The following is a 71,269-nucleotide window of genomic DNA, read 5'->3' on the forward strand; positions in this document are numbered from 1 at the left end:
ATAGTTCATGTCCATGGGTCATACTTATAAGTTCTTTGGCTTCTACATTTCCTACACTATTCTTACCCTCCCCCTGTCTATTTTCCACCTATCATTTATGCTATTTGTTCTCTGTCCCTTTCCCCCCTCTCTCCCCCTCCCAATCCCCTATTGATAACCCTCCATGTGATCTCCATTTCTGTAGTTCTGTTTCTGTTCTAGTTGTTTGCTTAGTTTTCTTTTGTTTTGGTTTTAGGTGTGGTCGTTAATAACTGTGAGTTTGCTGTCATTTTTACTGTTCATATTTTTGATCTTCTTTTTCTTAGATAAGTCCCTTTAACATTTCATATAATAAGGGCTTGGTGATGATGAACTCCTTTAACTTGACCTTATCTGAGAAGCACTTTATCTGCCCTTTCATTCTAAAGGGCAGAATAGCTTTGCTGGATACAGTAATCTTGGATGTAGGTCCTTGCCTTTCATGACTTGGAATACTTCTTGCCAGCCCCTTCTTGCCTGTAAGGTCTCTTTGGAGAAATCAGCTGACAGTCTTATGGGAACCCCTTTGTAAGTAACTGTGTCCTTTTCTCTTGCTGCTTCTAAGATTCTCTCCTTCTGTTTCATCTTGGCTAATGTAATGATGATGTGCCTTGGTGTGTTCCTCCTTGGGTCCAGCTTCTTTGGGACTCTCTAAGCTTCCTGGACTTCCTGGAAGTCTATTTCCTTTGCCAGACTGGGGAAGTTCTCCTTCATTATTTGTTCAAATAAGTTTTCAATTTCTTGTTCTTCCTCTTCTCCTTCTGGCACCCCTATAATTCGGATGTTGGAACGTTTCAAGATATCCTGGAGGTTCCTAAGCCTCTCCTCATTTTTCCGAATTCTTGTTTCATCATTCTTTTCTGGTTGGATGTTTCTTTCTTCATTCTGGTCCACACCATTGATTTGAGTCCCAGTTTCCTTCGCATCACTATTGGTTCCCTGTACATTTTCCTTTGTTTCTCTTGGCATAGGCTTCATTTTTTCATCTACTTTTCGACCAAATTCAACCAATTCTGTGAGCCTCTTAATAACCAGTGTTTTGAACTGTGCATCCGATAGGTTGGCTATCTCTTCCTCGCTTAGTTGTATTTTTTCTGGAGCTTTGAAGTGTTCTGTCATTTGGCCATTTTTTTTTTTTTTGTCTTGGCTCATCTGTTACTTAAAGGGGCGGAGCCTTAGGTGTTCCCCCGGGCGGGGTAACGCTGGATGGACGCTGTACGTGGGGGACTGGCCGAGAGGGAGCAATGGCACCCATTCCACTCTCCACTGGACCTCGTCACCCCTTCTGCTACCCACAATCAAATTGGGCCCCTCTGGTGCTGGCTCGTGAGTGGGTGGGCTTGTGCACACTCTAGGCTCCTGTGGGCCTCTCCAACGACCTCTCCTGTGAGTCTGTGAGTCTCTCCTGCTGCCACCCCAACCCCCACGGGCGCTTTCAATCAAAGGTCTGAGGCTTTATTTCCCTGTGCTGGAGCCCTGGGTTACGTGGTCTGCTTCGCTCCCTGCCGTTAGTCCCGGTTTATCAGTGCGGAAGTGTGGGGCCACGGGGTGCTACCCGCCGCTCTGCCTGCCCCATTCTCTGCCACTCTGAGTCCGGCCCTCTAGGTTTATCTGTGCGCGAATGTGGGGCCGCAGGGTCTGCTAGTGGTCAGACCGCCCGCCCCATTCGTCCCACACTCCTCCAGTCTCGGTCCCGCCATGGCAACTTGAGTCCTCTCTGCCCCAGCTGCCCATCTCCGCCCCTCCTACCAGTCTGGATGAATGTTTATTTTTTATTTACTTGGTGTCGGACTTCCTTGCCGTTTGATTTTCTGTCAGTTCTGGTTGTGGGAGGAGGCGCAGTGGGTCTACCTACGCCGCCATCTTGGTTCTCTTGGAAACTACTTTTAATAGGAAAACCCCCCCAGGAAATTGTCTGCTTGGAAAATTGTCTCAGGAAATTGTCAGGGTGAGTTGAGGAGAGTTCACCCAGCTAAAAGAAGCCAATGTTTGGCCATGTGGAGAAAGGGCTCTGCAAAAAACAAAATCGCCACTCAGGTGGATGGAAGAAAAAGGCCCTCCCCCCAGCTTCAAAACTCTTTCTCCTCCCCTGAGATTCTGAGATTCTTCCAGCCTGCCCAGTCCCCTCAGGAGCTCCTTTACATGGGCTGCCCCAGGGGCTTGGGCTGGATTCTGCCAGAGGTCCCTTCACCAGAGCAATCCCTGCGGAGTGGTGCCTCTAGGATTTGGCAGGGAGAGGCTCTTGCCATTCCTAAGGCTGCTGCTGTATCTATAGGATACCCAACCCAGGAAAGATGGCATCTATGGGCAGGGTGGGAGAGGGACCCAGCACAGGAATGCTTGATGCTGTGACCCCAAACCTCTCCCCACAGCTGTAACACTCAATTTTTCTTTCTAAGACTCCAGTCCATTCTGCTACTACCTGGAGTGAGTGCTGGGAGTGGGATTCTTCCCACTGGCCATTCAAGAGACCCCTCACTTTTGTCACCAGGGTGAGTGGAATTCCTACTTTCACAGCCAGATATTGTGTAGCCTCCTCTTCCTGGCTCTAGTGCTCTGAGCTAGAAAACCTGGCTTGTGGCTGAGGCCCCTTGTTCCTCTGGGAGGAACCTCTTCTTTGAAAATATCCCTCTGGATCCTCACTCGCTGCCTGTGGATACAGGGCCAGTGCCTGTCACTCTCTTCCCTTCCTAGTGGTATCAATGCTGGTTCCTCTTGTAAATCCTGTTATACTTCTGTTCAGCGAGTCTTCAGGTGGTTATTCAGGTTAATTGTTCCATACTTTAAATTTTTTCATTGCTTTTTTACAGAGAGAGAGAGATATCAATTTTTTGTTCCATTTATTTGTGCATTCATTGGTTGCTTCTTGTACGTGCCCTGATTTGAGATCAAGCCCACAACCTCAGCATAAAGGGATGACACTCTAACCAACTGATCCACCTAGCCAGGATGATTGTTCTATGTCTGGGTTGATGCAAGGCAAAAACACATGTAGCAAAGATAGCATTGCATATAGAGGGTGAAAGGGTCAGGCCAGATTCCCAACCTACCAGACTGCTAATGACCTAGTCAGGCCAGATTCCAACCCTCTGGACCACTTATGGCTCAGTACTCCTGACTCACTTGGTAGCCTGAGGCTTACTTGAAACTCTCTCCCACTGAGCACAATGGACACCTGGCACTGACCACAATAGCCAGTGGCCACACTGAAGCTCCTGTACTTGGGAACAGCCCGGCCCTCTACCTAACCCATTGTTCCGGGTCACTTCCTGGAACCCTGAGGGACCCGCCTGGAAGAACAAGAGACTAACCCCTCCCCTTCCCCCTACAAATCCCACGTTTTTTTCCTTTTAAAAACACCACTCCTGCCTTCCCCTGGTGCTGAAGTCGACGGGACTCAGCCAGCCCCTCAGCACAGCATCAAATAAAAGTACTTGGATCAGATGACCCGGATCCTCCCGCCTCCGTTTCTCAGGCATTTCTAAGAGGGCAACCTGAGAGTAAAAATTCCCTGGGAATTCACTAAATTCTAAGGACAACTCCAGATTTCTTAAAGTTATAAAACTGATGGGGCTCAAATAGAGATCTGGAAGGAACCAGGAATTATCTGAGATCCAGATGGATTGACTAGAAAGTTGAGTAAGGTGTATTTCTCACAGGAAGTGTTAGTGTGGTATTGGCAGCCTCAGAGAAGGGTAGAGGGATCTGTGAGGCTAGATGGGGGGGTGGGGAGGCTGTGGTCCAGCCTATCCTTCTGCCACTCCTGAGGAGCCCTTTGTGACTACACTACAGCTTCTGTGATGCATGATGTGGGCCTGGGCCTTTAGTCCACAAGCCACGCCCAGTGCTCAGTTGCCTGAAGGAGCAGTGAGATTCAGATGATGGAGAATCCTCTCTCTCTGAAAAGCATTCTTCTTAACTCGCAGAGTGCCAGTCCTTCCTGGATGATTAACATTGTCTTTGCTATCTTGTGTGGAGTGGTGCTCTTCCTGCTGTTACTCCCCTGTTTGGAGAGTGATCCGGTCTTCCCAACACCTAGGAAACATAGAAACATCAGGAAGGTGAGCAACCCTAGGCCCAGACCCTAAAGAGATTAATCTTTTTTCTCTCCTTATTTCCACTTTTCTGAATCACCTAGAAAGCCTCCAGAGATGGGAAAGAATAGGATGACTATTCTCAGGAACAAACAGAACATCATCCTTCCAAGAGGAAAGCAAGCTGGGCAGGGGTTAGAACTGGCACTAGGATTTCTACCCAAGACCTCAGGCCAGGAGTCTAGGAGTGGCAGAGGCTCCAGGGCACAGCCCCAGATGCTGTGACCAGTGACCAAGGACTGAATACTAGGAGCTGGGTCTCTGGGGATGGACATGCCCAGAGCCATGGTTTTCCAGGAAGAGGAGCCTCTCCTCCCCTGGGGCTGTTCCCAGGGTGGTACAGAGCCCCAGGAGCCCCTGAGCTGGGATTAGTCTGTGGTGTCCAGGAAAGCAGAGTCCCACCTGAGCGAGCTCAGATGGGCTGTAGGTCTGGGAATGTGTGTGTTTCCTGAGCAGAGGAACAGTGACAGAAGAAATCCATGGTTGGTCTCATATAGAAAACGTTTATGTTTTCCAAAGAAGAAAAACCACAAATGATTTTTTCCCACTTCAAAATAAAAGGGGACAACCAGGGAACCCCATTAGTTCAGTGTAGAAAGTCCTATTGTTCCCAAGCACTGCGCATCTGCAGCTCATCTAAGAGAGGAGAGTGAGAATGGGGTCTGAGACCTGAAACCCCGTTTTCTCTTCTCTCTCAGCTCAAGCCGAGGTGGCAGAGCAGGAAGAAAAGTCAGTCTTTGAAAGGTGAGCTACAGCCCCTCAGCCCTGAGCCTGAGACTTTGCCTCCATCTGTCCTGTCCCCAAGGGTCCAGGGCCAGGTCCCTGAGGACTCTGGAGGCAGAGCCTGTCTCTCAGGAAACAGAGCCTTCAGGAGGCTCCTGAGAAGGGGGTCAGAACCCGGGTACTTCCCAGACTCCATATCCAGAATGGAGCCTCAAGGGCAAGGAAACCCATGTTTCACCAGCATGGCGTGCCAGTGTTGGGCTGCTCTGGACAGACAGTGCCTAACTGGGAGGTGGGCACAAGGTTTCCTTTTGCTCAGATTCCCCTGGGAGGTGCCTCCTTCCTTCCATTTGTGGCCTGAGGGGAAGTTGTAAGGGCTGCAGGGGATAGTGGCTGGAAGCACTTTGTAAATGCCACAGTGCTGCCTGTCCCAGTCTTGCTGTCACTTTCAGGGATCAATGTGGCTTTTATCCTGATGTGTGAGTTCCAGAATCCACTCTGCCAGGCAGCTCCCCTAAAGGGCCATTGCACTCAGCCTCCTGTGAGACCCCCAGGCCCTGCTGCGCCTTGTGACCTATCTCCTGATTTCCAGCCCCCATAGATGGCCAGCACGAACTGGAAGAGGCTTGGGACCTGATTTCTCATCTGAGAAGGTTAAGAATCTTCCCCCTTTCTCCTGGGTACTCCTCCCTCCCAAACCTGGGATGTGACCCGAGAGCTGCAGGCCAGCTGGGACTGACCTGGGTACTGGGGGAGGAGGAATTGGGACAGGGTGCGGCTGTAGCCCTGTGGTGTGAGGGACAGCAGGGGCACTGGACCCAGGAGAGCCTTGGACAACAGGGGCAGGGCCTGCCCCTCTGCTCCTGGCTGCAGCCCATGCCTCTGTCTCCTGCAGCCACCTGGGCAGACTCCTGGACAAGGGCGACTTTTGTCAGTGTTCGTGTCAAGATCCCCCTCGTGAGGCGCACAAAGCAGCAACCACTGGAGCCCACCAGCCCTGCCACAGCCCTGTGGAAGAGTCTGCTCCTGCCATGACCACATTGGCTTCCCCAGCTCCTCTGACTGAGTGCCCAACACCGCTGGCCTGCACCCTGTCACCAGGCCCGACTGCCGCCTCAGTTTCAGTTCTTTCACTGTCACCTTTGAGTGCCTCTCAGCCACCAGGGCCTTTCCTCCCCATGGGCGGCCTTTCACCACAGCCACTTGCACTTTCCCATTCCCCCTCATGTGCCCCTGATTCAGTGGCCCACCCTCCACCTCCAACTTCCTCACCTGCCCCCCCACCACCAGAGTCGGCTTCTCCCAAAACAGCTGCATTGGGCCTTGGCCCCTCCAGCTGTCCCATTTCGGCCCTGTCTTGCTGTCAGGTGGCTGCCAAAGCCGTGTACTTCCCAACCTCATCACAGCATGAGTCCCAGCAAGAGTACCTGTCCCACTGCCCTCCTGAGGTCTCATCCTTGGGACACTCCACAGACAGACAGGTAGCGGCTGGTAGGGCCTCACTGGTTAACCCCTCTGTCCGGAAGACGCTGGAGATACTGACCACCAAGAAAGCAGAAGTAGGGATGTGGAAGGAAAAAGAAAAAAAGGAGGGGTCAGAATGTCACTTGAATTCTGAGCAGGACATGGTAAGTCACCAATCCTTCTGGCCCAGCCCTTGCCCCACCCCAAGGCCCCACAACAACTCTCAACTCCAACAGTGTCCGGATTCCAGTCCCCAACTTCTGGCTCACATCCAGACTCAGACCCACCTCCCCTCCTGCCTCCCAATTCGACTACTTTCTTCTCTGCCACAGACAAGCTTCTCTGAGGGGCTTCGCCGTACGGTCCAGAATATGGCATGATCTTTTTTTTTCTTTACTTTTTACTTTTTCTTTTGTATATTTTTTATTGTTGTGCAATTACTGTTGTCCCCATTTTCCCTCCATTACTCTCCCCTGCCCTACCCACCCACAATCTTGCACACCAACTGCAATTCAAAACCTGGAATGCTGCTTTTTGAAGAAGTGGCCAGAAAGTGAGAGATTTTTACCCTTTCTGGTTAAAAACCGTCAGAAAGGGTAAAGTCACTCCCCATGTTCCTCAGGACAAAGGGGCCTCCCAACCCTGCAGCCCAGTCTCTACCATTCCTGGGGATTTGATCAGTCCTGACGTGAGGGAGCAGTTGGAGCAGCACCTTCAGAAGAGGTTCCTGCTGCAGCAGCAGGAGCACTGGGGCGGCTTGTCCCACAGGATCCAGTTATCTCTGCAACTGAGGCTGTCTGATGGCCAGTTGCCAGGGGTGGGTCAGGCACAGGGAAGGCAGGGTCCCTGGCAGCTCTCTGCGTTTATGGGCAAAAGCAGCCAGGATGCAGAGAAGATGAGGTCCAGCTGTCCAGCAAGGATCCCACCAAGGACAGGCCTGGGCATGGATGTGGGGCACAGTGAGGGGAGGACCCTAAAACACCTATGCTCTGGCTCAGCCAGACTCCCAGGGAAGGTCCTGGGGGTGAGTTATGAGGAGTCAGGAAGAGACTTGATGGGGCCCTTGACAAGTGGCCCAGACAAAAATGTCCTGAGAGTCCATTTGGACAGAATGGTGGGGCAGGTTAGTGAGGATCAGGTCCATGTGGATGGCCATCCTCCCAGGCTTGCTGCCAGCCTTCCTGGAAAGTCAAACATTCACAGGGAAGCCAAAGATCCAGCATCTCCTACGGGTCTGGAGCCCTGCATGAACACCTGCCTTGAGCTTCCCCCTCTCAGTTCATGCACTCAACAGGTGCTAGAAGCACATATTAGAAAGTTTCAAGTGAGGCACAGGTGGGGCCTGCCCCTCAGGATCCTCAAGCCCATCAAAGCCTTTAAGTTGACAAGGGCTCAACGCTCAACCCTTGTACAGTCCCTTGGCACCTGCTCAGCCATCTGTGTATCCCGGGTCCTCCCAAATGCTGATTTTGCCAAGTTCTGGGACAAACCTGTTCATTCCCCTCCAAGAGAGAAGGTGATAGCGGAAGCGTTAGTTCCCACACTGGTGGGTCCCCTCCCTGTGCCTTCACTTCCATGTGAGGAAATCCAGAGTGCCCTGGGAAGGACCCCAACTGGTAATTGCCATGGGCCCTCAGTGGCCCCTCTGACTAGACAGGAGGGCAGGCTGCCTTCTCCATCCCTCACTGCCACCTCTGAGGGCAGAAAGTGGCACAGCGAGACCTCCACAGTGGCAGAGGAAGGCAGCCGGGAGCCAAGTCCAAGTTTAGCAGTGGCCAGGAATGAGCCAACAGGGGAGAGTACAGGTTGGACCTCAGAAAACTTCCTCCAAGGCATGACAATATTGGAGCTCAACTCAGAGTCCCAGTGTTCAATGGCTCAAGTTTCTAGAGAGGCCAAGGGGGCCCCTACTTGGGAAGTCACCTTGGAGCCCTGTGTGCCGGCCAGTTCCCAAGCCATTAATGTTGATCTGAGGAGATTAGGGTCTCCTAGGCCCAGCAAGGGACTGTCACCTCCTACGACGCTGGTTGCCCCAGTCCCAGAAGAGCCACGCCTCGCACAGCTCAGTGACTTTGAGCTCCAAGGCTTCCTAAAGTCAGGAAACCAGCCTCAAGGCCGAGCCACTGGTGTGCTCCTTGAAGACTGTGAGATGGGTACAATCCTTCAAGACAGTGCCATTGATGTGCTTCTTAAAGACTGCAATTTTGACATGCTCCTTGCTGCAGACATCTTGGCTTCCCACGAATCTCTGTTTGGTTCCCAAAGAGCTTCCAATGGGGACATGTCGGCTTCTCAGGTGCTACATGATCTCAAAACAAATGAAGGGAACCACCAACAGGAGTCCCTCAGACTGCAGGACCAACATAAGAGCCAGAGCAAGAGTGTTGATAAGAAGGAGGACAATAGGAAGCCTGCCCTGGAAGAGCACAGAGAAGGGTTGGCAGGACTGAAGGCCTCACAAGCCAGTGGGATGTGTACTGCCCAAGAAAAGAAATTAGTAGAGTCCTTAAGAAGCAAGTCCTGCCAGCATGAGCAGAAGGGACAGGTTCCTCCAGAAAACCTCTTCAAAAAAGGGACAAAGTGCTTTCTGCAATGGATCCTCCCCGGGAAAGGCAAAGGACTGAAAGATCCCCAGCAGAAAGGCCCACCCGCACCAGCCCCTGCCCAAAGCTGGGAACCAGGCAAAAGCAGATTACTTATGGACAACAGAGCTGCTGAGGCTCAGGTGTTCATGACAGCTGTGAGACAGAGTCTCAAGGAAAAACTAGCATTCCACCATGGACTCCGAGTCTCAAAGTCCCATTGGCACAGAAGAGAACTCCAGGCTCCAGTAGGCCTGCATCTCTGCCATAGCAGGGTTCTCTGCTATGAAGAGCAGAAAATAATGAGAGAGATGGCTGATGATCACAAAGCCAGCCCTAGTAGCCACAACTCTTCTAACAAGTGTGGGTGGACCACAAACAGGGCATTCTTAACCAGGGACCCACGGTCCCCAGGCAGACCCTGTCAATATGTGCCAACAGTGGCAGGACTCTCCAGCCACCCCCGCCACTGCCCATGGCACTGTCCCCTTCGAAAATATGTCTCCTCCGCTCAACCAGTGTGTGCTGCTCATGCCTTTCTTGTGGGGACTTTTCTCCAAGAAAAAATGAACACCAGGCAGAGAGACACTCTTTGTTCTCATGTGAGCACATCATCCTCTATGTGCTAATGGCTTTTTCCTACCCAAAATCTGTTTCCCGAAATATACATTTTTTTTTTCCCTATGGAAGCTGGTGGCCTCCATCTCTGTCTTGATCCCGTCTCTCCCCTGGGGATCAAGTCCTGCTTTTCCCCAAGGAGGTTGACTGCAGAGAGGCACCCCCATCCCACCCCATCCCTTCAGCACAACTTGTCTCCATAATCCATCATTACAAAGGCAAACAGAAGCCTTCAGGAGTTGTGAAGATGAGCAAAAGTCTAAAATCCAGCTCAGCCCGTCCTCTCCTGCTTCCTCTCCACCTCAAATGTGTGGTCTGTAGGGGTGGGTTTTGCAGAGGCTGAAATACCCTCAGTCCACAGAAAGTGTCACCGAGTGGGGAGGGGACTTTGGTGGCAGTGCTGGCCATGAGTTCAGAGGTGGGAGAGATCTTGCCCTGGATCTTTCCATGGGAGGAGGTGTCTCCTGCACCGGAGCACTTCTCTCTCTGAAGTGGTCAGTGCTCAGTGTCCCATCCCCTCCCCTCTCAAGCTCTGGAGCAGTACTGAGGGTGTGCAGGTGGGGAGCACAGAGGCTGCTAAGGGCCCCAGGCCTGCCTGACCCCCTGGGGGGGGAGAGTGGCCTGCTCAAGGGCACCCACAGTTCCCTTCTGGGGAAGGGAGCAGGACATGACTGTGTGCGCTGTTGCCATGTGACAGTGGGACACTGTGCACCCAGGCTGAGATGCAGGGGAAGAAGGCAAAGTGACACAGTGTGCCCATAAACTAGGCAGCGTCCAAGGAGCCCCTGGTGGTCCACCACCATCTGCAGGCCCAGAGGGGAGGAGAACTTAGGGGTCCAGTGATGCAGGGTTTCCATGCCTTGCAGCTCTCAGAGCCAAGATGAGAGGAGCCACCTGTACTTGCTACTCAGAAGGCCAGGCTCACAGACGCAGCAGAGCCCTCAAGCAGGGAAGGTTGAGCTCTCCACAATCTATTTCATGAACTTGCATAGGACTGGGGACCTCGGGATGCCGTTTGTGATCTTTACTTACACACGTGGCCCATCCGGGACCAGAGCTGTTGTGGAGGGGTGGAATGGACCCAAACCTCTTCATGCTGCGGGTTCTCCCTGAAACCAGGTCCTGCCTTTGGGCCCCATCCAGAGTTGCCTCCAGGGTGGGTGCCGCAGTCACAGCAATGCCAGGACCTGTGGGAGGGGTGGGACCCAGGGCAGAGTGTGCCCTGGGTCCTCAGGAGCTCAAGAGCATGTGGCACAGGGTGGGGACCCTGAGCCTGGCCTCTTCTGGGAGTGGGGCAAATGGACAGGATCCCACAATCCCATCAGGAGAAGTGACACAGATGGATGGGAATGCTGATGGAACAGCAAGAATCGGGAAGGAACAAGTCCCTTTGCCTGTCTGCTGCCATGAGGTGCAGTATGGCCAGACGTAGAGAGCCACACGCTGAGAGCCCTGCACAAAGATGACACACACAGACTGCTCACAGAGACCTGTGACAGGACACACAGAGACCCCCACTGAGAGACCTCACCCCGGCAGACCCCCCCAGAAACACGTCCTACAGAGACCCGTGACAGAGACCCACACTGAGACATCTCACACGAAGACCTCTCTCTCAGACGGTCCAGGCAAAGCTCACTGAACTGGCACAGAAACCTCAGACATTCTGTAGGAGCCTAGTTGTTAGCATAGGTAGAGGGAAGGAGCTAATGGGATAGGGCATTAAGCCTGATCTACTAGGGAGCTGAATTGGACGTTAAGCCTGAGTCACTAGGAAGCCACAGCAGCATTCACGGGGGACAGCCATGTCCTTTGAGGGCACCTAATCCCTGAGGGAGCAGAATGAATTGGTTTCCCAATCTCCCCAGGGGACAAAGAGCCCTTAGCTGGGACTACCGAGGGTCGACAGGGGACATTTCTATGCTGGGCACACGTGCAGTAGAAACCAAGATGGTGCAAGGGGAGATGAACACATGCTCAGCAGAAAGCAGATGACGCAGCCAAACTTTGGGGTGTGCACTGTAGGGGCCAAACTGGTGACCACCATGGGGGTGCAGTCTAGTCTGGAAACACATAGGGAAAAGGTCAGATCAGATAAGGGCATGAAACCCCAGTAGATCCAGGAAATGGACTGGTTACGTGGGGGGCCCTGCACAAGCTTGTGAAGAGCTCGAAGAGAGATTGGTTAGTTTGAAAGAAAGACTGCTATCTTCCAAGACTGAGGTAATGTAATCAACACTTAACAATGGCCTGTCTTGGTAGCAGGCATTCTCTCCCTAGCGGCAGCAGGGCTCCAAGTGCAGGCCAAAGCACAGGCCTGGTGGCGGCAGCACCACAGCAACCACAGAGCAGCCGGTAGCAGAGACTATGCTGGGCTCCTAGAGCCCCGGGTGACGGCATTTCACTTCTGGGTCCTGGCCTTCCTGGTGGGCACCCGTGCTCACCAGGCCTAGGACTTTTTCCACAGCCAGACAGAGCTAAGCCATCTGATTGTGGATGACACACTGGGCACCTGGGGGCAGTCCTTCATTTTCACTCCAATAAACCTTACCACTACACCTCATCCCCCTATGTGTGGGTCCTGGAAATGAGCTTCGTCTGACTCTGTGGAAGAGCCCTATTTCCACCAGCAGCAACAGTCACTTAGCAAACTGACAGCAGAGGAGGAGTACCAGGGACTGTCCCACTGAGAACCCAGAGACACTTGGAAATTGCCAGCATTGCCCCAAATGGGATTTCCTATTTGGAGAAATGCTTGGGAATTTTTGTCCTTTTGTAATGTCATTCCAAATCATTGATTTATTTTTATTTTTTAAATTTTTATTGTTATTCAATTACACCTCAATTGATTTGAGTCCCAGTTTCCTTCCTATCAATGTTGGTTCCCTGTACATTTTCCTTTATTTCTTTTTGCATAGCCTTCACTTCTTCCTCCATTTTGCGACCATACTCAACCATTTCTGTGAACATCCTGATCACCAGAGTTTTGAACTATGCATCTGATAGGTTGGCTATCTCTTCATCATTTGCTTGTATTTTTTCTGGATCTATGGGTCATACTGTTTTGTCTTGGTGCATCTGTTACATGTAGTAAGGGGTGGAGCTTCAGGTATTGGCCAGGGCAGAGCAACCCATGTGATTGTGTTGTGGCTCTGTGGGGGAGGGGTCCCAGAGGGAACAATGCCACTTGCTTGGCTCTTGGCTGGTTTTCAATCACTTCTGCCACTATCCACAAGCAAATTGGGCCCTTCTGGTGCTGATTCCCGGGTGGCTGGGTTTGTGTACATTCCAGGACCCCGAGGGATGCTCCAACAAACTCTCCTGTGGGGCTGTTTCTCCTGCCGCCGAAACTCCCACTGGTTTTTACAGTCAGTGGTTTTGAGGCTTTATTTCCCCATGCTGGAAGCTTGGGTTTTCCAGTCTCACTGCCCAGTTGTTTGTCCCACATTATCCACATGCCAATGTGGGAACGCCTGGTCTGCTAGCCAGCAGCTGGCCTGCTCCGGTCCTCCAGGTGCTGCCTTGCCGAGAGTCCTCTCCACCCCCACTGCCCTTCTTTTCCCCTCCTACCAGTCTGGATGAATGTTTCTTCTTTAACTCCTTGGTTGTCGGACTTCCATATAGTTCGATTTTATGGCAGTTGTGGTTATTTTTTGTTTTTAAATTTCTTGTTCTCCTTATTTGCTTGTGCAATGAGGCAAAGTGTATCTACCTATGCCTCCATCTTGCTTGGATACATCTTGACACATTGTAATTAAGCTGATCCAGAAGCTCAGAAGGAAGAGAGAAGACAAATGTGTGCCCCACAACTTAACACAGCTGCTTGCATGTTTGCCTATCAAAAAAAAAAAAAGAAAAAGAAAAAAAAAGTCAGCAAGGAGCACCCAGCTCTTGCAAGGATCTGAAGCCCTCCCTAATCTCTGCAGATATTTAGTTCCAGGGCTTGCGGGTCACAGAAACAACAGGCTGGTTCCAGGATAGCAGCCCTGGTGACCTGCCCTACCTCTACCTCAAGTATCAGCCCCTGGCAGCTCAGGGGCATGAGGTTTCTGGAAAGAGCCTGCCTCTCTGGGAGCCTGCAGCTTGCCCATGTTGCTCCAGGGACACCACAGCTCCTGCGGCCTAGGTCCCTGGGACTCTGGGAAGAGCCTCCCGCAGTGTCTTTGCCCACTTTCCTGGTCTGCCTCCCCCTCAAGACTCTGAGAGCTCCCCAAGCATTATTCCAATTTTAAGTGTTCCATAGAGATGTTCAATTTGAGCCAGCACTATCCTTTTTTGAAAGGAAGTGAGCACAAACCATTAATTAATGGATGGTATATGCATTAATTACAGTGGGTCCTCATTCACAGATTAAGTATTTGTGACTTTTCCTATTTTTCTATTTAGATTTTTTTAAACGTTTTTGTAACTTGTTCGGCCTCATTCAGTGGAGACCTGAAACACTGGACTGGAGTTGGGGAGAAGGCCTGCCCTCCTGAGCAGGTGGTGTCGGGCAGCCCCTAGGGAGGGCTCAGAGCGGAGGCTTGGAGTGCCCATTTCCTGCTCTCACCTCCAGGGGACATGGTGGCGCCTGAGTCTCGGCCTCCCTCCAGTCTGTAAGTGGGAACGGATGGTGTTGAAATCAGGGGTCCCTCCACCTCCTAATACCTCCTGGCCCCTACTGCCTCAGCTCTGGGTAGGCTGCCACTCGGAGAGAATGAGCGGGCGAGGGAACGCTGTCACCTATGGAAAGTGGGCCCCGGGTCCTTCTGGGCGGATAGCTCCATGCGCCAGGCCGTGGGGTGGGCGCGGGGCTGGGGCGGTCTGCAGAGATCCAGAAGTGGCCATGCCAGCGGCCTGTGGGAGCCCCGGCTGTGCCCACTTGGAGCCCGGCCTCCAAGGAGTCGGTGTCCTTGCCTCTTCTCCACCCCAGGTCAGCCTCAGCTGTGCCAGCAGCCTGGGGGTTGGCGGAGAGAAAGCCCGGGGGAGGGATTGGGCCCTGGGGCAACTGGACGGGACCGTGGGCCCGCAGCTCCTGCCCTTGGAGGGGGAGTTCTATGGAGGGTACAGGAATGGGCTGGGTCCTGTCAGACCGGCACACTGGCCCTCTCCACCCATCCAGGGCTCACCCCGAGTTTTCCTGGGTGTCACTTTGAGCAGAGGGCCCCTCAAGGATGCCATTCCCGAATGAGGAAGCGGCTGTGGTGGAGCCGCAGGAGTACAGATGGTCCCTGAGACCCCTCCGGGGGATGCGCCTGCCAGCCCTTACCGGGGAACATGGTTGAAGGCTGGAGCCATTGGGGAACGGCTGGTCCCACTGGTGGGACCACGTGGACCTGCACTCCCTGGGGTTCCTCCGGTCCAAGATCCAGAAGCAGTGTCCTGGCTTTCAGGCCACAGTCCCGTGGACTGGGAAGCTCCTCCAGATGTGAAGAGCCAGGTGCTCCGCGATGCTCATGGAAGACTAGGGGAGGAGTAAAAACAGTCGCTACAGTGACCCCCAAACCGGGTGAAAGCCTCACTGTCCAGTGCCCGGTGGACAAGGCACAGATTGCCGGCCTCCCACAGTTATTACTGGCCACCTGGCCTGGGCTCCTGAAGCCTTGTGCACCGCCTGGATTCGCTGCTGTGCTGTGTGGAGTCACCAATAGGGAGGCTTCCACGCAAAGGAACAGACTCCTGTGAGTTTGTCGGCCCTACAGTAGCAACCTGGCAAGCTGAATGTAAAGATCGAAGTCACTGTCAGCAGCTAGAATGTGGAAACCATCATGACAAGTGTTGAGGCCTTACGAGGTGTGCAGCTCTTTCTGCCATTACAGCTCTTAGAGGAACGGGAATGGCTCCTCTTGGTCGTAGGGACTTCAAACTGCTGCGCTAATTCTTTCAGCTGATTCACCTACAATCGTCCAATCTTCTCACATTTGCCTTGGTAGAATGAATATTAGGTAGTTGATTAACATATAAACTATATTACTGTAGGAGTGCCAATTCAGTTCAGTTCTGGTGGTTTGAAATGATGGGCATTCTAATGTAGTGGTCATGTGCAGAGGCTGTGGGGTGGGACTGAGGCAGATTAACAAGGAGCTGGGACATTCCTTGGCTAGTGGAATGGGGAAACTGAGACAGGTGGCTAAACATGTGGCCAAGCAGTTTACAGCCAGATAATAAATCACAAGATGTTATCTTCCCTAACCAAGGACACTGAGGAGGAAATGGCTCACATCTCACCTCCCCATCTGGAGAGTGAGCAGCTTAAATCCCCCCAGTCAGGGAGAGAGAGAACAGAGACCCAGATGGTACCATAGGGTCAGGCAAACCCCAAGACAGACGAAGTCAGGGGAATAAATAACAAAAACACCCCAATTAGAACCAGACAAATCCAAGATAAACGTGAGGCTGACCAGAGAATGATCCCCAACTCCCTGCAGGCTCAATCTGATGCATCCGCACATCAAAGGACATCCCTGGGAAGCTGTTGGATGTTCTGTTGAGACCTTCCCCTGAAATCTCCCCTGAAACACCCTCCTTCAGAAAACAGATGAAAAACCCTTAAGACAAAAGACCCAGTGTGTGCTCTCTCTTGAGGATGCCCGTGATCCCCCTTCTTTCCTCAGGCGTGTATCTTCTCTTTATTTCTCCTAAGCATCAAGGGTCCCCACGAGACTTGCAGCCAGGGGAGCAGTGGGCAGTGGCAGCTCATCCCAGGCTGAGCTTGTCTCCAGGGCCCCCTTTTGCCTCTATAACTTGCTTCCTGAGTCCACACGACCCAGCTGGCTCACTCCTTCTACCTCTGTGACTTTCTTTCTAACAGGCCAAGACAGCTCTGCCTTGGCTCACTCCTGTTGCTGTGATCTTGCCTCTTCTATCTGAGCCTTTCCTTTGTCCCACTGTCCCCAGCTTTAATACATGTACTCTCAAAATCACCTGGACTCATATTGTGAAATCTTTCCTGCATGAAGTCAAGAACCCACACATTCCAGATTGTGCTAGGGCAGACCCGCCTTGGCCTGGTCCCCGTCTGGTGACATGACAGCCACCACTGAGAGATGTACAGCTTTGATAAGTAACTTCAGTCCTCTGAGCCTGTTTTCTTATTTGAGTTGTTTTCGGATAACAGGAGAGAGGACCTCTAGTGAGTAGCAAGGAGTATGGTAAGTTCTCAGTAATATCTAGCAGTTCCTGTTATTCCCACTGGAGAACTTTACCTTGGAGAAAACCAAGAGCCTAATGAAGAGGAGATTATGTATATGAATGCTTATTGCTGCAAGTATGTCTGCACATTCAAACCAGAAATGCTTTTTACAGCCAAAGGAATGCCTCAGAGTATTATATGAATACATAGTGTACTAGTGATAATTATCTTACTCACATTAATTTATTCTTTTGTGTGGTTTATAGGGTACATGTTCATCTGCAAGCTCATTCAATCCCTACAAACTCCCAGGGAGGAAAGGGAACCTGGAACAGTTAAGTGTCTTACTTGAGGTCATGGAAGTAGATGTCAAAAAAGCACTTGAATTTACTTTACAAGATTTCCTTATTCCTCTTCCTAATGGTTTAATGATGCGGATCCCGGCCCTCGGGATCCATGTTGTGGCTGCAATAGACAAATACACACGGACTACCAAGTCCTGTGGAGGAAAAGGGACAAAGGGACAGTGGCGCGGCCACTCTCTCAAGAGGAGAGCGCCCCGACCCTTGCCTTGACAGGCTTTTATTCTTTTCTGTGCCCATTACATTGAGGATGATCCTCATTTACTCTGCACAGGTTCACTGTAGGTGATTACCTTTTACAGACAACAAAGAACAGAATACTGCTAATTACTTCAAAGAGAAAGATGTTACAGCTCAAGGGGGAAAGTGGTTGAACTGGTGTCACTCCATACTTGGGAGGTTTAGCACAGACTTTAGGAAGTCAAAGATACTCAGTAAACATTTGCTGCCTCAATTCAGGATGAGGGATTTTAGCAAAAGCAAGTCTCATAGCAGCCTATGTGCAATGCAGGCCTGATTCCCCATGGGAAAACCTATCCATGGAGGTGGGTCCTGCCCGCCAACCTCGTTCCCCACTGGCTTTTCCGAGTGGGGGCTGGGCCACATTTCTCACGCTTGGAACGGTTCCCCATAGTTTAACCCAAGAGGTACGTAGCAGGGTGACATGTACATGACCTAGAGCCACGTTGCCATAGCTTAACAGACATAAGGATCATTTAGAGAACTTGGTAAACACTGCTCTACAGGGACCTAGCACTAAGGGGGACGATGCTGAAATGTCAGAGTTTGACTCTTCTGCTCTGGCACTTGCCCAATGACAGGTAGGCCACTTTCTGTGGGCTGGGTCCTCACTCAGTTGGTAAACCCCCTTTGGTAGCTTTTCTTGCTTTGTCCATCTTGGGACAGCCTGTTCCACCTTTCTGGCTGATGTCTAGTGACCTGTTCACACTGAAAGGTGGGGGGAGGGTACGACCAACTAGATCAGTGCATGGGTGTGCCCTGTGTTACCTGAATCTATTTATGGCCCCTTTAAACACTACTGATGAAAAGACAAAATCAAGCTTTCTTTTGGAATGGTGTTCCAGATTCTCCCTGGTGTGTAGGACTTGAGCCTTTCCTCTTGCATCAGAAATCCATTGAAAAGGGGTGAAAGGGCCCCCTTACATAGCAGGATCTGATATTCTGCAGCAGTTGCCCTTTGCAGGTAGATGCCTTTCGCTTTATTGTGCTATAAACTCCCAGGGATCGAAAAGTGGGCCGGAAGTGAGCGTTGTTTTGTGGGGTTAGGACGTGGGGACACGGTAGGATGGAGAAGGATCTGGAGGAAAGGAGAAAAGTTAAAAATTATTTTAAGTCTTATAAACCTAAGAGTGCAGGTGAGCTGCTCTTTGTGATACTTTAATAGATAACAAACTAGTAGATGTTACAAGATTATATTTTACTTAGTGTTTTTGGAAATCACCATGTTTAGGCAGGTGTGACATAGTGTGTGAATTAAGTCAGCTAAAATCTTAGGTGAGTGGATTTTTTTTATAGTCAGAAGAGTTTAGATGTAGAATTTTTTGAAATATATAAGTGATCTCGTTAATGTTTCTGGCAATTATCACTTTTGAGTATGCTGTTATTTCCCTGCTGTATTGGATTTATCTGGTTGAAGTAGAATGCTAAAGACGGTTTTAATTGAAAAGCCTTTTTTCTAGCCTCAGGAGCCTTCCTTTCCCAGTACTCTGTTTGAGAAGTCAGCTAATAGCATCCTACGGATGTAGGAAAAGGCATCTATGATATTTATCAAGCAAATTCTGTGTTCCAGACACAATTCTTGTCACTAGAGACACAATGCTTTAATCCAGGTTCTTGCTTTCATGAACAGAGCTTTCTTTTTGCTTGGTAGAGAGAGATACAAACAAGAAGTAAACAACAAGGCATTAGTTAATAAAACTTCCTGATAGATATGAAACTGAGCCTGCTTTGGAATGGGCAGTGATAGCTGGTCTTCATGAGAGGACATTCAAGCTAAGACCTAGATGACAAGGAAGGGCAGCCTCGTGAAGGTCTAGAGAAAGAGCATCAGGCCAAGGGAACAGCTGGCACGAACATCCTGAAGTCAGATGCAACTGATAAGTTCATGGAGCAGAGGTGGATGGGGTGGTAGAGCATCGGAGATAAGGTTGGAGAGATTTGCAGAGGCTCAATGATGGGGCAACTCAACACAGTGTAAAGTACTGGAGAAGCATTACAAGACTTTGTACAGAGGCATGATTTGTTCTGATTTGCATTAAAAATCAACCTAGTTGTTTTATGGAAAATGGATTATTGGGGTGGGAAGCAAAAGAAAAACAAAAATGTCCATTAAAGAGGCTGTTGGTGACACTTGGGGAGACGGAGAGGAGCAGGTGGAATTGGGGCACGTTCAGCAGTGCTAGAACTTGCTGATCAACTGGATGTGGTGAGGGAGAAAGGAATGAGGACGACTCTTAGAAGTTCAGCTCGAGCCTCTGGGTGCATGGCAGAGTCACTTACTGAGATGTAGGACCCTTCTGAAGGAGAAGCAGGTTCCCATGGGGCTGGTGGGGACAGGAACACAACAATCTCACTTCAAGCACTTTAAACTTAAAATGCCTGTGAGGCTGCCAGGCTGGGAAGTCCATGATTCTAAAGTTCAACATAATGGTCAAATCTGGAGGTAAAAATTTTGGAGTCATGGCTGTTGTTCAGCCTTAAAAGTGGTTGAGATTACTTAATGAAAAAAATGTAGGGAGACGAGAAGGAATGCTAGGACCAAGCCCCAGGACAATGGGACCTTTGGAGAGGAAGGGGAAAGGAAGATCCTGCAAGGCTCCAGAGGTAGCTGGAAACCCTGATGGGGTGTTGCCTGATGCCCTGGAGAAGGAGAGAGGGAGTAGCCAGATGTTGTGAGACTGAATTACTGAAGTGAATAGTAAAGGGTTCTTTTCGAATTCCCCAGTGAATATGAAACCTTGAAATCATTAGGCAGGACATACAGCAAACCAAGGCAGAGAGGGGGAGGGAGACATGTCTCACTCATTAATCCAGTAGTCCCAAGTCCTGAGTCCTGGTCAGATAAGATTGCCAGATGTCCCAAAATCCACAAGAAACACCACGATAGCACAGGAGGAGGGGAGCCTAGAAATTCTGTGTGCATGTTTCCACTATCTGGGAAAGAAAGCTTTTGAAACTGTATTCATCCCAAGGTCTGGAGAGGGGAGGAGGAAGGGGAGCCTAGAGGCTGGTTGCAAGCATACAACCCCTAAAACCCCAATAGGCTGGGCGCTCAGACTAGCTGGGTGCCTGCTTGCAGCTTCCTGCTCATGTGTGTTTCATAAAGAAACTTGCTACCTCATTTCTGCTACTTGTGTTGTCTCTCACCTGAATTCATCTCTCATGAGCGAGACAAGAACCAGGGAGGTGGATCCCCCTAACTCGGGTCTCCCCAATAACAAAAATCAGAGAATCTTGACTTTACTACTCTAGACACAGTGCAAAATAGGGTGCCTATAATGTGGTGACTGAGTAATTGAATAAATTTAAGCCCAGTGCAGACTTTGAGATCTTTTAAATTATTACTTTTATTTTGATTTGGGGGAATTGCATAAGATAGAGTTTCCCAGGCATTTGTGATTTGTTGGAGGATCCAATTTGGAGGAGCAAGCACAGGGGAAAGGCCGGATGTCTCTCCAACCTCCGACTCTATTAACTTGGGAGGTCGATTTTTGCCAAAGTGGTAGGTCTGGCTACTCCTCTTTGCCCTTGCGCTTCTTGTGTGATACAAGGCAGAGAATCTCTTGTAGTTTCTTATAGGAGTAAGTCTTCCTACTGGGGGCTCTCAGAACTCTGCTTGGCACCCTCATAACAAAGGAAAAATACTTCACTGTGGCCCTGGCTGGTGTGGCACAGTGGATTGAGCGTGGGCCTGCAAACCAAAGGGTTGCCATTTGGATACCCAGTCAGGGCACATGCCTGGGATGCAGGCCAGGTCCCCGGGGGGTGGGGGGGGGGCATGCGAGAGGCAACCACACATTGATTTTCTCTCCCTCTCTTTCTCTCTCCTTTTCTCTCTCTCTACAAATAAGTAAAAATAAATCTTTAAAAAAATACATTTTTATTAGTCCATAAGAGAAAAATGTTATAATTTATTATGTTCCATTCTTTTCCTGTCTTCTATTATTATAAATATTAAGGACAAATTATATATATATATTTTTTTTCATGTCGGTTTAATTTAAAGTCAAGAGAGAAAGTTGTTAATCAAGTGAAACACATGAATACCAAAGTCTTCATGCATTATATTTCTTGTTACTTGAGGAAATGTTCCTCTGAGAAGCAGGTGATGGCAAAAATCAAGTTCTCAGGATTTGGCAGTGAAGCCATTCAGTGGTTCTTCAGCAGGTTTACTGATCCATCTTTTGTCAGCTGGACTGTGTTTAGAGGTTCATTGAAGCACTGTGATTTCTTCAAATTGCAATTTTCATGAGCCACAATATATAAAGAACTTACACGACTCCACTCCAGGAAGACAAACAACCCAATTAAAAAATGGGCAAAGGACTTGACCAGACACTTCTCCAAGGAAGACATACAGAGGGCCTAGAGACATATAAAGAGATGCTCAGCATCACTAGCCATCAGAGAGATGCAAATTAAAACCACAATGAGGTCCCATCTCACACCAGTCAGAGTGGCCAACATAAACAAATCCACAAACAAATGTTGGAGAGGATGCGGAGAAAAGGGAACCCTAATACATTGTTGGTGGGAATGCAGACTGGTGTGGCCACTGTGGAAAACAGTGTGGAATTTCCTCACAAAACTAACAATGGAACTGTGCTTTGACCCAGCAATTCCGCTGCTGGGATTATACCCTAAGAACCCTGAAACACCAATCCAAAAGAACCTATGCACCCCAATGTTCATAGCAGCACAATTTACAATAGGCAAGTACTGGAAGCAACCTAAGTGCCCATCAGCAAAAGAGTGGATCAAAAAACTATGGCACATTTACACAATGGAATTCTATGCAGCAGAGAGAAAGAAGGAGCTTATACCCTTTGCAACAGCATGGATGGGACTGGAGAGCATTATGCTAAGTGAAATAAGCCAGGGGTTGAGGGGCAAATGCCATATGATCTCACCTTTAACTGGAACACAGTGAACAGAAGAAAAAAAGCAAACAAAATATAACCAGAGACACTGAAGTTAAGAACAATCTAACAGTAGCCAGAAGGGAGTGGGGAGGGGATAGTGGGGAGAGGGGTTTTCAGGGACTACTATAAAGGACACATGGACAAAACCAAGGGGGAGGGTGGAGTTCGGGGAGGGAGGTGGGTTCGGCTGGGGTGGGGTAGAAGGGTGGGGAGAAAATGCAGACAACTGTAATTGAACAGCAACAATAAAAAAAAAAGATATTTTGGCATCACCCAATTTAGAAGAGAAATTCCTTTGATGAAAAAGTATGCATGTGTCAAAGCTTTTTAGATCACAGGATCCTTCAGTTTTCCAATGGTCATTGTACTGGAACAACTAGTAAGTGAGCCACTGAATTAAGATAAAAATAAAAATACATTTTAAAAAGTACTTCACCCTGTGCATTACCCAGGGTCCATGGTGGCTGCAGGACAAAGGATATAGACAGGTGCCACAGCCTCTTCCCGAGAGAGTCAGCACTCATGGGCAATGCGCTGGTTAGCGATCAAAGCAAATGGTGGTGGTGTAATGAGGATTCTTTTCCCTCCCACCTCGGTGGACCCACCTTATTAAATATTTCCTTATGTGGCTTTGATTGTTTATAGGGCTCATCAATGTCCCTCTCAAGGTCCAACAGCTGTGAGCACTTGGGAAGTGGAAGGGAATCTGATAACTGGAGAGATCGAAGTGGACTAGGGCCTGCGAGTCACTGTGAATTTGCAGGCCCAAGTGTGTACAAAACAGACCAAGTGAGCTTTGACTTTTAATCATACTTTTAGATGTAATCAGCTTTAAATGTGTTTGGTTGAAGGTGGACTCCAGGCTTTGACGTGTGTCTTGTAACACACATGCTGCCTCCTCTGTGAAGCCTCCCTTCCTTGCTTTTTGTCATGCTGGAGTGTAATTGCATATTTACACAACTGTCTCTCCCTGGAGAATTTGAGCTCCATGGCCAGGGACCATATTCATTCATTCAGTAAACACTCAAGCGCCCACATGCCCGGCATTCTGTTAGGCTATACCTTATTTGTTATTTCTTCCCCAGTGTCTAACAGTGCATGACACCTAGTAGGTACTCAGTAAATGCTTGTTGAGTGAATGTATGAATGCCATGCACACACAAACATCCAGAAAATGGGTTTTCTCAATAGGAAAAGACAGAAACAAAAACCTGTTGAGTAGAATGTGATCACGTTAGCCTCTTGGAAGGCAGAGGCCAGTCTGCCCTGTGGGCAGCTGCTGAGGGCAAGGAGCAGCTCCTAGGTTTTTACATTGGCAAGATGTAGCTGAATTGACATAAATCGAAAAAAACCTCTAAAGCACAAGGGTTTGGCTTTGAACAAATATGGTGAAGAGTCAGAATGAGTCCAGTGGTTTTGTCTGTAACAGCACCCACACTCCCAGGCAGTATAAGAAGGTACAGGCAAGAACTGACAAGAATAGTCACAGGAAATTCCCATAGTGCCTTTTCCGGGATTTCTGACAAATTTGGAATCCTGAAACACGTAGCCTGGAGTATTTGAAGACTGCTTAGAGAAAGTCAGTCTAAGTGAGCATAGTAGACACTCAGTAGGTCAGTTGTTACCATCGATCAAGTCAGCCGCGCTGTCGGGAGTTGGAGCTGTGAAAAGACCAGTGTGGTGTCAACCACGTGTGAATAAGGAAGCACAGTCCACTCTTTCATTCCCAGCGTGCTCTCTGCAGTAGCCTGGACACTTCCTCTCAATGGGAGTTGGATCCCCATCAGTGATGAGAGGATGGAGCTGAGAGGTGGGCTGGAGCCAGGTGCAGTCCCAGGGCTGGAAATGATTTCTGTCCTAAAGCCCACTATAAATTAGCTCTGTGCCTCTCTTTTTCTACCTTTATCTCCTGTCCCTGCAATTAATGCTGGATAATTAAAGTTGACCCTAAAACTTAGCTGCATTGAGGTCTAAGATCAGGGTTAAAATATAGGAGATTCACTTAAAAACGAATCATTAAAGAAACCCAGTTATTTCACTTTTGCCAGATGTTTTAAGAGACTAGGGAGTTTAAAAGAGAGTAGAGATTCTATAAGAAGTTAAGATAAAAAGAAATGTAAAGAAACTTATGTATCATAATTAATATTTATCACTAAGAATATTTTATTTTATCAAATCTATTTTCCAAATTTTATTAACATATTTGCTTAACTCACTATATGCAAAATATTATTATTTAGCTATGTATTCTGTGTACAGACATTTTTATGCATATTTTTGTACTAAGACTTTAAAATCTGGTGTGTGTTTCACACGTATAGAACATTGTAATTCCCCATAGCCACATTGGTAATGGCTACTGTACTGAACAGCAGAGTTTTAGACAGAGTCTCTTGATACTCTTGTGAATGTTACTCATGTCTAGGATTTCCCCAAGCATCTCAGTTGTTCCAGTGTCAGTTTTCAATAACTTTCGCTTTTATTCTCAAAAAAGTACATTTATCATTTGGACAATGTATTATATGACCAACTGGCCACGTTGTCAAGTCCAGTGGTCATTCCAGTGTGCTCATCATATTCTGCTTTGCATTAGCCTTAACCCAGTACCTCCCTGGTCACTCCTCCACAATCTCTTTTGATGACTTTGATGACTTATCTTCAAATGGTGGAGTGGTCCAGGGCTGCGGGCCTTTGTGATGCAGACTCCAGCCCACGGGGTCTGTGTGTTGTGGATGCGATGAACAAATTCACATGGACTGCAGAAGTCCTGTGGAGAAAGAGGGACTGCACGTCCACTCTCTGAGAGAGAGCGTGCCTCGACCCTTGCCTGGGCAGGCTTTTATTGCTTTCCAGCAGCATTACATCAAAGAAGGTTCTCATGCATTATACTTAGGTTTACTTTCAGTGATTATAAAGAAAAAAAGGTTATAGATAAAATCTATAAGTTATTACAAAGAAAAAGATTATAGATAACAAAGAAAAAAATGTTGCAAATGCAAGAGAATGATCAAAGTGATTGATCTGGTTACATTCCGTCCTTGGGACAGCTTAGCACAGACTAATTTAGGGAGTTGCTTCAGAGATATACATTAAACACCTGCAGTCTTAACTCAGGGTGAGGGAGTTTTTAGCAAAAGCAAGCCTTAAAGCATCCTAGGTACAATGCCAGCCTGGTTCCCCATGGGAAAGCCAATCGGCACGCCTGGGTCCTGTGTACCGCCTCACACTCAATCGGTTTTGCGGTTCGGTGCTGGGCTACATTCCCCACTGCCATGCTGATATGTTCCCTCTACCTTCGGGGCTTGGTTCTGGATCCTTTCCTCTGTACAGTCTCTCCACAAGAGAGAACCCTTATCAAGAAATTCCTTCCAATTGAGATATATAAAGGACTTCTCAACTGGGGGATGAAAACACCCAACATGATGAAGAACACGATTCTTAGATCTGGTGAACGCATTGATCCCGGAGGAGATGAGATGGACCTGCTTGGCTGGATGAGTGTCCTGCTCCCTTCTCTCCCTGGGAATCCCCTGGGAAGCGGCACATTTGGTATGAGAGGACTGATTTCCCACGTGGACTGGAGCCAGTTGTGGGCCAGGGAAGCAGGAATGCCTTCACAGCTCTGCTAGGATCTCTAAAGCAGGTCTTGCAGCGTGTTAACATTTTTAGTTAAGTACTTGGCACACTCACCGCTCCATCACCTGGCTGTGCATGTCACTGGGCCTGAGACCCACAGACAATGTGTTGAAATCATTGCCCACCAAATCAGTTGCAGAGCCCAGGGCAAGCTCAACATTGCTGTCTTAGAAATTTTCCCAAGAGACAGATTTGTTTCTGCCACAAATGAAAGACAGGAATTCCAGCATCCTTCCTATCAATTTACATGCCTAATTCGTACTTTTAATTTTGGAAGCACTCTTTTTGGTGGGCTCACTGCCCAATTATACTTCTTAGGGAAGGAGATCTATGGTGCAATATCATGGAACCCCTCTGACTTCAGGTAGGCACAGGTGTAGAGTCAGAGAGCACCCTGACATCCAAAAGGAGCCCAGACCCCCTGTAACTTTCCACACCTTTCCTGCGTCTCAGGACTCTTCCTCCCGCTTCCTCATTTACTTCTCATCCAATCAATTATAAGGAGCAAATGTTTCTGAATGCTCCAGGAGAAAAGGATGAACGATAATGAACCACAGAGGCCCTGTGGCTGAATTGCTGCCTCCCAAGTGTAACTTTTTCAACGGCAAGAGCCTCCCTGAAATCCATCACCAGCCGTCCCTTAATGAAGAGCCAGTGTTTCCATACAGGAGTGCTGTATTTGTGCAGCTGTCGTTCTACCCATCCCAATGAGGAAGGTGAAACATTTGAGTGATTAGAACTTTTAATTAAGCCCTGTTCTCTCTGGGCATGTGCACGTCAAGCCTGTCTCTCCCTTGCTTTTCAGCAGACTCGCTCTCGGCATAGTGAGCGCATGGACTGCATTTCCTCGCCTACAGAAAGCAATGGCTGTAACCCAAACAGCTGTTTCAAAGACCCCAACTTCCCCGAGCCCTTCAGTGGACTGGGCCTGAGCAAACACACAGATGTCTTCAGCAACAAGAGGTCAGGCACTGTTTGTTTATTTTTCGTCTTTGCTTGGGTTGTGTGTATGACAATTTCCAGTCTGAAATCACTCATTGACCTGCGACGGGACTTTCACTGAGCACTTATTCAAGCCTCACAGCTTGGTTTTGTTGCTAAGAAGAACATTATCTCATTTTTCTACTTAGTGCAACTAATAAACACAGGATAGCAGCAGTATAGAAGCTGATACTCACGAAAACGCACCCTCAACAGTTTTAGCTAAAAGACCTAATCAGCATATTGATTCATTGGAACTTTTGGTTCATAACCCCCCAAGGTCAGCAATAGGTCTGTATTTAATGTAATTTCACTCTTTAATCTGTTATTATCTTTATTTGTGGCACTTACTATACATAACAGCACCTGAAATAAATACCTATGGTTGGTTTTGACCTCACTGTAGTCCTTTTACTGAAGTCTGTTCTCACAGAAAATAATGTACTCCCTTTCCATGTTCATTCATTCATTGATTTACTGTCTGGGTTTTGCCTAAACTGAGACAGAACTGAGGTGCCTTCTGAGCCTTCGCTACCCTGGGCTGTGGTCGAACGGATCAGTCCATCCACTGAGCACTGGCAGGACGACGAGAGCACAATTCTTTCTGAGAATGCGGTCACATTAAAGGGTACAGCTAACCCAATGCAACACAAAGTCAGAATAGTTCTATAAATGTATCTGTTTGGTGCAAGTCTGATGCTCCTTGGCTTTCTTTATTTTATCTTAGAGAACATCTGACGTAAGTCAATGAAATGTATCAGTGAATAAAGAATCTATAATTTTTATTAGGTACTTTGTATCATAAACTTAAGGTATTGCCCATGGCCAAATCACTAGAGTTTGGTTGCTGAACTGTTTTGCTCTTTTTATATCAAAAAAAGAAGAAAAACATTATTATGTGTATATTGGATTTTAGGGCATTAATGTTGTTTTCTTTCCCCTACATCTAAACTGTTGTCCATTTAACCAAGGATTTTGTGAGTTGGATAACATTTTCATCATCAAACCATCAAGGAATTGCATTTATTTAGTCTTTTATTTAGTGTGGCTGGTTAAATAAAGGTGGCTGATTGAGAAGTTCAAGGGCAGAGGTGTTTAAACTTGTCCAGAAACAGGTCTCCAAATAAGAGACTAGATGCTGTTCAGTAATGTTCTGCCTTTCTTTTTAATCTATATTTATTTCCTATTTGAGGAAACATATAAATAAATTTGTTATAGGCACTTCTTATCCAGTTATTTCAAAAAGGAAGAAAATATAACCATAGAAAGCCAGGGTGACTTTAATATTTATTAACTAGAGCAGGGGTCAGCACACTATGGCCTACAGACCAGCTACCTGGTTTTGCAAATAAAGTTTTATTGGGACACAGCCACACTTATTTGTTGACATACTGTCTATGGTTGCTTTCAAGCTAAAGAGCAGAGCTGACTAGTTGTAACAGAGACAATATGGCCCACAAAGCCTAAACTATTTACTGTCTGGCCCTTTAAGAAGAGTTTGGGGATGCCTGAGATAGAGCCCTCATTAAATAGAATTCCTGAAAACATAGCTCTAGACCTATGATAAATGATAGCTATGATAACAGATAAACAAAATGGTTTTCAAGATCTGGATGTAACTTCTAAGTCAAAACAGAAAACTTCAAATTAATTTCTTATAATTTGAATGGAAGGGCATTTTACTGTTTTCAGGTGTGTTGAAATTTGGTGTTGCTTCCTTTATTTAGGACATTTTCTAGTACTAAGATATGACTTAACCAGAATCCCCCATAAAGTAACCTTGTTAGATTTAATATCTCCGAAAGAGGTTGAAGATTTATTTAACGACTTGGCCAGTTACGTCTATGTACAGTATTACTAGCCATAGAGGCCCATTATTCTGTCCCTTTGGTGAGCCTATTGCTTTATGTCTACAATCATATTTAACGCCCACAACAGCTCTACAAAGACAACTGCTGCCAACCCTAAGTACAAGCAGACGTGCTCTCAGACCCTGAAGCCACGTCTCTCTGGCTTCAGAGCCCATGCCCCTTCTCCTCTTCCACACTGTCTTCAGAGGGAGGGTGGCGTCCTCAGGAGCTTCCTCTGCACTTTGTTGCTGAGGTCAGAGCCCAGTTATACTGTCCTGGAGACACTGCTGTGGGCCACTGTCAGAGACAGTCTGCCAGGCTCAGCCAAGGGAGTCATGGGTCTGATGCAGTCTGGGAATTCTGTCATTCTTAACCAGAACATAGTGGGAGATGCCAGCTGTCTCCATCTGGTAGAGTCCTCCCAGCCATCGTGGATGAAATAAGACTTCCAAGACAAGATCTGCTTGGGGAGAAGAGGCTGGCTAATCTCTCAGAGAAGAGCCTCCAGCACCTCTTTCCCTGGGTACTTATTGAGTTCAGCTTACACAGAGATACGTAGTATGCACGTAAAGCTCATCAATCAATGTCCAAAAGGCTACAGTCATGAAAAACTGACATCATCTACAGATAATAATCAGAGAAACACAGGGATTGTCTCTGGCCAGGGTCGGCGGGATATGCTGAAACCAGAAGGCTGTTGAGGCGTGTATCATGAAGTAGGGAGTTTCACTCCCTACTCTTTGAGCTCAAACGTCTGGTTCGTACCAACAGGGTTATCAGGTATCAGAGCAAGCCTCAAAGGAAACAATGTACATTCTTTCTCAGGCCTGGTTTGCCCCGCAGGAGCCATCCGTTCCAGTACAAGGCCACAGCTGCCTCTGGCATTGTTTTCAGGCTGAGTCAGGCAGGGGGAGCAAAGCAGCCAAGGCATTAGGAGACTTCTTACAGATAGAATGAGGACCCAGACTATGACAAAGCTGAGGGCTGAAGGTCTCTCTGCCCCTTCTCGATAGGCCCCTAAGTCTTTCCCTGATGGCCCTTCTTGCGGCTGTGCCTGGCTTAGGTCGTCCCTCCCTTGAGGGATCTTACCTGTCATTGACTAACCAGCCATCTTTTGGGGCCAAGCAGGGTGAAGTGAGGGAGGCAGGAGCTGCGCTCCTGCCAGGAGGATAGGTTCTGTCTCCTTAGTGGCTCATGACCCCAAGGCCTTTTCACTCAGGCCTAGCCATGGGACCCTTTATGTCCGTTAGTGAGGCTGCAGTCCCTGAAACCAGGCAGGATGTCTCCCAACAACCATCTATTTTATTTATCACTCGCTTTCTTCTTTTTTAAGATTCTGTTCATTTATTTTTAGAGAGACGGGAAGGCAGCGAGAAAGAGAGGGAGAGAAACATCCATGTGTGGTTGCCTCTCGTGCACCCCCTTCTGGGGGACTTGGCCTGCAACCCAGGCATGTGCCCTAAGTGGCTGGTCTCAGCCAGTGGGGGTTGCTTCTACTCATTAACCACTTACTACCTACCCTGGCACCCCGGGAGTTGTAATTTCAGAGTGTTTTCCCAATAAGAGTGTGACCAACGCTGAGAATGTCCCCACTCTTTCATCAGACCTTGTCTGAAAACCTTCTGTGGTGATGTCATTCAGCAACCCTTTGGTTCGCAGGCCAGCATTCAATCCACTGAACTACCCCAGCCACAGTTCTTTTTATAGAGATACACTTAACTGACACGGAATCCAAAGTTAAGAAATATTTTCTCTCTCCTGGACTGATATGTATTCTTTTTTTTTTTTTTTTAATCAGTCCACAGAAAGTGTGCAATGTGTGTTTCCCTTTTTACCCTGGCTGCCAGCACGCTCAGACCTGTTCTTATCTCAATTGCGGTAAATCACTGGCTTAGGCTAATTCTCCTGCCAGAATAACCACTTTTGTTTCATCACCATAATTACTTAACTCTTGTCCCTTAGTTTGTGCACCACCATTCTCGTTTGAAAGTAGGCAGAGTGTAATTGATAAGTAAAATAGGTGCAACCATGAGTTGAACCTACAATGAGGAAGAAAATAAGAGCTTACTGTAGTGGTCATAGATTGCTTTTTCATCCCCAAGTTGTCCCTCAGACATTCCTCCCTGTCACAGGTCAGGGTCTGCCGGAGCTGGGAATGACTCCTGTTGGTGCCAAGAGGAAAATGCTGCTCGCAGTCTCTGGTGACTATAACTGCTTGTAGTCACACTTAAAAACCTGATTAACCTCTGCCAGTGGTCTCAGCCAGTGGGGCTGCTTCTACTCATTAACCACTTACTACCTACCCTGGCACCCCGGGAGTTGTAATTTCAGAGTGTTTTCCCAATAAGAGTGTGACCAACGCTGAGAATGTCCCCACTCTTTCATCAGACCTTGTCTGAAAACCTTCTGTGGTGATGTCATTCGGCAAAACAGATCTCTTCGGGAAGATCTAATCCAAACTGCCCTTTGCTGAACACAAGGCTGGGGGAGCAGTTGGATGCTCTTTTTTGGTGGTTGTGTTCAGCAGTGACCCTTGGGTCTGTGAATAATGAGTCTGGGTTGGCTCTCATGTTGCTAGCGCTTGCGCTTTTGTTAGCCGAGGTCATTGCTTCAGAGGTGAAAAGAATGGTCCGTGGTCTAGCTGGAACCTGGCAGCATTGCTTGTCTTAATGCTTTCCATCTTTTCCCAAAGTTTTTACAGAATTTGTGATTTGCAGAGGGGTGTAGGATGATGAAAGTACTTGCAGAGTGAAGGAAAATAATGTTGTCTGTCTTTCCGACCGCCTTCTGCGTGCATCGGTTTCATATTCTATGTGTTACAAAATGCTCTAGAGATATGTCCTGGGTACCTGCCATTTGAGAGGAGTTGAGCCACATGGAGTACAGAGTCGGCAAATATATACCTCACAATGGTGTTTAGAAAAATATGAGGAAGAAATTTGTTCACTCATTCAGTCAACAAATATGAAGAGGGAGCCTGCGTTATGTGAGTCCTTGGGTGAGTTTCCAAACCCCTTTTGGTTTGGTTTCTTCCTCCAAGTTTCCCTTCTCTTCTGCCCGTCCTTCCACACGGTGTATCAGCAGGTGTAGTGAAAATAGGCTACAGTTTTAACAGTGTATGTTATTATCGTATGTTATTATCAGGGGGCCTCCCTTGTTTTTTTTTCTCTTTTACTATTTCTGGCAATAGGACAGTTTTTCAACTTGTTTATCCTAAAGCTAAGCCTCAAAGGGCTATTTCTAGAACTAAATTAACTTTACATATTTTCACATTCTTTAAATAATTTGAAAAATATTTATACTACTTGAAATTTGATTAACTCACCTGGGCACCACACCGTGTTGTTAAACTATGCCATGTGCCGGCACGTTCACACCAGAGAGGTGTGTGTTCCAGAGCTCCCTGATCTGTCACTTGAGAATCATGGGCTGTTGGTGACAGTGGGAGTGAAATGACACCCTTTCTCTGTGCGCCGCCCCAGTTCCAAGCTCTGTAAGGCATCCAGCAGCAAGCAGGTTTCTCCAAATACTTCCATGGGTTCCAAAGGTGTCATTAGTGTCTTTTTTTTTTTAATTTTTATTGTTATTCAATTACAGTTGTATGCCTTTTCTCCCCTTCCCTCCCCGCCACCCCAGCTGAACCCACCGCCCTCCCCCACCCCCACCATCCCCCCCAATTTTGTCCATGTGTCCTTTATAATAGTTCCTGCAATCCCCTGTTCCCACTGTCCCCACCCCACTTCCCCCCTGGCCACTGCTAGACTGTTCCAACGTCAATGTCTCTGGTTGTATTTTGTTTGCTTTTTTCTTTTGTTGATTATGTTCCAGTGAAAGGTGAGATCATATGGTATTTGTCCCTCACTTCCTGGCTTATTTCACTTAGCATAATGCTCTCCAGTTTCATCCATGCTGTTGCAAAGGGTATAAGCTCCTTCTTTCTCTCTGCTGCATAGAATTCCATTTTGTAAATATACCATAGTTTTTGGATCCACTCGTTTGCTGATGGGCACTTCGGTTGCTTCCAGTACTTGCCTATTGTAAATTGTGCTGCTATGAACATTGAGGTGCACAGGTTCCTTTGGATTGGTGTTTCAGTGTTCTTAGGGTATAATCCCAGCAGCGGAATTGCTGGGTCAAAGGGCAGTTCCATTTTTAGTTTTCTGAGGAAATTCCATACTGTTTTCCACAGTGGCCTCACCAGTCTGCATTCCCACCAACAGTGCACTAGGGTTCCCTATTCTCCACATCCTCTCCAACATTTGTTTGTGGATTTGTTTATGTTGGCCACTCTGACTGGTGTGAGATGGGACCTCATTGTGGTTTTAATTTGCATCCCTCTGATGGCTAGTGATGCTGAGCATCTTTTCATATGTCTCTGGGCCTTCTGTATGTCTTCCTTGGAGAAGTGTCTGTTCAAGTGCTTTGCCCATTTTTTAATTGGGTTGTTTGTCTTTCTGGAGTGCAGTCCTGTGAGTTCTTTATATATTTTGGAGATCAGGCCCTTGTCTGAGGGATCATTGGCAAATATGTTTTCCCATACTGTTGGTTCTCTTTGTAATTTGGTGCTGTTTTCTTTAGCCATGCAGAAGCTTTTTATTTTGATGAGGTCCCATTTGTTTATTCTTTCCTTTATGTCCCTTGCTTTAGGGGATGTGTCTGTGAGGATGTTGCTGTGTGGAATGTCTGAGATTTTCCTGCCAATGTTTTCCTCGAGGACCTTTATGGTGTTACAACTTATATTTAAGTCTTTTAACCTTCTTGAGTTTATTTTTGTGTATGGCGTAAGTTGGTGATCGAGTTTCTTTTTTTTTGCATGTAGCTGTCCAGATCTCCCAACAGTATCTGTTGAAGAGGCTGTTTTTGCTCCATTTTATGCTCCTGCCTCCTTTGTCAAATATTAATTGACCGTAAAGACTTGAGTTTCTTTCTGGGCTCTCTGTTCTGTTCCATTGGTCTATGTGCCTGTTTTTATGCCAGTACCAGGCTGTTTTGATTACAGTGGCCTTGTAATACAGTTTGATATCAGGTATTGTGATCCCTCCTGCTTTGTTCTTCTTCCTCAAAATTGCTGCAGCTATACGAGGTCGTTTATGGTTCCATATGAATTTCTGAAATGTTCGTTCTATATCTGTGAAATATGTCATGGGTACTCTAATAGGGATTGCATTGAATCTATAAATTGCTTTGGGTAGTATGGCCATTTTGATGATGTTAATTCTTCTAATCCATGAGCATGGTACATGCTTCCATTTGTTTGTGTCTTCCTTAATTTCTTTTTTCAATGTTGTGTTGTTTTCTGAGTACAGATCTTTTACCTCCTTGGTTAGGTTTATTCCTAGGTACTTTATTTTTCTTGTTGCTATATCAAATTGGATTTTTTTCCTGATTTCTGTTTCTGCAGTTTCATTGTTGGTGTACAGGAATGCCTTTGATTTCTGAGTATTGATTTTGTATCCAGCTGTTTTGCCAAATTCATTTATTAGGTCGAGTAGTTTTTTGTTGGAGTCTATAGGGTTTTCCATGTACACTATCATGTCGTCTGCAAATAGTGACAGTTTCATTTCCTCTTTTCCAATTTGGATGCCTTTTATTGCTTTTTCTTGTCTGATTGCTGTGGCTAGGACGTCCAATACTATGTTGAATAGGCATGGTGAGAGAGGGCATCCTTGTCTTGTTCCTGATCTTAGTGGGAAAGCTCTAAGTTTTTGTCCATTGAGTATGATGTTGGTTGTAGGTCTCTCATATATGGCCTTTATTATGTTGAGGAATGCTCCCTCTATTCCCACTTTGCTGAGTGTTTTTATCAGAAATGGGTGGTGTACCTTATCAAATGCTTTTTCTGCATGTATTGATATGATCATGTGATTTTTGTCTTTGCAGTTGTTGATGCGATGTATTATGTTTATTGATTTGCGAATATTGTACCATCCTTGCATCCCTGGGATGAATCCCACTTGGTCATGGTGGATGACCTTTTTAATGTATTGCTGGATGCGGTTTGCCAATATTTTGTTGAGTATTTTAGCGTCTATGTTCATCAGCAATATTGGCCTGAAGTTTTCTTTCTTTGTCGTGTCTTTATCTGCTTTTGGGATTAGGATGATGCTGGCTTCATAAAAAGAGTTTGGGAGTCTTCCATCAGTTTGGAATTTTTCGAATAGTCTGTGAAGGATAGGGGTTAGCTCTTCCTTAAGTGCTTTGTAGAATTCTCCTGTGCAACCATCTGGTCCAGGGCTTTTGTGTGTTGGGAGTTTTTTGATGACTGCTTCCATTTCCTTTGCTGATATTGGTCTGTTCAGGTTTTCTGCTTCTTCTTCATTCAGTTTTGGAAGATTATTAGTGTCTTTACATGGAACACGTTTGTGATGTAGCCCATGTGGGTTTGGGGGAGTACGATCTTCTTTCAATTTATTTTATTTTGTTTATTTTTTAATCCTCACCCGAGGACATGCTTATTGATTTTAGAGAGAGGGGAAGGGAAGGAGAGGGAGGGAGAGAAACAACAATGTGAAGCATGGATCAGTTGCCTCTCATAAGGGCCCTGACAGGGGGACTGAAGTTACAACCCAGGCCATGTGCCCTGACCAGGGATCCAACCCCCAACATTTCACTTTATGGGATGACACTCCAACCAACTGAGCCACACCAGCCAGGGCATTGAATCTTCTTTCTTAAAAGGTACTTTCTGCAGTCATCATCTTCACCCAGCTTCCACTGAGGGTATATACTCCTTCTGTTGATGTCCTTCCTGAGTGGGGTTCACAGGTCCCTCTTGCTCTAAAGGGGATTAGAGATTTTTTTTAAAAGATTTCATTTATTTATTTCTAGAGAGAGGAGAAGGGAGGGAGAAAGAAAGGGAGAGAAACATCAATATGTGGTTGCCTGTTGCATGCTCCCAACTAGGGACATGATCCCCAACCCAGGCAAGTGCCCCAACTGGGGATCAAACCAATGACCCTCTGCTTCACAGGCGGGCACTCATTCCATGGAGCCACACCATGCAGGGTGGATTAGAGACTTTGAATGAGATGCCTCATCAATGCTCTGCACAGCAGGAAGTATTTGATTATTTTAAGAATGACTTCACCTTACTTTGTTGAGTACATTTATTTCAATGGGGTAAGTTATATTTTTCTGCAAGTAATAAGTTTTTATCGTGAAATCCTTCGTCAAAAAGCTTCTTTTCCCACTTGTACTCATCTGATAACAAATGCATCCATTTATAGAACCTTCTTTTTCCAAATAGATGACGGATAGCTGGGAAGCCTGGACTTACATTTGACTTTTCGTTACATAGTTTCGTTAGATATGGAGGTTGCTAAAAATTCCTTTTAAAGGTCTTGTAGGGTTTAACTTGTAATCAGAGTTCTTTCAGTGTAAGGTTTTGTTCTGTTTTTAATCTTGGGCCAGAACACATTTTAGTGTTATAGGAAGAGATGAGATTTATCTCAAGTAGAAATGAATCAGAAAATACACATTTTTCACATGCATGATTGTTTGAATTTTTAAATTTCTCTCAGTGTACTTTAAGTAAATGGTTTACTATGTGTATAGGGACCAAGTGAGAAGAAGTTTAGCATCCTGTTGATGGGCTTCCCACCAGACCCCAGGTAGACCTAACCTCCCTGGCCTAGTTTCTTACTTTGTGACTCTTCAGATCTGCAACAAGATCCTGAGAGCTGCCAGGATTGTGTGAAACTTGGAATTTCAAAGATAAAGTTGGTATTTTCCCAAACTGTATCCCTTAGGCGTACTGGGAAAAAAAAATCAGGAGGAAGTTTGCTTTATATTTAAAATAAAACAACATACTATTGGAAGTCCCAGCCACAGCAATCAGACAAGAAAAAGCAATAAAAGGCATCCAAATTAGAAGGGAGGAAACGAAACTGTAATTGTTTGCAGATGACATGATAGTGTATGTGGAAAACCCGAAGGCTCCACCAAAAAAAAACTCGACCTAATAAATGAATTTGGCAAAACTGCCATATAGAAAGACAATACTCAGTAATCAAAGGAATTCTAGTACACCAAAAATGAAACATCAGAATCAGATATCAGGAAAAAAAAATCCCATTCGATATAGCACCAAGAAAAATAAAGTACCTAGGAATAAATCTAACCAAGGAGGTAAAAGACCTGTACTCAGAAAACTACACAACATTGAAGAAAGAAATTAAGGAAGACACAAACAAATGGAAGCATGTACCATGCTCATGGATTGGAAGAATTAACATCATCAAAATGTCCATACTACCCAAAGCAATTTATAGATTCAATGCAATCCCTATTAGAGTACCCATGACGTATTTCACAGATATAGAACGAACATTTCAGAAATTTATATGGAACCATAAACGACCCCGAATAGCTGCAGCAATTTTGAGACAGAAGAACAAAGCAGGAAGGATCACAATACCTGATATCAAACTGTATTACAAGGCCACTGTAATCAAAACAGCCTGGTACTGGCATAAAAACAGGCACATAGACCAATGGAACAGAACAGAGAGCCAAGAAATAAACCCAAGTCTTTGCTGTCAATTAGTATTTGACAAAGGAGGCAGGAGCATAAAAGGGAGCAAAAACAGCCTCTTCAACAGATGGTGTTGGGAGATGTGGACAGGTACGTGCAAAAAAAAGAAACTCGATCACCAACTTACGCCATACACGAAAATAAACTCAAGGTGGATAAAAGACTTAAATATAAGTTGTAACACCATAAAAGTCCTCGAGGTAAACATTGGCAGGAACATCTCAGACATTCCATGCAGCAACATCCTCACAGACATGTCCCCTAAAGCAAGGGACATAAAGGAAAGAATAAACAAATGGGACCTCATCAAAATAAAAAGCTTCTGCATGGCTAAAGAAAACACCACCAAATTACAAAGAGAACCAACAGTATGGGAAAACATATTTGCTAATGATACCTCAGACAAGGGTCTGATCTCCAAAATATATAAAGAACTCACACGACTGCACTCCAGGAAGACAAACAACCCAATTAAAAAATGGGCAAAGCACTTGAACAGACACTTCTCCAAGGAAGACATACAGAAGGCCCAGAGACATATGAAAAGATGCTCAGCATCACTAGCCATCAGAGGGATGCAAATTAAAACCACAATGAGGTCCCATCTCACACCAGTCAGAGTGGCCAACATAAACAAATCCACAAACAAATGTTGGAGAGGACGCAGAGAAAAGGGAACCCTAGTGCACTGTTGGTGGGAATGCAGACTGCTGAGGCCACTGTGGAAACAGCATGGACTTTCCTCAGAAAACTAAAAATGGAACTGCCCTTTGACCCAGCAATTCTGCTGCTGGGATTATACCCTAAGAACCCTGAAACACCAATCCAAAAGAACCTGTGCACCCCTATATTCACAGCAGCACAATTTACAATAGGCAAGTACTGGAAGCAACCGAAGTGCCCATCAGCAAACGAGTGGATCCAAAAACTATGGTACATTTACACAATGGAATTCTACGCAGCAGAGAGAAAGAAGGAGCTTATACCCTTTGCAACAGCATGGATGGAACTGGAGAGCATTATGCTAAGTGAAATAAGCCAGGAAGTGAGGGACAAATACCATATGATCTCACGTTTAACTGGAACATAAGCAATAGAAGAAAAAAGCAAACAAAATATAACCAGAGACATTGAAGTTAAGAACAATGTAACAATAGCCAGGGGTGAGTGGGGTCGGGACAGTGGGAAGAGGGGATTACGGGACTACTATAAAGGACACATGGACAAAATCAAGGGGGAGGGTGGAGGTGGGACAGGGACGGGGGTTCAGCTGGGGTGGGGTGGAGGGATGGGGAGAAAAGGCATACAACTGTAATTGAATAACAATAAAGATTAAGAAAAACTGCAGAAGATATACACAACCTTAACATAGACAATGAGGACAGTGAAAGTGTTAAAGATGTGCTTACCTTCTTTCAGTCAATGTAAATTGTGACTGCAACCAAGAAATCAAGGGAAGGCTGGTATTCAGGAAGGCAGCAATGGGAGAATTGGGAATGGTCACTGAAGGGAACTGATCTGCCTGGCAATGGCATATGTAGCGCTGCCCTATTGGAAAGCACATAGGCATGTGATGGCACACAGGACACCAAACCCACGGATTGTCTACCCTGTAGGAATTCAGGCCTGCATTATACCTAGGCTGCTTTGAGGCTTACTCTCGCTAAAACTCCCTCACCCTGAGTTGAAGCAGCAAATGCTTACTGTATATCTTTAAAGTAACTTCCTGAAGTCTGTGCGAATTCTCCCAAAGACAGAGTGTAACCAGATCAATTACTCTTACCGTTCCCTTGCATTTGCAACATTTTTTCCTTGTTAATATGTAGGAAGTAATCAATAACATCCTTTCCTTTGTTATCTGTAAAAAGTAATTACCTAAAGCAGACCTAAGCATAATGAATGAGAACCTTCTTTGATGTATGCTATTAGAAAGCCAATAAAAACCTGTCAAGGCAGGGGTCGAGGCACTCTCCCCTTGAGAGAGTGGACAAGGTGGTCTCCCCTTGAGACAGTGGCTGTGCCATCCCTTTTTCTCCACAGGACTTCGGTAGTCCATTTGAATTTGTTTTGTCTCATCCACAACACCGTGGACACTGCTGGCCAGAGTCCTCTCAGGTCACCAAGGACAAAGATGTATCACTAGATGCCAAGGCTAAGATCATCCACACCCTCACATTCCCAATTACTATGTACACATGTGAAAGTTAGACAGTAAAGAAGACTGGAAAGAAAAATTGATTCCTTTGAAATGTGGTGTTGGGGGAGAGCTCTAGGGGGACCTTGGACCACCAGAAACATGAACCAGAGGGTCTCAGAGCAAGTTACTTTCCTAGAGGCAAAAAGGGACAATATTGAAGCTGTTGTACTTGGACACATCATGAGAAGGCAGATTCTTTGGAAAAGACAATAATGCTGGGTAAAAATAGAAGGTAGCAGAGAAAGAGGAGGTCCAAGTATGAGATGGATGATTTCGTTAAAGAAGCCATGGGCCTGAGTCTGCGGGAGCTGAGCAGGGCTGCTGAGGACAGGACACTGTGGACATCACTCATCAGTAGTCAGAACTGGCTCAAGGGCACATAATGACAATAATGTTTAATCAGGGACTGGCAACCTGAAAAGAGGAAAAAAAAAAAAACCAACCCAGCTTCATGGAGGGAGTGACTTTCATGAGCTGGTAGATCAGATTCATTAGAACATTTTTAGGAGAGTCCCATGGAGTCGACTCCAGGCCTTTGAGAAGGGAGAGCTGCTGAGCTGATGTTGGTGCCCCTGAGGGGACAGAAGGCTGGTTGTACAGGTGTTAGAAACCCATGTCTGCTGCTGCTTCTGGAATGAGCTGCCAACGCCAGCATGAAGCAGCATTGCTGAGGTGGCATCAGGACAAAGGACAACAGGATGTGCTAAGTCCTTCTGTCTCCTGCATCCTGGAAGTCTGACAACAGGGTCTCCAACCAGAATAGTTTATAGGAATCAATGAACAAGCAGAAGTTTTTCCTCAGAGTCTCATGTCTGTGTCACAAAGAGGAAGATGGAGTCAACTTGCTGTCGAGAGACAATAGCTTCATAGCTGGCAGAGGCTACTGGGAATGGAGCACGGATATAAAGAAGCAAACGTGAAAATTGAGTGTGTGCACCAGGGGTAATTAAGAGAGGATTCAGGAGCTGGGAGTGAGGAAATGGAGGAGAATTTCTGACATTTTTACTCTGTCAAGGAATATTCATGCAGCAAATGGGACTGCAGGTTGAAAGGAAGATGATAAATCTCAATAAGCTTGACGTTAAGATCATCATTCTGATGTTCTTGCTGGGCGTTTCACCTGTTTTGTAGTGAACTTAGGGTAAAGTTAGGGAATGAAAGAAGGAATTCTCATGATGCACTGGCAGGGACATCTATTCAGCATCACTCAATGCTATTGGTTGTTACTATGTTGTCCAGACGGTCAAATGTTTTGATCATAAAAATGCCCCTCTGAAACCATGCTCTCAATGGTAGTACAGCAGTGGATTCAAAGCGTGTGTCTCGACTCCCGTGGTAAATCACGCACTTAGAGAAACGCTCTAAGGACTTACTTAACTGTGCCTCAACCCCAGAATAAAGTGAGTGCAGCAAGACTCATGTGTTCCCATGAAGAAACATAAGATGGTTAAATTCATCCAAAAGAATTTCGCTAAACCACACATAGAATGAAAAATATACTTTTCTCTTTAACTGGGAAAAGGAGGCTGCATGAGAACATGTCTTGATTCAACTTTGGCAACAATTATAGTTTTGAAGGAGTGCCTGGGGAGCGAGCACACATTGCATCCTCTCCTCCTCATGAGTGTTTTCCACACTTCTCCACAACGTACTCATAAAAGCAGAGGGCAGTGAATTCCAGGGCCCTTTCCATAATACAGAGCAGAGCACCAGAAGTATACAAAATGGTTGTAGTCTTGGGTTTCATTATAAAAAATATGTCCTCACTTTCTATGTATGATATCAGTTTATTATAATGGAAGCATGTTTAATTTAATTATCAGTTATTTAACTATTTCTCCCTGTAACACTGATTAACCTTGATGCTTCTGGAAAATTCACCCTGTATATCTTGTGGTTTCACACAACTCTGATATTTAATATTCTAGGGGTTCCTAGCATCCCAGCTATCTATTGCTCCTTGCCAAACCACCCCAAACTTAGTGACTTAGAATAACAATGGTTTTATTCTATTTCACAATTTGTGGGTTAGGAATTGGGGCAGAGTTCTGCTCAGAGTTTCTGATGCTCCTTTACCAAGGCCTTTGGGTGACATTTAACTACTGGGCAGGCTGCTCAGGTGGGTCTAGAATAGCTCCTGGTCAGACAGCACCCATGGCCACCTCCCTAGCATGGCTGCGTTAGGGTAGCTAGACTTGTCCCTTGGTCACTGAGTGTCCAAGAGAGAGTAGCACTAGTTACAAGCTCCCAGATTTCTTATGATCTTGCTCTGAAGACCTAGAATATCATTGTCACTTCATCCAAACAGTCTCCACCTGTCACTGTGAGGAACAGGAGAGGCTTTGAGGCCACCTTTAATCTGGTACATCTAGTTTGAGAAACCGAGTGCTCACTACTCTCAGTGTGTCCTGGAGTTAGGCCAGATCACTCCACAGCTACACGTATGGATTGCCTCTCTTCACATCCATGTCACGTTGGTTTCACTGAATTGTCTTGGCCTCTGCTACCAGGAAGAGTTACAAGAAAAGCCCGCATGTGTCATTATGAGTGTTCACAGAGGTAGTTCTGAAGGGCTTTCAGCTTCTATCCAGGCGCTGCTCGGTGCCAGCCCAGGGAAAACTGCTCTGTGGTCTGGGTACCAGGAACACCCATGGTTCATCCATGTTTCTCAAGTCCTGCAGCTCTGTGATTTCTATTTCCTTTTTACCTTTACTCCAGTAAAACTTCTTCAGTTTTCCCTTTTGTCCTAATTGTTATATATTTATTATTATAGTTGTATTTTATTTTTTATGCTTGCTTAGTATGTGACATCTATGGCAGGGAAATGAATGCAAATAAATTAAGTATAAATAAATTGAGAACATGAAAGGAAATGCAAGTGGAAGGTCCCAGCCTCATGGCTTTGTCCTAGTAGGAGGCAGCACACGGACTTCAGCATGGTCTCCATTCCCTTGGTCACCAGGGGGCTGTGGCCCAGTCATCGCAGCCCCTCTAATATTCTGATTCTTACGTGACAACAAAGCCTCATAAAAGTGATTACTATGACATGAGGTTGATTGAGGTTTAAACAAGATGGTGTAGAAGAATACAGTTAATCTAGTGTCTGTGTCTTGAAAGCTTCTACAAATATTTAGAAGCCATTACAATGACTCGGAACTTGTTATTTAAAGTTGTATTGTCCCTCAGTGTGATTGTGTTTGTATTTTGTGTTCTCAACTATAAGGCATTCTTGGTTTTAGGTAATAGAATACGCTGTTGGATCTGTACCGATAAAATCCAACACCGAGTCTTATACAACCGTGGTTAACATGCTTGTCCTTGGTCACAGGTAGTGGCAAGGACACTTCCTATAGAACAAAAGTTGAACTACGGAAAGAGACATCATCTCAGTTCATGGGAAGGAGAAGTAATCTATTTCATTTTTGGAATTGTTTTCAAAGTCATATAAAATTCATGGAGCTTTAAATCTATAGTGAAGGAGACAAAATTATTATAAGTAATATAAGATTAGTTTCAGTTTTACATTATGTTTAGTTAGGAGTAATGGGAAAGGATGAGAGAAGATTGGGAAGAGGGAAATGGGAGAAAAATTGAAGAAAAATAACAAGACTAGAAGGGGAAAGAATCAGATATTTAGGAATTAAATAACTGGACAGATACTTATTGAATGCCAATTCTCTTTTAACAATTTCTAAAAACACATGGCCTCTTAGAATGAAAGACTGTGGGGACAGGTGGAACATAGGCGCTGTGACCACACAGGAGGAGAGATGTTTTGGACAGGGGACTAGGGGGAATCCTGAAATCTCTAAAACACCTTACACTGTTTGCTTATTGGCTTCTAAAGCGAGAGATTCTCTGAGCACAGGACCCACCTGCTGGGGCTGTGGCCATGGAGGGGGCCCCGGCCCAGGTCTTCACCTTCTGCAGAGCCGCCACAGCTTTGCCAGCAGTTTTCTCAGAGCTCCCTTCACATCCTTGTTCCTCAGGGTGTAGATGAAGGGATTGAGGGTGGGGGTGATGATGGAGTAGAAGAGGGAGATAAACTTGCCCTGCTCTTGGGAGTAGCTGGCCGGGGGCTGCAGGTACATGTAGATGGCAGGAAGGTAGAAGAGGGAAACCACTGCCAGGTGGGAGGAGCAGGTCCCAACTGCCTTGTGCCGAGCCTTGGAGGACTGGATCCGGAGCACTGCCCGGGCGATGAAGCCGTAGGAGAGCAAGATGAGCGCCAAGGGGACCAGCACAAAGAGGGCCACCAGCACAGCCAGTGTGGTGTCATTCACGGTGGTGTCGGCACAGGATAGCTTGATCATAGCTGGCACCTCACAGAAGAAGTTGTCTAGCACCTGCCGCCCACAGAAAGGCAACTGCACTGTCAAGACTACCTGAACCAGGGAGTTGCCAAAGCCACTTAGCCAGGCCATGGCCACGAGCTGCTGACAGAGAGGGCGGTGCATGATGAGGGCATAGCGCAGGGGCTCACAGATCGCCACATAGCGGTCCAGAGCCATGGCAGCCAGCACGATGCACTCGGTGCATCCCAGCCAGTGGAAAACCGCATACTGCACTGTGCAGCCCCCATAGCTGATGGTCTTCCTGGAGCTGCCCAGGTTGACCAGAATCTGGGGGACCGTGGTGGTGGTATAGCAGAGGTCCAGGAAGGAGAGGTGGCTGAGGAAGAAGTACATGGGGCTGTGGAGCTGGGGGTCCAGCCGGGACACCAGGATAATGGCAATGTTCCCCAACATGGCAAGAACGTAGGACACCAGGAGGACCACAAAGAGAGGGAGTTCCAGCCATGGCCTTCCAGAAACACCCAGGAGGATGAAGTCCCTGGGAGGACCCTCCAGGAAGCTCTGGTTGTCAGCTCTCATGGTGAGGCATTTTCTGGCACCTGTGATGAATCAAAAAAGTCGGAACAAATTAAACCTGAGAAAGGAACCATCTTCCTCAGTCTGTGCCTGTGCTTCCCCACACAGGTTCCACCTGGCTTTCCTCTGGGGAGACTCTAGACTGAGGGTGGGGTCAAAACAGCTGCTGATGTGTTCCACTCTCCCTCCTACTCTGTGATGTTGACTATGCCTTTTAATCTGTCTGAACTTCAGTGTCTGCACCTGATATAAGGGCAGAGAATGCCTGCTTCAGCTCTAGAGTCTTTGGGATGATACAGGGACATTACCTTTGTGAAACCATAGGGTCTGGGCAATTTTCTTCCAATTTGGCCAAAGTCTGCCATAGCTCCATCACCATTACAATGTTTGTCTCAAGGGCCTGACCACCAAAATATATAAAGAACTCACATGACTGCACTCCAGGAAGACAAACAACCCAATTAAAAAATGGGCAAAGCACTTGAACAGACACTTCTCCAAGGAAGACATACAGAAGGCCCAGAGACATATGAAAAGATGCTCAGCATCACTAGTCATCAGAGAGATGCAAATTAAAACCACAATGAGGTATCATCTCACACCAGTCAGAGTGGCCAACATAAACAAATCCACAAACAAATGTTGGAGAGGATGCGGAGAAAAGGGAACCCTAGTGCACTGTTGGTAGGAATGCAGACTGGTGCGGCCACTGTGGAACACAGTATGGAATTTCCTCAGAAAACTAAAAATGGAACTGCCCTTTGACCCAGCAATTCTGCTGCTGGGATTATACCCTAAGAACCCTGAAACACCAATCCAAAAGAACCTGTGCACCCCAATGTTCACAGCAGCGCAATTTACAATAGCCAAGTACCGGAAGCAACCTAAGTGCCCATCAGCAAACAAGTGGATCCAAAAACAATGGTACATTTATACAATGGAATTCTACGCAGCAGAGAGAAAGAAGGAACTTTTAGCCTTTGCAACAGCATGGATGGAACTGGAGAGCATTATGCTAAGTGAAATAAGCCAGGAAGTGAGGGACAAATACCATATGATCTCACCTTTAACTGGAACATAATAGATAGAAGGAAAAAGGAAACAAAATATAACCAGAGACATTGAAGTTAAGAACAATCTAACAATGGTCAGGGGGGAGTGGGGAGGGGACAGTGAGGAAAGGGGATTACAGGAACTACTATAAAGGACACATGGACAAAATTAAGGGGGAGGATGGAGGTCGGGGAGGGAGGGGGTTTTGGCTGGGGTGGGGTGGAGGGATGGGGAGAAAAGGCACACAACTGTAATTGAATAACAATAAAAAATTAAAATTAAAAAATAAAAGAATGTTTGTCTTGTCTCTACACACACATTGACACGGACTTTACCACTTTGTTAGGCTCTCCTGTGTTGCATTTCGGAGGTGGAGGTGGGAGGAAGGTGAGTGGTGGCATGAGGTGAGCTTAAGGGCTCTATGTAAGCAACTGGGGGGTCCTCACTATGAACACACCCTGGCCCTCTGCGCCACGCCAGTTGCTCCCTCCATGACCCTCACACACAGACAGCACTGACCCTCACTGTGGCAGCAAGGAGAGCACAGTCTAACATCCTCTGAGTCCCCGGGGGGAGGAGCTAAGTCACTCCTACCCCTGACTTGACCTTGACACCTGGTGTGACCCCAGAGGAGAGGCTTTGAGCACAGGGCCAAAGATGTTGATGAGACAAGGAACAGAGCCCCTGGTGTTGGCTGCCACAGGATCAGATGGCCTCCAGGCCAGTTTGGACGTTTGAATTCCATGCACAGCTTCCTCTCAGAGTTGGAAAATACAGCGATTTGGTTTCAGCCTCCAACCGCCTACACTCTCCCCAGAACTGTACTCCTTCAAGTTCATGATGGGGATGATATAGTCACGTAGGACTGAAAGTACATTGAATCCTGTCTGCAGGCCATTTGTGACACATTCATTTTTAGTTTTTTATTTGGTGCTTCATGCACAAACTATGAAATGCATGGAGATCTGCTCAGGTTGGGTGCTGCAACAAGCACCCCCACCCCACTTCCCAGATTCTGAAGAACTCTAGGACTATTTGAAAACAATTCAAACTCTGGGGCTTAAATGGGTAAAAACGTGCAACTTGCCTTTCTTCCTGTGTTGTTTCAAAACTACATGCCATTTGCTAGAAAGTCCCTATATTGTTGTGGAACACCCAATTACTGCAATTCTTCCCACTATTCTACTAAAAATATGTCTAGGGTAAATCTCAGAGAATCTGATTATTTTATCTCTAATGGGAGTGCAGGACCCTGGTTCTGATATAGTGAGCCGGGCAGGGCAAAATCAGAACAGCCCACTTTTTAAGATTAAAAAGCAATTATGCCATATCTTTCTTAAATTTCTGATTCTAAGATTTCTTCTCAGAGTCTAAACTGGGCAAGAAAAGGAAATGTTGCAGAGATAATGAGGAAAGATAAAAGGATGAAGGGACTAAGAAAGTTAGAGGGCCACATAGACATAGGCCATACATGATAAATAGAAATCACTAGGTGCTCACCCATGAACCAGGTGCTATGATAACACCTCCATAAAGTATCTGAATTAGTCCTTTCACGACTCAGTGATGTGTGTGTCTTGTGTCTTTTACCCCAGTTTGACTGTGATATGAGAGGTGTGGGGATGATTGCTGGTCTCCCTTAGATTATTCACTCAGCAGGGGGCAGCAAAGCCAAGACTGAAAGCTAAGGTGTAGCTCTTCACCATTATTCTCTCCAGCAGCTTGCTTTTTAAAAAGCGGTTGGTGAAAAGCATTACTGTAAATGGCTGAGACAGAGAGAAGGCCTGAAAGAGGAGAGTTACGTCACCAGAAGGAAAGGGGCACAGGAAGCCCAGAGAGGCGTTTTATAATTTCCAGTTCAGTGCACCAGGCACGTGTGAGTGTGTGTGCGCACCGACACGCACACCCTCACACACCTGCCCACCACCATCCAGCCCTTCCCACAGGGAGCTCTGCTTCAGATGGGCCCTTCGCACTCCCTTGACCCCTCCTCCCATTCCTCCAGAGGGCCCCCACCCATGGCCCCCGCCCCCAGGACCAGCCCCTTCAGCCTAATCTCTGTTGCCTCTGCATTGGTCACCCTGACTCAAAGCAGCCAAGTGATGTCTAACAACATCCTACTCCTCCCTCACCGCATTTCACCAGCTGCCTGCGCCCTAGGCAGGTCTGTGCACACTCTTGCCCCCACCTTCCCGGGCAGGCAGCACCCTCCAGACCCCTTGGCATCCACTGTCTCCCTGAGGGAGTCCCCTCCCTGTCCCAGCCGTCACTCACCCTCACAGCACAGTTGTCTTTCTCAGAGTCAGGGCTACAGAGCCAAGCTGTCATTGGGTCTGCCAGGCACCTAACACAGAAAGAGGTCGTCTCTGTCAACAGTCCTGTGGTGAGAGTAGGGACTGCATTCTTCCCACGTGGCTCCCTGGCAGTCTCTTCTGACACCGTCACACCCCATGGGCCACTTTCATGACTGTCCTTACACCAGCCCACAGGCAGGCCAGGCTTTGAACACATGGATGGACCTGTGGTATAATTTCAATTAGCTTCTAAAATTCAGCTCAAGGCCTGCTTTCTCTAGGGAGGATGCTATTTGCATTACTCACTCTGTTGCTATCATTTTCACAGCCATGCTGGGCTTCTTATTGCTTTTATGATGGTGTCTCCGCATTGTCAAAAACACCGAGGAGCCACAGACCCGAGGCTCAGGGTCCTCACACACCTGGTAACACCCACCCTCCTGATGACTGTTACATCTAGATGTTACTCCTAGATGACTGTTACAAGGTCTACCTAGAGGCAGGGACTGCATGTACTGCTCCTGCTGTCTTCTAGCCTGGAGTACACGATTTTACATGTGCTTGTGCTTCATGTGTGGCCACTGGCCCCTGACCCACCTGTTCTCCATTCCCTGCCCCCTTGGTCTCCAGCACAGACCAGCACTCATACTGCTCTGGCCTGACCCACCTCTAGTGCACTGTGCAGATTTTTGCTTCTCTGGAATAGAGGACTAAGCACTTACCTCCTTGGTCCCCGGCTCCCAGAGGGCTTAGTTAAGAAACAGAGGCAGGCTGTGGTGGTCATAGCTGAGAGGGGCATTTAGGGATGGGTCATCCGAAATGCTCTTTGTATTCCAGGAAGACATAACCTGTTTGCTCAGATGAGGCTGCTGGGACCCTGCCCTTACCTGAGCTTCACTTTCTGAGCAGGTGTGGTGAGACTATTCTCAGTCTAGAAAAGTCTGCCTTCCATCACAGAGTGCTCACTGGGGTGACTCAGGGCTCTCTGGGTTCTGTCCAGGCGACGGATGAGCTCTGTGGATCTACTCCAGCCTTTGTCCCTGGAGCACCTGCAGAGACTCTGGTATGGTGGAGAGAGCTCATGTGCTTATTGTCGTGGACATTACTTCTGAGGTTAAGTTTCTTAGGTGACAAGCCATCCTTGTGCCATGTTCCCTTTTAAATTTATCCCTCAGATTAAATTTGATCTCATTCGCTTCATTCATTTCTATAAGGGCTCTGCTCTTTCTCCCCAGACATTGAGAGGAAAGCCTTGCTCTCCTCTGGCTGGGAAATTTCCCCCGATGTTTTGTTTAATTAGTATCTGAGGGTTAGTTGGTCTAATTGATGTAGTGTGTGATCTTGGTGTACTTGCAATTAATGGCAAATCCTAGAAGACCGGAGGAAATGGACCAATAATTAGGAATGAGGACGCTGTATTTTTAACTCTCTAGGGTAGGTGGGGCTTTCCCTAAAGTCAGAGTGGAAGCGTGACTTGTATAGCAAGTCCGTCAGTCAGATGTGGGCCCTGTGTATGCTTCAGCACCAAGCTCACCACTCATGTCTGTGTGCCTTTGAGCATGTTACCTGGCCTCTCTGTGCCTCATTGGCCCCTTTGTCTCCAGCACAGACCAGAGAAGCACAGGAAGCATGCTCACTGCCCTTCATAGGCTGTTGCAAGTGCAAATGAGCTGGATTTTGTTAAGCACTCAGAACAGTGACTGACACTGAATAATCACATTGAATATTTTTCCTGACGACTACATATGCTCTCAGTGCCAGTTCTATTTGTCACATGGAGAGGAGGGACAGAAGAGTCTTTAGTGACAGCCAGCATGAAGGGGTGTAAGTCTTAATTCATGAGCTGTGGATCTCGTGAACCCACGCTAATACTAGGAACCACCACGAACAGTGACGCCTTTGGTACAGTTCCTTTTCCTCTCCAGCTGTTGACTTGTCCATCTGTGGCCTCTAGTTCCAGATGTTGAGTGGGCATCAGGTGAAATCATACCAACTGCTTCATTTTTACATTCTGGGGTTTTAGGAAGACTTTTGTCTGGGACTACAGTGGGGAGAGATGGCCTCCTGAAAGGTAGAGGAGAGACTGTGCTTGGGCAATAGTGGGAAAATTCCCTGATTCTCAGCATTGCCCTGCTGTGCTCTCTCCCATGGACAGCCAGCCGTGGGGCAACGGACGCCTTAGGAACTGTCCTGACATCCAGCAGGAGCATTTCCAGAGACAGCGAGGCTAAAGTATCTTGTCATTGAAAAAACGAGATGGAACCAACAGTTTTGTGCTGAGAAATTGCTGGCTTATTGTAGATGGAAACTCTCATAATGGAGACTGATTGATGCAGGGTCCCTTTTGGGTCACATCACCTCCTCACTCCCTGCAGATACCCATCCTGCCACTCACACTGAGGGCAGTCCCTGCAACTCCAGACAGCAAGGCGCCCTGCGAGTTACAGTTTCCAGTTTCCCTGATGGATGTGGGAAGAGAATGAGTTGGATTAGATGCTGAGAAACCTTGCAGAAATATTTGTCGATCCTCCTTTCTCCATTTTCATTTTTTAAATGTTTAAAAATAGTTTATTTTTACTGTATTGTATTCCCTTCATACCTTCTTCCACCACCACCTACCCCCAACCCTGCAATCACCACACGGTTGTCTGTGTCCATGAGTCCTTTTTCTTTTTTGTTCAATCCCTCTACTTCCACACCCCCCACCCCCAGAGCTATCAGCCTGCTCTCCATCTATGAGTCTGGTGTATTTTTTTGTTAGTTCAGTGTGTTCTTTAAATTCTACATATGAATGAAATCCTATGGTCCCTGTCTTTCTCTAACGGGCTTATTTCACTTAGCATAATGTCCTCCAGGCCCATCCAAGCCGTCAACAAAGTGAATTTTTTTCTATTTTACAAATGACTAGTATTCTGTTGTATAAATGTACCATAGCTGTTTTGTTCACTCATCTACTGATGGACACTTGGGCCGCTTCCAAATCTTGGCTATTGTAAGTAATGCTACAATGAACATGGTGGAGCATATATTCTTTCAAATTAGAGTTTTGGCTTTCTTCAGATAAATTCCCAGAAGTGGTATTCTGCGTCAAAAGAAAGTTCCATTTTTAACTTTTTGAATTAACTCCATACTGCTTTCCACAGTAGCTTCACCAACCTGCATTCCCACCAACAGTGCACAGGGCTTGTTCTCTTGTTGTTTGTTGATTTATAAATGGTCACCATTCTGACAGGTGTGAGGCAATATCTCAGAGTGATTTTAATTTGCATTTCTTTGATCATTAGTGACATTGAGCATCTTTTCATATGGCTATTGGTCAGCTATATGTCCTCTTTGGAGAAGGGTCTATTCAGGGTCATTGCCCAATTTTTGATTGGATTATTTTTTCATGTTCAGTTCTTAAAGTTCTTTAAAATTTTTGGGTATTTTCTTGTTGCTATTCAAGTACAGTTGTCTGCATTTACCCCTACCACTCCCACCCCACCCCAGCCATCCCCACCTCCCTCCCCTGATTCCACCCCCTGTTGGTTTGGTCCATGTGGCCTTTATACTTCTTCTTCAAAACCCTTCATCACTTTCCCCCCATTACCCACTCCCACGTTCCCTCTGATTACTGTCAGATTGTTCTTAATTTCAATGTCTCGGGTTATATTTTGTTCCTTTGCATGTTTTGTTGACTAGGTTCCAGTTAAAGGTGAGATCATATGGTATTTGTCCCTCACTGCCTGGCTTACTTCACTTAGCATAATGCTCTCCAGTTCCATCCATGCTGTCACAAAGGGTAGGAGCTCCTTCTTTCTGCTGCATAGTATTCCATTTTGTAAATGTACCATAGTTTTTTGATCCATTCATTTACTTATGCTGCTTCCAGCACTTGGCTATTGTGAATTGTGCTGCTATGAACATTGGGGTGCATAGGTTCTTATGGATTCAGGATTCAGAGTTCAGGTATTTCAGGGTTCTTACGATGTAAGGCCAGCAGTGGAATTGCTGAGTCAAAAGGCAGCTCCATTTTTAGTTTTCTGAGGAAATTCCACATTGTTTTCCACAGTCGCCGCATTAGTCTGAATTCCCACCAACAGTACCTTAGGGTTCCCTTTTCTCCACATCCTCTCCAACACTTGTCATTTGTTGATTTGTTTATGATGGCCATTCTCACCAGTATAAAGTGGTTTCTCATTGTAGTTTTAATTTGCATCTCTCTGATGGCTAGTGATGCTGAGCATTTTTTCATATGTCTCTGTATGTCTTCCTTGGAGAAGCATCTGTTCAAGTCCTTTGCCCATTTTTTCATTGGGTTGTTTGTCTTCCTGGAGTGGAGTTGTGTGAATTCTTTACATATTTTGGAGATTAAACCCTTGTCTGAGGTATCTTTGGCAAATATGTTTTGCAATATAGTTGGTTCTCTTTTCATTTTAATGCTATTTTCTTTAGCCATGCAGAAGCTTTTCAATTTGATGAGGTCCCATTTGTTTATTCTTTCCTTTATGTCCCTTGCTCTAATTCCACTGCTGGGATTATATCCTAAGAACCCCGAAACACCAATCCAAAAGAACCTATGCACCCCAATGTTTATAGAAGCACAATTCACAAAAGCAAAGTGCTGGCAGCAACCTAAGTGCCCAACAATAAATGAATGGATCAAAAAACTATGGTACATTTACAAAATGGAATACTATGCAGCAGAAAGAAAGAGGAAGCTCCTACCCTTTGTGACAGCATGGATGGAACTGGAGAGCATTATGCTAAGTGAAATAGGCCAGGTGGTGAGGGACAAGTTCCATATGATCTCACCTTTAACTGGAACCTAATGAACAAAACAAACAAGCAAGCAAAATATAACCCGAGACATTGAAATTAAGAACACTCTGACAGTAACCAGAGGGAAGGTAGGAAGGGATGATGTGGGGAAGGGGGGAAGGGTTTTGAGGATCAAGTATAAAGGACACATGGATAAAACCAAGGGCGGGTGGAATCAGGGGAGGGAGGTGGGGGTGGCTGGGGCAGGGCGGGAATGGTAGGGGGTAAATGCAGACAACTGTAATTGAACAACAAAATAATTTTTTTTATTGTTATTCAATTACAGTTGTATGCCTTTTCTCCCCATCCCTCCACCCCACCCCAGGTGAACCCACCTCCCTCCCCCCTCTCCACCCTCCCCCTTGGTTTTGTCCATGAGAACAACAAAATAATTTTTAAAAAAGCAGGAGGATAATTTAAGGCATCTTGGAACAACATGAAACATAACAATATCTGCATTATAGAGGTACCAGGAGGAGAAGAGAGGGAGTCTAAGGGATAGACAACCTGTTTGAAGAAATAATGACAGAAAACTTACCTAATGTGGTGAAGGAAAAAGTCACACAAGTTCAGTAAGCATAAAGAGTTCCAAATAAGATGAGCCCAAAGAGACCCCCACCAAGACATCATAATTAAAAGGGCAAAGTTTAAAGACAGAGAAATCTCAAGCACAGCACGGGAGGCAGTTAGTTGCCTGCAAGGGAGTTCCCACAAGGCTTTCAGCTGATGTCTCAACAAACTCTACAGGCCAGAAGGGAATGGCATGCAGTACTCAAAGTATAAAAAGCAATCATCTAAAATCAAGATAACTCTATCCAGCAAGGCTAACATTTAAAACTGAAGGTGAGATAAAGATCTTAACACACACACACACACACACACACAAAAAGGCTAAGGGAGTTCATTACCACCAATCCAGCATTGGAAGAAATTTTAAAGGGACTGCTCTAAGAAGAGATATACAGAGAGGAACGTCGGCATAAAGAATAAAAATGGCGGAGAACTAAGATGGCGGCATAGGTAGACACACTGCGCCTCCTCCCACAACCAGAACTGACAGAAAATCGAACGGCAAGGAAGTCCGAAACATACATCCAGACCGGTAGGAGGGGCGGAGACGGGCAACTGTGGTGGAGAGGACTCACACCGCTGTGGCGGGACTGAGACTGGCAGAGTGTGGGACGAATGGGGCAAGCAGTCAGACCACTAGCAGACGCTGCGGCCCCACATTCGCGCACAGATAAAGCCAGAGGGCCAGACTCAGAGTGGTGGAGAATGGGGCAGGCAGAGCGGCGGGTAGCAGACCCTGAAGCCCCACACTCGTGCACAGATAATCCAGGACGAACAGCGGGGAGCTAAGCAGACCACGTAACCCAGGGCTCCAGCGCAGGGAAATAAAGCCTCAAAAATCTGATTGAGAATGCCCGTGGGGGCTGGGGCGGCAGCAGGAGAGACTCACAGCCTCACAGGAGAGGTCGTTGGAGAGACCCACAGGGGCCTAGGGCGTGCACAAGCCCACCCACTCAGGAACCAGCACCAGAGGGGCCCAGTTTGATTGTGTGTAGAAGAGGGAGTGACTGAAATCCGGTGGAGAGTGGAGCAAGCACCATTGCTCCCTCTCGGCCCCTCCTCCATGTACAGCATCACAGCGCAGGGACCAGTGTTACCCCCCACCCGGGTGAACACCTAAGGCTCCACCCCTTAAAGTAACAGACGCACCAAGACAAAAAAAAAAAAATGGCCCAAATGACAGAACACTTCAAAGCTCCAGAAAAAATACAACTGAGCGAGGAAGAGATAGCCAACCTATCAGATGCACAGTTCAAAACACTGGTTATTAAGACACTCACAGAATTGGTTGAATCTGTTCGAAAACTAGATGAAAAAGTGAAGGCTATGCCAAGAGAAACAAAGGAAAATGTACAGGGAACCAATAGTGATGAGAAGGAAACTGGGACTCAAATCAACGGTGTGGACCAGAAGGAAGAAAGAAACATCCAATCAGAAAAGAATGAAGACACAAGAATTCGGAAAAATGAGGAGAGGCTTAGGAACCTCCAGGACATCTTGAAACATTTCAACATCTGAATTATAAGGGTGCCAGAAGGAGAAGAGGAAGAACAAAAAATTGAAAACTTATTTGAACAAACAATGAAGGAGAACTTCCCCAGTCTGGCAAAGGAAATAGACTTCCAGGAAGTCCAGGAAGCTCAGAGAGTCCCAAAGAAGCTGGACCCAAGGAGAAGCACACCAAGGCACATCATAATTACATTACCCAAGATGAAACAGAAGGAGAGAATCTTAGAAGCAGCAAGAGAAAAGGACACAGTTACCTACAAAGGAGTTCCCAGAAGACTGTCAGCTGATTTCTCCAAAGAGACCTTAAAGGCAAGAAGGGGCTGGCAAGAAGTATTCCAAGTCATGAAAGGCAAGGGCCTACATCCAAGATTGCTCTATCCGGCAAAGCTATCATATAGAATGGAAGGGCATGTAAAGTGCTTCTCAGATAAGGTCAAGTTAGAGGAGTCATCATTACCAAGCCATTATTAAATGAAATGTTAAAGGGATTTATCTAAGAAAAAGAAGATAAAAAATAGGAACAGTAAAAATGACAGCAAACTGACAGTTATTAACGACCACACCTAAAACCAAAACAAAAGAAAACTAAGCAAACAACTAGAACAGAAACAGAACCACAGAAATTGGGATCACATGGAGGGTTATCAATAGGGGATTGGGAGGGGGAGAGAGGGGAGAAAGGTACAGAGAATAAATAGCATAAATGAGAGGTGGAAAATAGACAGGGGGAGGGTAAGAATAGTGTAGGAAATGTAGAAGCCAAAGAACTTATAAGTATGACCCATGGACATGAACTATAGGGGGGAAATGTAGGAGGGAGGGGGTGGGCAGGATGGAGTTGAGTGAAGGGGCAGAAATGGGACAACTGTAATAGCATAATCAATAAATATAAAAAGAAAAAAAGAGACTCAGAAGGTCACTTCATAATACTCAGTGAAAGAATCCACCAAAAAGACAAAAACATTTTAAATATATATTCACCCAACACAGGAGCACCCAAATATATAAGGAAAATTGAAGGACTTCTAGAAAGATATTGACAGCAACACAAATATAGTAGGGGATTTTAACACCCCACTGTCAAATATGGATAGATCTTCCAAACAAAATATCAACAAAGATATTGTAGCAGTAAATAATGTCTTAGATCAAATAGACTTAACTGATATATAGAGAGAGCCTTTCATCCCAAAGAAGCAAAATACACATTCTTTTCAAATACACATGGAACATATTCAAAGATAGACCACATGATAGGACACAAAACAAGCCTCAACAAATTCAAGAAAATTGAAATCATATCAGGTATTTTCTCTGGCCACAAGGGACTGATACTGAAACTAACCTCAAGGAAAAACCTCAAAAACACTCAAACTCATGTAGACTGAATAGCATGCTATTAAACAATGAGTCCAGAATGAGATCAAGGAAGAAATTGAAAAGTTTCTGGAAACAAATGAAAATGAACTCACAACAATCCAAAACTTATGGGACATAGTGAAGGCAGTCCTGAAAAGGAAGTTCATAGTGATACAAGCCTACCTAAAAAAGGTAGAAACATTTGAAATAAACAACCTAACACTAAAGCTACAAGAACTGCAGGAACAACAACAAAGACAGCCCAGAGCAAGCAGAAGGAAGGAAATAACCAAGTTCAGAGCAGAATTAAATGACATAGAGACTAAAAGCACAATTCTAAGGATCAATAAATGCAGTAGCTGATTCTTTGAAATGATAGACAAAATTGACAAGCTTTTAAGCAAGCTCATCAAGAAAAAAAGAGACAAGACCCAAATAAACACAATCAGAAATGAAAGAGGGAGCTTACAACTAATACCACAGAAATACAAAGATTGTAAGAAATTACTATGAAGAACTGTATGCCAAGAAATTTGAAAATCTACCTGAAATGGACTTATTTCTAGAAAAATATAATCTTTCAAAATTCAATGGAGAAAAAGCAGAAAACATGAACAGACCAATAACAGCTGATGAAATTGAAGCAATAATCAAAATACCCCCATCACACAAAAGCCCTGGACCAGATGGTTTCACAGGAGAGTTTTACATAGCATTTAAGGAAGAGCTAACCCCTACCCTTCACGGACTATTCCAAAAAATCCAAGAAGATGGAAGATTCCCAAACTCTGTTTATGAAACAGCATCGTCCTAATCCCAAAACCAGATAAAGCCACAACAAACAAAGAAAACTTCAGGCCAATATCACCAATCAACACAGATGCTAAAATCCTCAACAAAATATTGGCTAACCACATCCAGAAATACATTAAAAAGATCATACAACATGATCATGTGGGATTCATCCCAGGGATGCAAAGATGGTACAATATTCACAAATCAATAAATGTCATACATCACATAAACAAAAAAAAAGACAAAAATCACATGATCATATCAATAGATGCAGAAAAAGCATTTGATAAGGTACAACACTCATTTATGATTAAAACACTCAGCAAAGTGAGAATAGATGGAGCATTCCTCAACCTAATAAAAGCCACATATGAGAGACCTCCAGCCAACACCATACTCAATGGGCAAAAGCTAAAAACTTTCCCACTAAGATCAGAAACAAGACAAGGTTGTCCTCTTTAACCATTTCTATTCAACATAGTATTGGAAGTTCTAGCCTTAGGAATCAGACAAGAAAAGGAAATAAAAGGTATCCAAGTTGGAAAAGAAGAAGCAAAATTGTCACTGTTTGCAGATGACATGATAGTGTACATGGAAAATCCCATAGACTCCATGAAAACACTACTTGACCTAATAAATGAATTTGGCAAAACATCAGGATACAAAGTCAATACTCAGAAATCAAAGGCATTCTTGTATAGGAACAATGAAACATCAGAAACAGAAATCAGAAAAAAAAAATCCCATTTGATGTAGAAACAAGAAAAATAAAGTACCTAGGAATAAACCTACCCAAGGAGGTAAAAGACCTGTATACAGTAAACTACACAATACCGAAGAAAGAAATCAAGGAAGACACAAGCAAATGGAAGCATGTACTATGTTCATGGATTGGAAGAATTAACATCATCAAAATGTCCATACTACCCAAAGCAATTCATAGATTCAATGCAATCCCTATTAGAGTACCCATGACATATTTCACAGATATAGAACAAACATTTCAGAAATTTATATGGAACCATAAATACCCCGAATGGCTGCAGCAATTTCGAGAAAGAAGAGCAGGAGTTCCAGCCAAGATAGAGGTGTAGGTAGAAATCCTTCTTTTCCTCACACAACCAAAAGGGCGATAACAACCAATCTAAAAACAACAAACAAGCAGAAGTGCCAAAAAATCAAACTGCATGGAACTCCAACAACAAAGGAATTAAGGAAACATTCAACCAGACTGGTAGGGAGGAGATGGGCAGCCAGGCAGATGGAGGAGACCCGTGGCCAGGAGGCACACAGGGCTGGCTGAAAGGACCTGCAGTGAGGCAGTGGACTGCGAGACCAAGGCAGTGTTGGCTGAATGGAAAACTAAGACTCAAAGCTAGCCATAAACTATGGTGGGGGTTGCCCGGTGGGAGAAACTTCCAGTCTCACACAAGAGTTCATTGGCAAATAGGGCTAGAGCTGAGTGAGTGAGTTGCATTGTTTCCTCTCTGACCCCTCTCCCACAGACAGTGGTTCCACACGACAAAGAGGTTGCCCTGCCTGGTGAATACCTAAGTATCTGCCTGTTGGGAGCCACCCTGCCTGGTTTCAGAATCTCTAACCCTCCATGGCTAAAGCTGAGTAAAAAGGCCTTAGGGACATATGCCGCTAAGGAGACAAAAACTTATCCCCTCTCACATATCCCCCCGCTTGGTCCCAGCAGATAACTGGTTAGCCAATGACAGGTAAGATTCCTCAAGGGAGGAACCACCTAAGACAGGCACAGTCACAAAGGGACCATCAAGAAAGGACTTAGGGGACTATAGAAAAGGGGTAATGGACCTTCACCCCTCAACTTTGTTATAGCCTGAGTCCTCGTTCCACTGCAGGAAGTCTACTACTGTCTTGGCTATTTTGTTTCCCTGGCCTGACTCAAGCCTGAAAGAATGCCAAATAAGTGGGGCGCAGCCCTATACTATTACAGGTGGTGCCCATGGGGAGGGGGGCAATCAGGCCTGAGAAAGAATGCCTGAAGTCCTGTGAGTCCTGCTTTGCTCAGAATACCCTTAGGTTAATATATGTTAGCTGTTTAGGCTTCAAGTATAAAATGAGTTTGTTTCCCAAAGTTTTATGGACCTTTAGTGTCACTCTATCTATCACACCCTGACTCAGAATAAGCTCTCCTAGTTCTTTGAATGTTATCTATTAACCATAGATTGCCCTTCCTGGATCATTACTGCCTGACAATGATTGATGAGGTTTACATATACACCTTGTATTCCTATGCCCAATAACCTAAACCCAATAAAAGCCCAGGGAAAAAATGTACTCAAGGCTCTTCTCCTCTGAGAGATTAATCGACCTTTTCTCCCCAAGCAGATCAGGCCTTGGCAGTCTTATTCCATCTGTGACACTGGGGGACACTGGGGGACAGAGTCTCCCTCACCGGCCCCTTACAACATAACAGGTGTGACGAGATGAAGAAATATGGCCCAAATGAAAGAACAAATCAAAGCTCCAGAGAAAGAGCTAAGCAATGAGGAGATAGCCAACCTATCTGATGGAGAGTTCAAAACCCTGGTAATCAAGGTGCTCACAGAACAGATTGAGCTTGGTTGCAAAACAAAGGAACAAATGAAGGCTACCCAAAGTGAAATGAAGCAAAATATTCAGGGAACCAACAGCGACAGGAAGGAAACTGGGACTCAAATCAACACTTTGGAACAAAAAGAAGAAATAAACATCCAACCAGAACAGAATGAAGAAATAAGAATTCAAAAAAATGAGGAGAGGCTTAAGAACCTCTGAGACAGCTTTAAATGTTCCAATATTCGAATCATAGTGGTGTCAGAAGGAGAACAAGAGCAAGAATTTGAAAACTTAATTGAACAAATAATGAAAGAAAACTTCCCCAATCTGGTGAAGGAAATAGACTTCCAGGAAGCCCAGAGAGTCCCAAAGAAATTGGACCCAAAGAGAAACACACCAAGTTTCCTTGACTTCCTTAACATCTTTCTTTCCAGAAAAATTAATATGGGGATCTATAAGAAATCAAAAACAAAGGGCTCATGTGAAACCCCAAAATTCTGTTTTAAAATTTATGTTATAAAATAAGAGATTCCATAACAAATTCAATGTTTAACTTATTCTAATTGTGTTATCATTCTAATGAAGACAGGTATGTGGAAAATACCCCAACTGTGCATCAATATGTGGCTTTTTTCCTACTGAAAACTGGTTAAAACATATAACTTTAAACTTAATTGAAAAATAAGTATATTAAATAATTATTTTTTAAACAAGTGGGGCGACTATAAATTCAGTTTATTAATTAATCTCTTGCTACATGCCAGGCCTTCTTCTAATACTATCAGTTAATGCTAGCATTAACTACACCAGACCTTTCTTTGTGAGATTTCTTACAGAGGAAACTACTGTTAATAGAAAAACACAACTTAATCTTCATTTAGAAATATTTAATATTTATTCAGATCTATTGTTTATTGCTGCTCTGGAATGTTATACAGGAAAGCATTAATTCATTCACCACAGTCTCTGAAGGGCTGCTCTAAGGGCTTGGGCTGGATTCTGCCAGAGGCCCCTTCACCAGAGCAATCCCTGCAGAGTGGGGCCTCTAGTAGTTGTCAGGGAGAGGCTCTTGCCTTTCTCTAGGCTGATGCTTGGGAGGGGGGCTCCTCCCACAGAGCCCCCCACCCCCATCTGCCATGGATGAGAATAAGTCTACCAAGACATGATCTGCTTGGGGAGGAAAGATGGCCAATCTCTGAAAGGAGAAGGGCCCTGAGCCTCTTCCTCAATGGGCTTTTACTGGGTGTAAGTTGCATAGGAATACAGGGTGTGAAGCTCATCAATCATTGTCAGGATGTAATGAAAAAACAATAGATAACTTTCAAAGAACTATGAGGGCTTATTCTGAATCAAGGTCAGATATACAAAGGGCCATAAAATTTTGGGGAAATAAACTCATTCTATGCTTGGACTCTTATAATTTAAATTAAGGGCATTCTTAGCAAAGCAGATTTCACAGGATTTTATGCATTCTTTTCTTAGGCCTGATTGTCCCCCGAAAACCCCCCTTTTCCATCACAGGGCCCCACCTACCTCTGGCATTGTTTCAGGCCTAAGTCAGGTGGGGGATGCAGGCAGCCAAGAGATTAGGAGACTTTTTACAGATAGAATGAGGACTCAGGCTATGTCAAAGCTGAGGGGTGAGGGTCCATCACCCCCTTTTTCTATAGACCCCCAAGTCCTTCCCTGATGGCCCCATCATGACCATGCCTGTCTTAGGTTGTCCCTCCCTTGAGGAATCTTACCCCTCATTGGCTAACCAGTCATCCACCTGGGGCCAAGCAGGGTGAAGTAAAGAGGGCAGAGGTGGTGCCCCTGCCAGGAAGATAAACTTTGTCTCCTTATGGTCCCAAGGTCTTTTACTTAGCCTTAGCCATGGGGGGTTATAGCTTCTGAAACCAGGCAGGGCATGCTCCCAACAGATGCTGTACTGATGGTATACTCAACACAGGAAAGATGGCATGCATGGGAGAGGGACCCAGCACAGGAATGCTTGATGCTATCACTCCAGCCCTCTCCCCACAGCTGTACCACTCATTTTTTCTTTTTAAGATTCTGGTCCACTCTGCTTCTACCTAGGGTGAGTACTGGGACTGAGACTGGCCATTCAAAAGAGTCCTCCCATTTTTCACCAGGGTGAGTGGAATTCCTACTTTCACAGACAGATATTGTATAGACTCTTCTTCCTGGCTCTAATGGTCTAAGCTAGAAAGCCTGACTTGTGGCTGAGGCCCCCTTTTCCTCTGGGCTGAACCTCCTCCCTGAAAATATCCCTCTGGATTCTCACCCCATGCCTGTAGGTATGGGGCCAGACCCATTCACATCTTTGCCCATCCTACTGGTATCAATGTTGGTTCCTCTGTAAATCTATAGTTATAAAACTTCTGTGCAGCTAGTCTTCAGGTGGTTATTCAGGTTAATTGTTCCATATTTTTAATTTTATTAATTGATTTTTTAGAGAGGGAGAGACAGAGAGAGGGCAGCGGGAGAGAGAAACATCAATTTCTTGTTCCACTTATTTATGCATTCATTGGCTGCTTCTTGTATGTGCCCTGACTTGAGGTCAAACCCTTAACCTTGGCATAAAGGGATGACATTCTAACCAACTGAGCCACCCAGCCAGGGTGATGGTTCTATGCCTGGGTTGATGCAAGGCAAAAACATATGTAGGAAAGATAGCTTTGCATATAGATGGAATCCTGAGAGTAAAAATCCCTGGGAATTAACTAAATTTCCAGGGACAACTCCAGATTTCTTAAAGTTATAAAATTAATGGAGCTCAAATAGAGATCTCGAAGGAACCAGGAATTCTCTGAGATCCATATGGATTGACTAGAAAGCTGATTAAGGTGTCTCTTTAGCAGGAGTTAGAGTGTAGTATTGACAGCCTCAGAGAAGGGTAGAGGGGTCTGTGTGCCTAGACAGGGGGAGGAGCTGTGGTCCCTCCTATACCTCTGCCATACCGCTATGCTCAGGAGCCCTTTGTGACCAGACCATAGATTCTGTGAGTAATGTGGGCCTGGGCCTTTATCTGCAAGCCACGCCCTGTGCTCAGTTGCCTGAAGTCAGCAGTGTGATTCAGGTGACGGAGAATCCCCTCCCTCTGAAAAGCGTTCTTGTTAACTGGCAGAGTGCCAGCCCTTCCTGGGTGACTCACATTGTCTTGTCCATATCGTGTGGAGTGGTGCTCTTCCTGCAGTCACTCCTCTGTTTGGAGAGCGATCCAGTCCACTCAACATTTAGGAAACATAGAAACATCAGGAAGGTGAGAAACCCTTGGCCCAGACCCAAACAAGATTATCGTTTTTCTCTTATTATTTCCACTTTTCTGAATCACCTAGAGAGACTCTGGAGAGGGGAAAAATAGAATGACTATTCTCAGGAAAGAATAGAACATCATCCTTCCAAGAGCAAAGCATGCTGGGCAGGGTTACAGCAGGCAGGAGGAATTCTACCAAAAGACCTCAGACCAGGAGTCCAGGTGTAGCAGAGGCTCTAGGGCACAGCCCAAAATGCTGTGACCAGTGGCCAACAACTGAATACTACGAGCTGGGTCTCTGGGGCTGGACAGACCTAGAGTCATGGTTTGCCAGCAGCCTTCCCATGGCAGGTGTTTCAGTCTAGCCTCTCCTCTTCTGGGGCTGTTCCCAGGCGGTGGGGAGCCCCAGGAGCCCCTGAGCTGGGGTGGGGCTGTGGCCTCAGGAAAACAAAGTCCCACCTGAACAAGCTGAGATGGGCTGTAGGTTTGGGAATGTGTGCATTTCCTGAGCAGAGGAACAGTGACAGAAGAAATCCATGCTCGGTCTCATATAGAAAATGTTTCTTTATGTTTTCCAAAGAAGAAAAACCAGAAATGATTTTTACCCACTTCATAAATAAAAAGGGGACAACCAGAGAACCCCATTAGTTAAATGTAGAAAGTCCTATTGTTCCCAAACACTGTGCATCTGTAGCTCATCTAAGATGAGAGTGAGAGTGGTGGGGTCCCAGCCCCCAAACCTGTATTCTCTTGTCTTTCAGCATCCACTGAAGCCGAGGTAGGGGAGAAGGAAGAAAAGTCAATGTTTGAAAGGTGAGCTACAGCCCCTCAGCCCTGAGCCTACAGTTTGCCTCCATTTGTCCCGTCCAAGAAGGCCCAGGAATAGCTCCCTGAGGACTCTGGTGGCAGAGCCCATCACTCAGGAAACAGAGCCCTCAGGAGGCTCCTGGGAAAGGGGTCAGAACCCAGGTACTTCCCAGAATCTGTGTCCACAATGAAGCCTCGAGGGCCCAGAAATGAGTGTTCCCCCAGCAGGATGTCTGAGCAGGGACATCCTGTTGTTCTGGACCCACAGTGGCTGATTGGGAGGTGGGGACTCCAGTCCCACTGTGGGCACAAGGTTTCCCTTTGCTCAGATCCCTTTATGAAGCACCCCCTTCCCTTTCTGGCCCACAGGGAAGTTGTAAGGGCTGCAGAGGGTAGTGGCTGAAAGCACTTTGTAAATGCCACAGTGCTGGGACAGGGATCACTGTCAGGGATCAATGTGGTCTTCACCTGGATACTTGAGCTCCAGAGTACACTTTGCCAGGCAGCTCCCCTAAAGGGCCATTGCACTCAGCCTCCTGTGAGACCCCCAGGCCCTGCTGCACCATGTGACCTATCTCCTGATTTCCAGCCCCCAGAGATGTCCAGCAAGAACTGGAAGAGGCTTGGGACCTGATTTCTCGTCTGAGAAGGTTAAGAATCTTCCCCCTTTCTCCTGGGTACTCTTCCCTCCCAAACCTAGGATGTAACCCAAGAACTGCAGGCCACCTGGGACTGACCTGGGTACTGAGGGAGGAGGAATTAGGACAGGGTGCAGCTGAAGCTGTGGGGTGTGAGGGACAGCAGGAACACTGGGCCCAGGAGAGCCCCGGGCCAGAGGGTCCGGGCCTGTCCCCCTGCTCGTGGCTGCAGGCTGTGCCTCCATCTTCTGCAGCCACCTGGGCAGACTCCTGGACAAGGGCAACTTTTGTCAGAGTTCATGTGAAGATCCCCCTGGTGAGCTGTGCCAAGCAGCACCCACTGGAGCCCACCAGCCTTGCCACAGCCCTGTGGAAGAGGCTGCTCCTGCCATGACCACATCGGCTTCCCCAGCTCCTCTGACTGAGTGCCCAACACCGCTGGCCTGCACCCTGTCACCAGGCCTGACTGCCGCCTCAGTTTCAGTTCTTTCACTGTCACCTTTGAGTGCCTCTCAGCCACCAGGGCCTTTCCTCCCCTGGGCAGCCTTTCTCCTAGGTCACTTGCACTTTCCCATTTGCCCTCATGTGCCCGATTCAGAGGCCCACCCGCCACCTCCAACATCCTCCCCTGCCTCACCTCACAAGAGTAGGCTTGTCCCAAACCAGCTACTTTGGACCCTGGCCCCTCCAGCTGTCCCATTTCTGCCCTGTCTTGCTGCTAGGCAACTGCCATAGCCGTGTGCTTCCCAACTTCATCACAGCGTGAGTCCCAGAAAGAGCACCTGTCCCACCTGAGTTCTCATTATTGGGAGACCCCACAGGCAGACAGGTAGCGGCTGGTAGGGCCTCATTGGTTAACCCTCCTATCCAGAAGATGTTGGAGTTGCTGACCACCAAGAAAGCAGAAGTGGGGATGTGGAAGGAAAATCAAAAAAAGGAGGGGTCAGAATGTCACTTGAATTCTGATCAGGACATGGTAAGTCACCAAAATTTCTGGCCCAGCCCTTGCCCCAGCCCAAGGCCCCACCCCAACTCTCAACTCCAACAGTGCCCGGATTCCAGTCCCCAACTTCTGGCTCACATCCAGACTCAGACCCACCTACCTTCCTGCCTCCAAATCCGACTGCCTCCTCCCTGCCCCAGACAAGCTTCTCTAGGGTATTGTGCCTTATGGCCCAGAACATGGCACAATATGGTGGGGGCTTTTTTTACTTTTTTTTTATTTTATTTTTATTTTTTATTGTTATGCAATTACAGTTCCCCCCATTTTCCCTCCATTACTCTCCCCTGCCCTACCCACCCACAATCTTGCACACCAACTGCAATTCAAAACCTAGAATGCCACTTTTTGAAGAAGCAGCCAGAAAGTGTGAGATCTTTACCCTTTCTGGCTAAAAAAAAACCTCAGAAAGGGTAAAACACTCCCCATGTTCCTCAGGACAAAGGGGCCTCCCAACCCTGCAGCCCAGTCTCCGCCATTCCTGGGGATTTGATCAGTCCTGACATGCAAGAGCAGTTGGAACAGCACCTACAGAACAGGTTCCTGCTGCAGCAGCAGGAGCACTGGGGAGGCTTGTCCCACAGGATCCAGTTATCTCTGCAACTGAGGCTGTCTGATGGCCAGTTGCCAGGGGTGGGTCAGGCACAGGGAAGGCAGGGTCCCTGGCAGCTCTCTGCGTTTATGGGCAAAAGCAGCCAGGATGCAGAGAAGATGAGGTCCAGCTGTCCAGCAAGGATCCCACCAAGGACAGGCCTGGGCATGGATGTGGGGCACAGTGAGGGGAGGACCCTAAAACACCTATGCTCTGGCTCAGCCAGACTCCCAGGGAAGGTCCTGGGGGTGAGTTATGAGGAGTCAGGAAGAGACTTGATGGGGCCCTTGACAAGTGGCCCAGACAAAAATGTCCTGAGAGTCCATTTGGACAGAATGGTGGGGCAGGTTAGTGAGGATCAGGTCCCTGTGGATGGCCATCCTCCCAGGCTTGCTGCCAGCCTTCCTGGAAAGTCAAACATTCACAGGGAAGCCAAAGATCCAGCATCTCCTATGGGTCTGGAGCCCTGCATGAACACCTGCCTTGAGCTTCCCCCTCTCAGTTCATGCACTCAACAGGTGCTAGAAGCACATATTAGAAAGTTTCAAGTGAGGCACAGGTGGGGCCTGCCCCTCAGGATCCTCAAGCCCATCAAAGCCTTTAAGTTGACAAGGGTTCAACGCTCAACCCTTGTACAGTCCCTTGGCACCTGCTCAGCCATCTGTGTATCCCGGGTCCTCCCAAATGCTGATTTTGCCAAGTTCTGGGACAAACCTGTTCATTCCCCTCCAAGAGAGAAGGTGATAGCGGAAGCGTTAGTTCCCACACTGGTGGGTCCCCTCCCTGTGCCTTCACTTCCATGTGAGGAAATCCAGAGTGCCCTGGGAAGGACCCCAACTGGTAATTGCCATGGGCCCTCAGTGGCCCCTCTGACTAGACGGGAGGGCAGGATGCCTTCTCTGTCCCTCACCTACAGCTCTAAGGGCAGAATGTGGCACAGTGAGTCCTCCACAGAAACCAAGGAAGGCTGCTGGGTGTTAAGTGCAAGTTTAGGGGCAACCAGCAATGAGCCAACAGAGGAGAATAACAGGAAGCCTGCCCCAGGGGAGCACAGAGAAGTGTGGGCAGTACTGAGGGCCTCACAAACCAGTGGGATGCACACTGCCCAGGAAAATAAATCAGCAGAGTCCTCAAGAAGCAGGTCTTGCCAGCTCAAGCAAAAGGAACAGGTTCCTCCAGAAAACCTCTTCAAAAAAGGGATGAGGCACTTTCTGCAACGGATCCTCCCCAGGAAAGGAAAAGGACTGAAAGATCCCCCACAGAAAGGTGCACCTGCACCAGCCCCTGCCCAAAGCTGGGAACCAGGCAAAAGCAAATCACTTATGGACAACAGAGCTGCTGAGGCTCAGGTGCTCGTGACAGCTGTGAGACAGAGTCTTGAGGAAAAACTAGCATTCCACCATGGACTCCGAGTCTCAAAGTCCCATTGGCACAGAAGAGAACTCCAGCCTCCATTAGGACCCCATCTCTGCCGCCAGAGGGTTCTCTGCTATGGAGATCAGAGAATAATGAGAGACATGGCCGATGATCACCAAGCCACTCCTAGTGGCCACAACTCTTCTAACAAGCATGGGTGGACCACAAACAGGGACAGCGAGGGGGGCTTCCCATCCAGGGACCCACAGTCCCCAAGCAGACCCTGCCAATATGCACCAACAGTGACACAACTCTCAGGCCACCCCCGCCACTGCCCATGGCACTGTCCCCTTCGAAAATATGTCTCCTCTGCTCAGCCACTGTGTGCTGCTCATACATCTCCTACCGGCACTTTTCTCCAAGAAAAAATGAATACACTGCAGATAGAGACTCTTTGTTCTCGTGTGAGCACATCATCCTCTATGTGCTAATGGCTTCTTCCTACCCAAAATCTATTTGTTTCCCGAAATATACAGGTTTTTTCCTCATGGAAGCTGGTGGCCTCTGTCTGTGGCCTGCAGGGGGGAAGAGAAGGTAACAGGGCCCTCTCTTCCCCAGGGAGGTTGACTGCAGCAAGGCAACCCCACCCCACCCCATTCCCTCACTGCACCTTGTTTATAATTCATCATTACAAAGGCAAACAGAAGCCTTCAGGGGTTGTCAAGATGACCAAAACTATAAGATCTGGCTCAGCCTGTCCTCTCATGCTTCCTCTCTACCTTCAAATTGTGGGCTGCAGAGGAGGGGATTGCAGACACTGAAATACCCTCAGTCTCCACAGAGTGTCACCAAGTGGGGAGGGGACTTTGGTGGCAGTGCTGGCCCTGAGTTCAGAGGTGGGAGAGATCTTGCCCTGGATCTCTCCATGGGAGAAGGAGTCTCCTGCACGGGAGCACTTCTCTCTCTGAAGTGGTCAGTGCTCAATGTCTCATCCCTTCCCCTCTCAAGCCCTGGAGCAGTGAGGAGGGCATGCAGGTGGGGAGCACAGAGGCTGCTAAGGGCCCCAGGCCTACCTGACCCCCTGTGGGGGAGAGTGGCCTGCTCAAGGGCACCCACATTTCCCTTCTGGGGAAGGGAGAGAGACATGGCTGTGTGTGCTGTTACCATGTGACAGTGGGACACTGTGCACCCAGGCTGAGATGCAGGGGAAGAAGGCAAAGTGACACAGTGTGCCCATAAACTAGGCAGTGCCCGAGGAGCCCTTGGTGTCCCACCACCATCTGCAGGCCCAGAGGGGAGGAGAACTTAGGGGTCCAGTGATGCAGGGTTTCCATGCCTTGCAGCTCTCAGAGCCAAGATGAGAGGAGCCACCTGTAGTTGCTACTCAGAAGTCCAGGCTCACAGGGGCAGCATAGCCCTCAAGCAGGGAAGGTTGACCTCTCCACAATCTGTTTCATCAGCTTGCATATGACTGGGGACCTCAGGATGCAGTTTCTGACCTTTACTTACATGGGTAGCCCATGGGGGACCAGAGCCGGCGTGGAGGAGCAAAGTGGACACAAGCCTCCTCATGCTGCGGGTTCTCCCTGGAGCTACATCCTGTTTTTGGCCCCAATCCAGAGTTGCCTCCACGGTGGGTGCAGCAGTCACAGCACTGCCAGGACCTGTGGGAGGGGTGGGATGCAGAGCAGAGTGCCCTGGGTCCTCAGGAACACAATAAGGTGTGTCACAGGGTGGAGACCCTGAGCCTGGCTACTGCTGAGTCCTCGTAGGGGACCAAGAGGTGATTTCTGGGAGTGGGGGGAACTGGATGTGGACCCCACGCTCCTATCAGAAGTGCCACAGACAGGGTTGATGATGGAACAGCAAGAATCGGGAAGGAACAAGTCCCTTTGCCTGTCTGCTGCCATGAGGTGCAGTATGGCCAGACGTAGAGAGCCACACACTGAGAGCCCTGCACAAAGATGACACACACAGACTGCTCACAGAGACCTGTGACAGGACACGCAGAGACCCCCACTGAGAGACCTCACCCCGGCAGACCCCCCCCAGAAACACGTCCTACAGAGACCCGTGACAGAGACCCACACTGAGACATCTCACACGAAGACCTCTCTCTGAGATGGTCCAGGCAAAACTCACTGAACTGGCACAGAAACCTCAGACATTCTGTAGGAGCCTGAGTTGTTAGCATAGGTAGCTAGCTACTTATTAATAAAGGAAAGGAGCTAATGGGATCGAGCATTAAGAGTGATCTATTAGGGAGCTGAATTGGACTTTAAGCCTGAGTCACTAGGAAGCCACAGCAACATTCACAGGGGACAGTCAGGTCCTCCGCTGAGGGGGCTTAATCCCTGAGGGAGCAGAATCAATTGGCTTCCCAATCTCCCCCAGGGACAAACAGCCCTTAGCCGGGAATACTGAGGGATAAAACAGCAGGGGACATTTCTATGCTGGGCACACGTGCAGTAGAAACCAAGATGGTGCAAGGGGAGATGAACACATGCTCAGTAGAAAGCAGAACTTTGGGGCATGCAGTGTAGGGGCCAAACTGGTGACCACCATGGGGGTGGAGTCTAGTCTGGAAACACGTGGGGAAAAGATCAGATAAGGGCATGAAACCCCAGTAGATCCAGGAAATGGACTGGTTACGTGGGGGGCCCTGCACAAGCTTGTGAAGAGCTAGAAAAGAGATTGGTTAGTTTGAAAGAAAGACTGCTATCTTCCAAGACTGAGGTAATGTAATCAACACTTAACAATGGCCTGTCTTGGTAGCAGGCATTCTCTCTCCCTAGCAGCAGCAGGGCTCCAAGTGCAGGCCAAAGCACAGGCCTGGTGGCGGCAGCACCACAGCAACCACAGAGCAGCCGGTAGCAGAGACTATGCTGGGCTCCCAGAGCCCCGGGTGACGGCATTTCACTTCTGGGTCCTGGCCTTCCTGGTGGGCACCCGTGCTCACCAGGCCTAGGACTTTTTCCACAGCCAGACAGAGCTAAGCCACCTGGGGGCAGTCCTTCATTTTCACTCCAATAAACCTTACCACTACACCTCACCCATCTATGTGAGGGTCCCTGAAATGCTTTTCTTGCAACTCTGTGGAAGATCCCTATTTCCACCAGCAACAGAGTCACTTGACAAACTGACAGTGCAGGAGGAGTATCAGGGACTGACCCACTGAGAACCGGAGACACTTGGAAATTGCCAGCATTGCCCCAAATGGGGTTCAGTACTTGGAGAAATGCTTGGGAATTTTTGTCCTTTTGTAATGTCATTCCAAATCATTGATTTATTTTTATTTTTATTTTTATTTTTTTTAATTTTTATTGTTATTCAATTACACCCCAAATCATTGATTTGAGTCCCAGTTTCCTTCCCATCACTGTTGGTTCCCTGTACATTTTCCTTTATTTCACTTTGCATAGCCTTCACTTCTTCCTCTGTTTTGCAACCATACTCAAGCATTTCTATGAGCATCCTGATTACCAGTGTTTTGAACTGTGCATCTGATAGGTTGGCTATCTCTTCATCATTTAGTTCTACTTTTGGAGCTTTGATCTGTTCTTTCACAGGGGCCATATTTCTTTGCCTCGGCTGGCCTGCTACATTCTAAGGGGCAGAGCCTTATGTATTCACCTAGGCGGGACACCCACATCACTTCCTCATGGCACAGTATGTGTGGGAGTAGTCAGAGAGGGACAATGCTGCTTGCTGGGCTCTCAGCTGGCTTTCAGTCATTTCTCCCACTAGTCACAAGAAAATTGGGCCCTTCTGATGCTGATTCCCAACTGGCTGGGTTTGTGTACATTCTCAGACCCTATGGATCTGTCCATCAAACTCTCCTGTGAGGCTGGGAGTTTCTCCCACCACCCAACCCCCACAGGATTTTTCAGTCAGAGCTTTTGAGGCTTTAATTTCCCATGTTGGAACCTTGGGTTGCACAGTCTTACTGCCCAGTTTGTTGTCCAGGTTTATCCACATGCCAATGTGGGTCCACCCAGTCCGTTAGCTGCCACCTTGCCACCAGAGCTCTCCACCCCCGATGCCATTCTGCGCCCCTCCTACTGGTCTGGATGAATGTTTCTTTAACTCCTTGGCTGTCAGACTACCATACAGTTTGATTTTCTGGCAGCTGTGATTACTTTTTATTTTTAAATGTGTTGTTGTCCTTCTTTTGGTTATGTGAGGAGGCAAAGTGTATCTACCTACACCTCCATCTTGGCCTGTAGTACCTCTCTTTTTTTATATATATATTTATTGATTATGCTATTACAGTTGTCCCATTTCCGCCCCTTCACTCAACTCCATCCTGCCCACCCCCTCCCTCCCACATCCTCCCCCGCTATAGTTCATGTCCATGGGTCATACTTATAAGTTCTTGGCTTCTACATTTCCCACACTATTCTTACCCTCCCCCTGTCTATTTTCCACCTCTCATTTATGCTATTTATTCTCTATACCTTTCCCCCT

General features: G+C 46.7%; 2 protein-coding genes across 7 annotated transcripts; one reads left to right on the plus strand and one right to left on the minus strand.

Moving 5' to 3' along the window:
• Nucleotides 1–3,899: 3,899 nt before the first annotated feature.
• On the plus strand, nt 3,900–11,952 carry LOC112304990 (putative spermatogenesis-associated protein 31C2). The gene is made up of 6 exons (XM_053911245.1): nt 3,900–4,079; nt 4,811–5,013; nt 5,731–6,463; nt 6,922–7,960; nt 8,030–9,244; nt 11,780–11,952. Exons 1-6 carry the CDS (start codon nt 3,900–3,902, stop codon nt 11,950–11,952), a joined length of 3,543 nt encoding a protein of 1,180 aa, XP_053767220.1.
• Nucleotides 11,953–38,498: 26,546 nt separating this feature from the next.
• Nucleotides 38,499–48,736, minus strand: LOC112304940 (olfactory receptor 2B11). 6 transcript variants are annotated; one of them, XM_053912113.2, is made up of 4 exons: nt 48,272–48,736; nt 47,530–47,754; nt 43,207–44,225; nt 38,499–38,682 (listed from the first exon to the last, which is right to left on the minus strand). In XM_053912113.2, the coding sequence occupies exon 3, from the start codon at nt 44,203–44,205 to the stop codon at nt 43,249–43,251; it is 957 nt and encodes a 318-aa protein (XP_053768088.1). In that variant the 5' UTR covers nt 44,206–44,225; nt 47,530–47,754; nt 48,272–48,736; the 3' UTR covers nt 38,499–38,682; nt 43,207–43,248. The 6 variants fall into 6 exon arrangements, with proteins under 6 accessions (XP_053768088.1, XP_053768089.1, XP_053768087.1 ...); XM_053912114.1 differs by lacking the exon at nt 38,499–38,682 and adding an exon at nt 40,985–42,798; XM_053912112.2 differs by lacking the exon at nt 38,499–38,682 and having other exon boundaries at nt 40,985–44,225; nt 47,530–47,599; nt 48,437–48,735.
• Nucleotides 48,737–71,269: the final 22,533 nt, after the last annotated feature.

The sequence above is a fragment of the Desmodus rotundus genome, chromosome 9, assembly GCF_022682495.2.
Source record: "Desmodus rotundus isolate HL8 chromosome 9, HLdesRot8A.1, whole genome shotgun sequence".
NCBI lineage: Eukaryota > Metazoa > Chordata > Mammalia > Chiroptera > Phyllostomidae > Desmodus > Desmodus rotundus.

Bases quoted from the DNA above. Each gene is read 5' to 3' on its own strand.
- LOC112304940 (XM_053912113.2), bottom strand. From the start codon at position 44,205: ATGAGAGCTGACAACCAGAGCTTCCTGGAGGGTCCTCCCAGGGACTTC.
- LOC112304990 (XM_053911245.1), top strand. From the start codon at position 3,900: ATGGAGAATCCTCTCTCTCTGAAAAGCATTCTTCTTAACTCGCAGAGT. The intron at 7,961-8,029 runs GCAGGCTGCCTT...AGACCTCCACAG, and splicing joins CCCTCTGACTAGACAGGAGG to TGGCAGAGGAAGGCAGCCGG. The intron at 9,245-11,779 runs GTGGGTGGACCA...TTCTCTCCCTAG, and splicing joins CCACAACTCTTCTAACAAGT to CGGCAGCAGGGCTCCAAGTG.